This window comes from Papaver somniferum, unplaced genomic scaffold (genome assembly GCF_003573695.1).
Source record: "Papaver somniferum cultivar HN1 unplaced genomic scaffold, ASM357369v1 unplaced-scaffold_99, whole genome shotgun sequence".
Lineage (NCBI taxonomy): Eukaryota > Viridiplantae > Streptophyta > Magnoliopsida > Ranunculales > Papaveraceae > Papaver > Papaver somniferum.
The window spans coordinates 4,602,924-4,675,012 of NW_020653081.1; the positions used below are offsets into that span (position 1 = coordinate 4,602,924).

Sequence of the window (72,089 nt, forward strand, 5' to 3'; positions counted from 1 at the left end):
TATAATTCCTATTCTTTGAACCAAAGTTTGCGAACTTTTTTGATCAAGAGAACCGGAATAGTGGCGTGAGCCAAGTCCGCGAACTGGCAAAGTTCTCAAACCCGAGAATTTCTGCTGGAGTTTGTAAACTCTGTCCGGGAACTTAAGTCCGCGAACCCAGTCCGCGAACTTGAGATGGTTATATATCTAAAGATGATTTCTGAACTTAAACTTAAAAAGACTAAGGAATGCAGTTTGCAAACCGTGGCTATAAAAGTTCATGAGACGATTCAAGTGAATCAAATCATCTTTGCTTCAATTGTGTCTTGTGTAGTACACAATATTTCCTTGCAGTTGAACAACTCTCTAACTAGTTCATTTGAGTCAATTGGACTAGTTATGGTGAAGAAGAACATGGTTGGTATGGAAGTAATCATATGGATAACCATTTGGTTAACTATTGTTGAACCAAAAAATGTACACGTTTGGGTACGGTTACACAAACCTAGAAGCGTACATTTCATTTGTGTGTAACAAGCTAAGTTTTCGATCTAACGGTTTAAAGATATTGGCTTGAATCTAAATCGGGTTTTCATCTAACGGTGAATATTGAATGCTTTGTTACCAAGGTAACTTAGATTGCAAACCCTTATTTGAAAGACTATATGAGGGGAACTCTAGCATCTGTGCAAAATTAATCCCCACACATTCCGTGTGATACTAGTTCACTTGCTAGAGTCGATTCTCCTTTAACCTTTGGTTTCTTCTTAAAACCAGGTTAACGCCTTAAAGACTTCATTGGGATTGTGAATCCAGACCGATACTACTTTTATCGTAGTTGTATGATCTGATCTTGCATCTTCTATCGTACGAGTACAATCATATTGATTGGCTTGAGATCGATATCTCTTATAGGAAAGATATAAAAGTAATCACAAACATCTTTGTCTCATTGTTTGTGATTCCTCAATATCATCTTTCGCTACCACACGATTAAGATTGTTGTGCGGTGATTGATAACTCTAGGATGTTCTTCGGGAATATAAGACAAGATTATCAATTGGTTCCTGTTCACCTTGATTTATCAAAAGCCGGAACAAAAACCTTAGGGTTTATCTGTGGGAGACAGATTGATCCTTATCGATACTTGTCTGTCTGAGAAAGATTTGTTTATATCAAGTCTTCGACTTTGGGTCGTAGAAACTCTTAGTTGTGGGTGAGATCATCTAAGGGAATCAAGTGCGTAGTATCTTGCTAGGATCAGAGATGTAGGGAGAGAAACTGTACCTTGGATCAGTGGGAGATTGATTGGGGTTCAACTACAGTCCAGTTCGAAGTTAGCTTGGAGTAGGCTAGTGTCTGTAGCGGCTTAATACAGTGTGTGTTCAAATATGGATTAGGTCCCGGGGTTCCGTGGGTCAACATAATTCTGAGCAGATTCAAACACTAACAATTTTACGTTGATTCCGTGGTCAACACTTTAATAATTATGCTCGGCTCAGATGTCAGCATCATTAATCAACATTTGCTCAGACGAGCAACATTCGCTCAAATGGACAATATTTGTTCACGCTGAAGAATGTTGGTTCAACTATCAATATTCAATAATTCATTAAATGAGCAACATTTTCTCATGCGAGCAATATCTGCTCATACGAGCGATATTTTCTTATCTTAACAAATCGACAGAATTATACCTCTGTCTCAACAGACACGTTCAATTCATAAGTTTCAGAACATTCGCAAATCACGTTCGACTCAACAATACAAGGACTCATCATCCCATAAAGTCAGCAACTGACTCCATAATCACGAGATATCAATCGTGTCACATGGGGGATATTAACTAGGATTTTGGTCTGGCGGTCTACGACACGTGTTTTCAAACAAACACACGATCAGAATGTGAGCAAGTCGTGCAATCAGTTGAAGGAGTTAGCAAAGTAGTGGGTGGAAAGTTCACCAAGTCTCCGCACGATGAGAAACTAGTTTCAACATGATTTTTCCACTTCCTCACTCTTTGACTCCAGCAACTGTCACACTTCATGGGATCATGGTGTTTTCAACTCAGCAATATAAAAGGACTCTGAATCCTGATTGAAACAAACAAGAATTTCTCGACAAGTTCATACAGAAAATCTTTCGTATACACGAACTCATCGTCTGAGCAATCACTCTCAACTGAGTAAAATTCAATCATTCAGAAATTTCTTACGCAGAATACACAACACACCTACAATCTAGATCACCATTGATCTCACACATTTCTCAGCTTTCCTCCTACAGATCAACCCATCCTCTCTTGTGACCAAATTGACTTTGGAACGGACATTGTCTTGGTTTAGGCCGGAGTCCTACAGATTGATCTCTCGAACTTAAAGCACTCACTTCTTGCAGTGCATATGTGTGAGGTTAAGCATTTGCTCGGTTCAAGGAGTCTCTGCACGATCATCTCCTCAATTCCGTAAAAACCAGCAAATCGTTTTTCACCATCTACAATATGTATTGATAGTTTTGTCACTAAAATTGACAAAGGGGGAGATTGTTAGAGCATTGCTTGGTCGAACTCGCATGCGTTGCTATCTCAAGCATGTTTGTCAATGTTAGTGATGAAAACTATAAGTCTTGATTTCTTGTCTACTATAGCTAAGTCTCAGACTAGGATAGAAAGTGTAGTTGAGCTCAAGAACTCCATGGAGATTTATCATACAAACACGAAGAACTACTCAAGGAACCAATGGAACTTCATCAACAAAAAGGTATGTGGAGACTTGAACTTATATATCACTCAAAAGTCTATCTACTCTATCTCCTATTTTGAGACAAAAGTCGTTTGCTATATAGACTTTGATTATACACATTTGGTATTTCGAACCGAGTGTATCTCGCCTATGTATATCTCGAAATATGTGTTGGTAAGCTTTTGCTTAAACCAAGTTTATCTTTACCTAGTGACGAAAGTCATGTTATGTTTCAATCACTTTGAAAATTGCTTTGACGAGAAATGGTGTAACAATTGTATAACGTCCTCTAAGAATGTTTCAATGATTGGAATGAGACTTTAGATTAAATAACCAATGGTGGATATAAGAATTGTTGTGGAAACACATATATGTATAATTCCTATTCTTTGAACCAAAGTTTGCGAACTTTTTTGATCAAGAGAACCGGAATAGTGGCGTGAGCCAAGTCCGCGAACTGGCAAAGTTCTCAAACCCGAGAATTTCTGCTGGAGTTTGTAAACTCTGTCCGGGAACTTAAGTCCGCGAACCCAGTCCGCGAACTTGAGATGGTTATATATCTAAAGATGATTTCTGAACTTAAACTTAAAAAGACTAAGGAATGCAGTTTGCAAACCGTGGCTATAAAAGTTCATGAGACGATTCAAGTGAATCAAATCATCTTTGCTTCAATTGTGTCTTGTGTAGTACACAATATTTCCTTGCAATTGAACAACTCTCTAACTAGTTCATTTGAGTCAATTGGACTAGTTATGGTGAAGAAGAACATGGTTGGTATGGAAGTAATCATATGGATAACCATTTGGTTAACTATTGTTGAACCAAAAAATGTACACGTTTGGGTACGGTTACACAAACCTAGAAGCGTACATTTCATTTGTGTGTAACAAGCTAAGTTTTCGATCTAACGGTTTAAAGATATTGGCTTGAATCTAAATCGGGTTTTCATCTAACGGTGAATATTGAATGCTTTGTTACCAAGGTAACTTAGATTGCAAACCCTGATTTGAAAGACTATATGAGGGGAACTCTAGCATCTGTGCAAAATTAATCCCCACACATTCCGTGTGATACTAGTTCGCTTGCTAGAGTCGATTCTCCTTTAACCTTTGGTTTCTTCTTAAAACCAGGTTAACGCCTTAAAGACTTCATTGGGATTGTGAATCCAGACCGATACTACTTTTATCGTAGTTGTATGATCTGATCTTGCATCTTCTATCGTACGAGTACAATCATATTGATTGGCTTGAGATCGATATCTCTTATAGGAAAGATATAAAAGTAATCACAAACATCTTTGTCTCATTGTTTGTGATTCCTCAATATCATCTTTCGCTACCACACGATTAAGATTGTTGTGCGGTGATTGATAACTCTAGGATGTTCTTCGGGAATATAATACAAGATTATCAATTGGTTTCTGTTCACCTTGATTTATCAAAAGCCGGAACAAAAACCTTAGGGTTTATCTGTGGGAGACAGATTGATCCTTATCGATACTTGTCTGTCTGAGAAAGATTTGTTTATATCAAGTCTTCGACTTTGGGTCGTAGAAACTCTTAGTTGTGGGTGAGATCATCTAAGGGAATCAAGTGCGTAGTATCCTGCTAGGATCAGAGATGTAGGGAGAGAAACTGTACCTTGGATCAGTGGGAGATTGATTGGGGTTCAACTACAGTCCAGTTCGAAGTTAGCTTGGAGTAGGCTAGTGTCTGTAGCGGCTTAATACAGTGTGTGTTCAAATATGGATTAGGTCCCGGGGTTTTTCTGCATTTGGGGTTTCCTCGTTAACAAAATTCTGGTGTATGTGTTATTTCTATTTCCGCATTATATTGTTTATCTTTATAATTGAAATAATACAGGTTGTGCGTTAAGTTCAATCAATTAGAATATCCAAACTTGTGGTTGTTGATTTATATTTATTGACACTTGGATATTGGTCTTTGGTACCATCCAAGTTATCTCTCTAGTATTTGATAACGACTCGCAGATTTCTATTTGCTTGAGTATTAATCAAATCGAGAGGTTGAGATATTCTAACTCGTTGATATACTTTTAATAGATTGGGTCTTGTTGATTCTATTAAAAGTTTATTCGAGTTTGTCCATACAAATTGCTAAGTGAAATAGTGGGTGGTGTTGTTAGACCCCCGCTTTTTCAACTGTGTCTTCATTCATTTAGGATTCCATGGAGAGAATGGAGAGAAAGGGTTACATTGCTTGGTTGGATCTTAATTTATTTCCAACTGAAGACTTTGATCAAGACGAGTTGCATCACGATGATAATGAATGAAAAAATCCAGAGGATGTAAATGATAATGGATATGGATGTTTTCCTTACCCATCAAAATGAGAAATAAGTCGTATGTGCTTTAACCAAAGAAGAAATCATTGATGGAATTAGACAAGAAGCAAAAGGATATAATAAGGTGCCCATAACGATTTAAAAAGTTACATCATTTTCTCAAAAAATCATAGATAAGTATTTTATTTCATCTTAAATTTCGATGTACCAAGATATATAAGTTTCCAATAGTGATGATTATACTAATATATGGAGGAAAATTCCTTTTGGAAGGACTAGAAAAATATATTAATATTAAAACATGAAGGTTATTACTATTTATAACTGGCCCAAGTTGGGACTTTTTTTTTTGTTGATACAGAGAATTTAATAATATTGAATGCTTTGTTACCAAGGTAACTTAGATTGCAAACCCTGATTTGAAAGACTATATAAGGGGAACTCTAGCATCTGTGCAAAACTAATCCCCATACATTCCATGTGATACTAGTTCGCGTGCTAGAGTCGATTCTCCTTTAACCTTTGGTTTCTTCTTAAAACCAGGTTAACGCCTTAAAGACTTCATTGGGATTGTGAAGCCAGACCGATACTACTTTTATCGTAGTTGTATGATCTGATCTTGCATCTTCTATCGTACGAGTACAATCATATTTATTGGCTTGAGATTGATATCTCTGATAGGAAAGATATAAAAGTAATCACAAACATCTTCGTCTCATTGTTTTTGATTTCTCAATATCATCTTTCGCTACCACACGATTAAGATTGTTGTGTGGTGATTGATAACTCTAGGATGTTCTTCGGGAATATAAGACAAGATTATCAATTGGTTCTTGTTCACCTTGATTTATCAAAAGCCGGAACAAAAACCTTAGGGTTTATCTGTGGGAGACAGATTGATCCTTATCGATACTTGTCTGTGTGAGAAAGATTTGTTTATATCAAGTCTTCGACTTTGGGTCGTAGAAACTCTTAGTTGTGGGTGAGATCAGCTAAGGGAATCAAGTGCGTAGTATCCTGCTAGGATCAGAGATGTAGGGAGAGAAACTATACCTTGGATCAGTGGGAGATTGATTGGGGTTCAACTACAGTCCATTCCGAAGTTAGCTTGGAGTAGGCTAGTGTCTGTAGCGGCTTAATACAGTGTATGTTCAAATATGGATTAGGTCCCGGGGTTTTTCTGCATTTGGGGTTTCCTCGTTAACAAAATTCTGGTGTATGTGTTATTTCTATTTCCGCATTATATTGTTTATCTTTATAATTGAAATAATTCATGTTGTGCGTTAAGTTCAATCAATTAGAATATCCGACCTTGTGGTTGTTGATTTATATTTATTGACACTTGGATATTGGTCTTTGGTACCATCCAAGTTATCTCTCTAGTATTTGATAACGACTCGCAGATTTCTATTTGCTTGAGTATTAATCAAATCGAGAGGTTGAGATATTCTAACTCGTTGATATACTTTTAATAGATTGGGTCTTGTTGATTCTCTTAAAAGTTTATTCGAGTTTGTCCATACAAATTGCTAAGTGAAATATTGGGTGGTGTTGTTAGACCCCCGCTTTTTCAACTGTGTCTTCATTCATTTAGGATTCCATGGAGAGAATGGAGAGAAAGGGTTACATTGCTTGGTTGGATCTTAATTTATTTCCAACTGAAGACTTTGATCAAAACAAGTTGCATCACGATGATAATGAATGAAAAAATCCAGAGGATGTAAATGATAATGGATATGGATGTTTTCCTTACCCATCAAAATGAGAAATAAGTCGTATGTGCTTTAACCAAAGAAGAAATCATTGATGGAATTAGACAAAAAGCAAAAGGATATAATAAGGTGCCCATAACGATTTAAAAAGTTACATCATTTTCTCAAAAAAATCATAGATAAGTATTTTATTTCATCTTAAATTTCGATGTACCAAGATATATAAGTTTCCAATAGTGATGATTATACTAATATATGGAGGAAAATTCCTTTTGGCAGGACTAGAAAAATATATTAATATATAAACATGAAGGTTATTACTATTTATAACTGGCTCAAGTTGGGACTTTGTTTTTTTGTTGATACAGAGAATTTAATAATATATGGAGTTTTTACTGTACATATATACATGTAAGAATTAGTTCATGGCAATGTTTGTTTAATTTGCTTATGACTGTGTCTTCATTCATTTAGGATTCCATGGAAAGAACGGAGAGAAAGAGTGACATTGCTTTGTTGGATCTTAATTTATTGCCAACTGAAGACTTTGATCAAGACGAGTTGCATCACGATGATAAATGAATTGATAGAGTCTATTGGATTTCATGGATTAAGAGAGGAGCGAGAGAAAGATTTGCATTAAACTCACATAAAAGATTACATTGCTAAAACTTCTTGTGTATATTCATTAACATTAGTGACACCCTTTATAGGCTTACAGAAGACATGACTCCACTTACCCATTACAAATAAAACTCCTAAATTTTAGCCATTAATGACCCAACTTAATTAACTTCTCATACTAAAATAATGTTGATTACTTCCTATATATTAGGACTGATATCCCATGCGTTAAAGAACAAATCTAACAAAGTATATCAAATATTACCGTATATTTTGAATTATTACTTCAAACATCCTCACTTAATACAAAATATATATTCTTAATCTTCAAATCTTCAAATCATCACCATCACAAATTTGAAAACAGGATTATCATCATCTTCAAAAATCAGCAACATCTTAATCACAACCACCACCATCATCATCATCGTCACGATCATCATCATTGTTAGCAGTTTAGCATCCCATATCCCTTCCACTAACCTAACATATTATGCAAATCAATATCTTTCATATTCATCATCATCAACATATAACACCGTCAATATAATCTTTCGGGCAAGATAACTAACACATGCAAGAAAAAATATCACAACCATAACTTGTAGCAAAAATATCTTGAAACCTCAACATATTTTGAACATACATCCTCATCATTTTTATTCATAACAATTTATCTTCATAAAAAAAAAATCACCAAATAAGACAAACATTTTTTATTTTATTTTGAAAACACCTCTCTCAAGTAACGTGATTTTTTTTAAACTCTTCTAATACTATTTTTATTTATAACCCTCTCCATCAACTCGACTCTCAACCCACCGTGATTTTTTATTAAACTCTTCTAAAAGTGTTTTTCTTTAAAACCCTCTCCCTCAACTTAACTATCAATCCTAGCTTTGATATTATGTTAAAGTCTGCTCACATCCGATTCAAAACCAATTTGCAAAGAGTGGAGTGACCCTTCCATATTATATTTAAGTTAATTAAGGACATATTAGAAATGCGGGGGTAATGTCATTCCACGTACGGGTCTTCAGTTTACATGAATTTTATGTAATCATGCGTTGAGAATGCTCTTTCTGGAATTTTTTTTGAGATTCCTCCACGGTACTTTTTGAAGAGGTGGACTCCACAAGCTAAGGATGGCCTTATAGTTGATAACATGTGCACCCCAATACTGGCCAGCTGCAACTAATCTTCTAGTATTAGATATAGTCATTTAGCAAATAAATCTCTTATTGTTGTGATGAAAGGATCCATCGATGGAAGTTCTGCTTGTATTGTCAAGCGCCATCTTGATGCTTGCATTGAAAAGTTGAATGCACAACAAGAAAAAGTGAGCATGGAGGCAAGCAATGCCGAAGATCCTGACCAGCAGAAACAAGTAGGTAACTCAGTGCACAGTGGAAAAAAAAACGTTGATGTACAAGATACCATCCACGATCCTGAGATTAGAAAGAAGAAAAAAGGAGACCAGTTTCCTAAGAGAAAGTCTTATCGTGGAATCCAAGTTATTCCAAGTGTGGAAAAACTGTGGAATGTCGAGTATAATGGCTTCTAAGTTGAGGTCTTCCACAATTTTCCAAGCCATGTTTCAAGATTTTTTGGGATGGTCTGTGGAATCCTTGGAAGCGTTAATCAGATTATTGTAAAACGCTATTCAGAATAGCGCGCTAGAAGACGGAAAACGCCAATAACAAAAGCATATATTTTTATCCGTAGATTTAAAACAAGCCCTTAAAAATCTAATGGTTGAGAAAAAAAACGCTAATCACAATACCGCAAAGCGCTATTCTGGATAGTGTCTTTCTAACGCTATTTTGATTAGCGTTCATGTTGTTCCACCACTACATTTGCACTTCCATTCACAATTCCAAATATTAAGGGGGCATGGAAGATGGAAAATGGAATTCTTCCATCAAAAGACTTGCTCTAAGTATTTGTCGGCATTGGAGGTAGGCTTGAGGAAAGAAACAAAGAATTCGAAAACAAAAGACAATGAGGTAATTAGTCGCTTCTTTTATCACTTTGTTATAGAAAGAAAAAAAGGATTTCTACTTGGTACGTCTTTTGCTCGTCCATATTTATGATCCATTACACAGTCCCCTGTTGATTGAGTACCACGTATTAGCTACTGCTATTAAGTAATAACCTTGATAGTACCAATGTACCATATATCTTTGCCTAAATACTACCAGTGCTAATGACCTTGAAAATGCTCAACCACATTTCTCTGCCTTGTTTTGCTTAGCTTTGAAGTCCTTTTTATTTTTAATATGTTTCAGGTACAAGGGAAATAATATGGACAAGCAAGACGGGACGCCAAGTTTTTATTCTTGTTAACTTTCGTTTGTTGTTTGATAAACTTGCAGAAACATTTAACATTTTTATGGTATTCGTTGTTGACATTTGATTCCAGTGATGAACAAGAATACTACAGTCGTTGACTTCTTTACAACTTTTATTACTATTGTTTTCCTTTTCTTCAATTTAAGTTTCGTAATCCCTTAAAATTATTGGTAGTACTCAGCGAATTTTTTACTAGATCAAGCTTGAGTTAATATATGCATCCATCCTGCTTGAATCTCATGAAGCTTTTTTTTCCTCAACCATAATGTACAAATATTTAGAGTGATTGTGTTTTTAACTTGGTTACAAAAAAAGGTACCCTGGATATCCCATCCTAGGTTGGATTATCCGGTAAAAAACGGTGAAAATGTGTTTGTCTCACGGCGATTCCAATCTTGGATAAGGACTACTAAACCTTCCTTGATTTTAGGAAGCTAAAAAAGTGAGGTTATGTTATTCTTCCAAATACCTGGGATATATGTATCCTCATCTGGGTTAGACCATTATTTTTCTTTAAAATAAATAGTTGTATAAGAAATAATCATTTACATCAACCTATTTCTGGAGTTAAAAAAACACAAGTTTACCTAACCCAAGATATGATAGAATTTTACAGGGCGTAGTCAAATGAGATTTATATAGACTTTCATAGACTTTTTATTTGAGTGACTCTCGGAGATTTTCTGAAAATGTAGAGATTTCTAATGATTCTCTGTGAGTATTTTAGAGAGTCTTTATGACTTGTAGAGACAAAAAAATGATATTTGTAAAGAGTCTTTGTGATTTCTAGAGAAAAAATATACTCTCTATGTCCCAAATTAGATGAGCTAGTTGGTTTTAAATTTTGTCTCAAAATAGATGAGCTATCTCTCTAATCAAGGGGACATTTAAACTATCCTTTTAATTGATTATTGTTACTATAATAAATATGTATAATTTTATAGCCATGTTTATATTCGTTACATAGGTGTTTTGAAATGCCTTTCAAGGATATAAAGTTTACGAAAACATCGTGGTATAGTTAAAGAGATTAATAATTTCTGAGTTTTACTAGTTATTATCCATAAGGGTATAATTGTAGAAAATACTAGGACATACTCCCCTTTCCTCCTTGTCTTAAGAATTGTGCAAACTACAACTAGCTCATCTAATTTGGGACGGAGGGAGTATATATACTATCTAATAAAATTCAAAACATCTATTGAAGTTTTTTTATTATGCACGTTATAATGTTAATAAAAGTACCATGAAATACCTAGTAAAATATGTGTTCATTGTGAAAATAAATCTCACTATTATCTTATGCTTAAGTTTTTATTTTTCTTTATTCCACTCATCCCACATTTTATTTGGTGTGCTCAAGGTAGTTAATATCGTGTATCGGTATCGTATCGGTCGGGTCTTATACACCTATACAAATGATAATATCTGTTTTTATAGGCGATACATCATTAGGATTTTTTTTTAATATTTATTATTTATCAAACAAAAAAATATATTGATATAACCATAATAGAAAATAATAATTGTAGTAAACATACTTCAACCTTACAAAATAAGAGGTGGTTGATTAGAGCCTTATATTATCGACAAGGAAACCAAGCATTGAATGTCTGTTAGCCCATCGACATCACATTTACGGTAATTACATCCACCATAATCGTATATGAAGCTAGCAAAATTAGTGGAGTTACTTCCTTGAACTAAAAGTTCAAGAAGTCATAAGCAAAATAAAAAATACATTAGTGATATACGCTAATGTATCAGTGTACAAGTGAAACCTATATTATCAGTGTACAAGTGAAACTGATATATCGGTCCGTACAGGACGATACACGCGTTTTTATCGTTTCTCCTTCGTATCGCCGATATTTTCAGTATCGTAAAGATTTTTTCCGATACCATATAAAAACCTTTAATATCGTCATGTACAATCGATATTGACTACCTTGGGTGTGCTATCTCTCCACTAATTAGCATCCTTTCATTGTAAATGGCCTGATTTTTAGTCATCGGCTAAAACAAGAAAAGAGATTTATTTATTTATTTTGTATAACTTACAAAAAAAAATAATACCCAAATTTTCAAGTCTCCCAAAATATCACCTCTTAGGGAGATATTTCAATCATGCATATTTTCTACAAAAAGTCTCTTTAAATTTCTAAAAAGACGAATCAATGACTTTCAATTCTCTTTTGAATAACAGCAGTGTTGGAGTGACTCTTATAAAATCCTAATCCAATAACATGGAGTTTCAAAGAATTTAAATTACTTAAAAAAAAAAGTATCTAACCAATAACAAGAGACATTAGGAGACTTTCCAAAAATCTTTATGGATTAACAGTAGATTTGGAAACTCCCCAGAAGTTACTTGAAATCTCGTTTGACTACCCCAAACACCATTAAAACTAACCATTAACAAGGTTTTCATAAACTATTTTAGGATATGTTATTCAGTTTCCAAGCTCCCAAACATACCCTATATTTTAGAGAAATCAATTAAATGGATAGAGTTTACTGCTGTAACTAATAATCGCATTTATGGTTGTACTGTAGCTAAAAATAGTCCTTCTGTGAGTCATTTGTTGTTTGCAGATGAATGCATGATATTCTCTAGAGCCAAAATAAATGAAGCTAAACATATAGCTCACATCATTGATCAATTCAACATATTTTCAGGTCAATCAGTTAACTTTGATAAATCTGGACTTGCTTTTAGTCCAAAGGTTCCTAATCCTACAAAAAGTGAAATTTCTAATATCTTTCAGATTAAAAGAATGGCTTTGCAGGATAAGTATCTAGGAGTTCCAATTCTCTTACAGAAGAATAAGGTTGAGTTTTTCTCTCCTCTAATGGATAGGTTTAGTGGCAGGCTTGTTCCTTGGCAATCTAAATTCATACCTCAACCAGGTAAAACCACTTTAACCCCATGTGTTTTAGGTACAATTGGTAGTCACCACATGGTTGTTTTCCCCATGCCTAGAAAAATTACAGATAGAATGGATGTAATCCAAATGAACTTTTGGTGGAACAAAAAGAATGGTGAAAAAGGCATTTATGGTAAAATAAAAAATTAAAAAAAATGGACCCATGTTGCCTATCCAAAGGACCTAGGAGGTTTAAATATAAGCAATCAGTTATATTAAACCAATCCCTCTTAACTAAACTTGCTTGGAGGATGTTATAAAATCCAAATGCTCTTTAGGACGTTCTCCTGAGATATAAATATTTCAATAGTTGTAATTCTCTTAATTGTGCTTTGTCTAGACATGGATCTTGGGTGTGGAAAGGAATCTGTGATGGCATAGATATCTTAAAAAAGTTTTATTGCTAGCAACTAGATGATGGCAGTAACATCTCAATTTACAAGAAGGATAATTGGATCCCATCTACGCTTGGTCCTCCTAAATCAAACTTTATGTCTGCAAATATCAGTAAAGTTTCTGATTTAATAGATGATAGTACCCATACTTGGAAAACTGACACTCTGGAGCTTTGTTTCATAGAAATACAATTATAACTAGTCAAGAGATCAGAATTCCTATCTCTGGTAAGGATGTTATTAGGTGGAAGCCAACCATTAACGGACTATTTTCTGTTAAATATGCCTATAGGGCTATTTTGGATGATTCCCGGGTTAGACCTCCTAATAGTGATGAAATGGAATGGAAATCTCTCTGGAAAACCAACCTTCCTATCAGAATTTAGCATTTTCTATGGAAATTCCTCCATAAATGCCTATCTACTAGTGTCAGATTATCCGGATTCACTAAGCATAAGAAGGTTTTTTGCCCTCTTTGTAACCATCATAATGAGTCTTCTTAGCATCTGTTTGTTGAATGCAAAATCTTTATATATGTTCTTAACAATATTGATTTAAATTGTGTGCAGTTGATGCAAGGTAAGGATATTCATTCCTGGATTAAACTTTGGTTTGATAAAGATGTCAATATTCTTAGGCCAAATAACACCAATTTAACACTGTATGTTTTACAATGTGGCAAATATGGAAAACTAGGTGCAGTGTTGTGTTTGAGAATGTGCAGGTCAATTCAGATGCTATTAGTATGAGCATAAATAATCACATGTCTGATTGGTTAAGAATCTAGGGTAGCTCAACCACAAACAGAATAGTAAACGTAGCTGCTTTAGATCCAAAACACTAGAAAAATCCAGTTGCTGATGATTGTCAAAGTTAATTTTTATGCAGCATTCTGCAAATTTTGATGCAGCATTCTGCATCATTCTGAAATTCCCTCTTGGTTAAGCTCAGTAATTACAAAGGATAAAAAGTATCTGGCTCCTAATACCTAATCTTAATAAAATTTCTCTTTTCGTAGTAAAAAAAAGACCGACTTGAGGGGAAAATCGGTAAGTAAAACGGAAAATATTTGAGTGGAACACGAAAAACAAATAGTCAGTTTAAAGATAGTTGTAGGAAATACCAATAGGTCGTAGAAATAATATATTAGGATGGGTTTGGTCCAGTTGACTCAGTCAACTGTCTGTTTGGTCCTTTTTGGAAAAATAAATTATAGTTTGGTCCTAGAAATAATGGTTTGGTCCTAGAGTGACGTCATGGATGACGTAATTGTCATCTTGTAGTGGCAGAAATACCCTTTTGGGACCATTACATCATCCATGACGTCACCGTAGGACATATATACTCAATTCAAGGGAGAAGATATTGTTTTCAGATTTAATTACTCTCACGTCCATATTTTCAGATCTAATATTTATCTCCTTTTTTTTTTCTTCATCTTCCTGCTAGGTTTTTGATTTTGCAGAGATGATAAAGACGGCAGAGAAGATTGTGTGAGTTCATCATCTTCATCTTCGTGCTGCTAGTAACAATGGCGATTCGGAGGTGAAAATCTGAATCCGTTTTTTCTTTTTCTTTTTTGGTTTTGTTTTTAATTTCTTCCTGCTCATGTTGAAAATGAAGATGATGAAGTCGAAGAAGTTCATTCTTTACATGAACCAATGCTGCTGATGTTGCTCATGAAGATGAAGATGATGAACACTTTCAAGATCTGTTGTTGTTGATTGATGGTGTTGTAGTCGATGAAGATGATGATGATGATAAATACTTTCAAGATCTGTTGTTGTTGATTAATGGTGTTACAGTCGATGAAGACTTTCAAGATCTATTGTTGCTCATGTTAAAGATGATGAATACGATGTTGCTGCTTCTATTTGAACACGATGATGTTTGTTGTTGTTGAAGACGTCGAAGAAGATGGAGATGATGTTGTTCATTTCTGGAATAAACTTTGTTTTTTTAGGTTTTTTTCAGGGAGTTCATTTCTGGAATGAACTCTATTTTTTTTAGGTTTTTTTTCAGGAGTTCATTTCTGGAAGGAACTTTTTTTTTTTAGGTTTTTATCAGGAGCTCATTTCTGGAATGAACTCTGGTTTATATAGTTTATCAGGAGCTCATTTCTGGAATGAATTATATAGGTTTTTATTAGGAGTTCATTTCTGGAATGAATTCTGTTTTTTTTTTAAGTTTTTATCAGGAGTTCATTCCTGCAATGAACTCTGGTTTATATAGGTTTTTATCAAGAGTTCGTTTTTTTGAATGAACTCTGGTTTATATAGGTTTTTATCCGGAGTTCATTTCTGGAATGAACTCTGGTTTATATAGCTTTTTATCAGGAGTTCATTTCTGGAATGAACTCTAGTTTATATAGCTTTTTATCATGAGTTCATTTCTGGATAGACTTCATTTTGAAGAATGTAATGTTACAAAAAATAAGTAGAAATTAACACGGAGGGGTACTTTGGTCCATTTAATATTTTTAAATAATTATGGACCAAATGGAAAAGGTGATTTCTGAAAGGACTAAACAGATATGGGACCACCTAAAAAAGGACCAGAGGATATTTTTCCTAGGGTAGTTTTTGTGAACCACATGTCAGCTAGATAGGAGGGGCCTCATACTCTAAGGATGCGCCATGTTCCCATCATAGCCGGACCACTACATAGTTTAATTCCAAAAATTCAAGCCGTTTCAATTTCCCAAAGTCAAGTAAACACGTTTTACACTTTCAATTTTCCACCTTTTTATTAGAAGGTTGTTATTGGGGCGTCACATTCCTTTAGTCACCTAATAAGACAAAAACGGGTTACCCATAAGTAATATCAAAAACCCCTTATCTTAAATAATTTTGTGATGACCAAACAACCCCTGTCTAGCTAATTTTAATTTAGTTTAGTTAATATCTAATCTAATTAGATTAAGAAGATGAATTTTGTTATATACTTGTGAATTCTGGGACAAAGTTTTTGTGGGAAGAAAAACTAGAGAGAAGAGAAAAAAGAAAAATCTTGGAGATTTTTTGATTCACTCAACCAAAATGGATGAAACAAGTTACCAATTCGAGGTGGGCGAATCTTTGTATGATAGAGAAAACAAGTTTTACATTCCTCATGCTGGAGACCAAGAGATAGATGATTTGGTAGATGGTAGAGAGGGTTTAACACAAAGTGATAATGAATCTCCACCAATTGAAGAAATAAATCAACAAAGTGAAGAACCAATGGTTGAAAATCAACAGGTTCACCTCTAAACTATCTCTTATGAGTTAAAAAATTTCATATTTTTAGACTTTCATGGAAGATTACGTCTGGGTTGGGCTTGGTTTCCAACCGCAAGTTAATCTTACGTCTGGGTTTGGAAGAGGGTTTGGTCTTCGTTTCCAACCGTAAGTTGGGTTTACGCCTAGGTTTAGGATAAATCCGAGCGTAACTGGTTTCCAATAGGACAAAACTTGAGAATTACGCCTAGGTTATATTCATCCAAAACCCAGACATAAATAATTTTTGCATGGGTATTTATTATTTGTTTTACGTCTTGGTTAGGGTTTTGGATTTCCAAACGTAAGTGAAAACGTCTAGGTTAGATTTTATTCGTTTCCAACCGTAATTGAAAACGTTTAGGTTAGAGGTTGAATTTTTCAACCGTAACCTTTCCTATGCCTAAAACGTCTGGATCCGTGTACCTTAAAACCTGGACGTAATTTTGATTTTCCTTCTTTTTTGACTAATGTTGTGATATTTTGGTTCATAGATCGTGCTTCCACCTAGACCAATGCCTTCTCAACCTAATGCAAACGAAATTCTAACTGAAGATTCTTCTCATCACTATTTGACTGACTTGGTAAGTGTTTTTTTATTTTTTGAAACTAATGGAAAGATATGTTATGTTTTTGTTTTTCTATTAACTTTGAGTTTTTGGAACATGTAGACATGGAAAGATAAAGAAGATGCAAAGAAATGGGCTAGAGAACGTGGCAAGTTAATTATGTTGTTATAGTTTGTAATGGATCGACCAATGATAGCCACTTTCAAATAGTTTGCGAGTGTAGTGGAACTAGCACAAGTCATGTGAAAAGGGGTACCGAATATAAAGGAACGACGAAGAGGAAGAATACTACTTTCACCAAGAAGAATAAGTGCCCGTTCAAGCTTCAATTCAAGCACAACAATGATAAGAATAATGAAAATGATTATTGGTATTTGGAGAAAGTTATATGCGGTCGTCATAACCACCTAATACCGAAGACCTTTCTAAGCGATCCTTATGCGGCGCGGCTTAATGATGAAGAAAAAATGATTGTAAGTTCCATGACCGTAAACCGTATGAAACCCATTGATATACTCGGTCATATAAATCTTCTAAACCCATCGAATGTTTCTACTTTGGAAACCATATACAAGGCCAAAACAAAATTGAAAAATCAACAATGGGAAAATAGGAATCAAATGCAACAATTAAGGAATTTGGGAGAGAAGTATAATTACTCGGTTTTTCATAATGAAGATGAGGATGAACAAATAAAGAATCTCATATTGTCTCATCCTGAGTTTATACGGTTGGCGCGGTGCTCCAATCAAGTTCTTTTAAGGGATTGCACGTACAAGACCAACAAGTATGAGATGACGATGTTCAACATTGTTGGAAAAACTTCCACCAACTCTCTGTTTAGTGTTGCGTTTTGCTTCTTGGAAAATGAGCTTGAAGAGAGTTATGTGTGGGCACTAGAACAAGTGAAGCTATTCTACGTGGAAGGATATACTCCAAAAGTCATTGTCACCGACAAGGAACAAGCATTGTTGAATGCAATAGCGAGGGTTTTCCCGGATGCTCATCAACTTCTTTGCATATTCCACCTATGGAATAGCATTGAAACTAAATGCAAGACAATAATTCGTCCAACAAAGAAAAGTGAAATGGCGAGAATAAAGAAACTACCGGTAGATAAACAAGAAGAATCCAAAGAAAAATTCAACAAGGATGACAAGTTAACGGAACTAAGATGGGCTAGTTTCCAAGAGGATTGGGATGCCATGGCACACTCTCTCACAGTGGAAGATTATGAAGAACGATCTCGTATGTTATTGGATAGTTTGAGAAGTTATCCTAGTATGGTGAAGTATTTGGTGGACAATTGGTTGGATCCGAACAAAGAGAAGTTTGTATCCGCATTCACGAACCAATATAGACACTTCGACAACCAAGCTACAAGTACGGTGGAATCGTCTCACAACCGGTTGAAGAAGAAGCTTCATAGTGGTGATGGTGGATTTGTTATAGTATTCCAAGCAATGCACAACTATTTCCTCCGTGATCTAGATAGAGTTATGGAGCATTTTGAAAAAATCCGATCTAGTAAACACAAAAAATAGAAAGACAATCCTTAGCTTGAGGATATTTATGATAGAGTGTCGCATCATGCAATTGATATGATCATAAAAGAAGTGATACAATTTGAGTTGGGTAACTTTGTCGGAGGAGTGTGTGTTTTTCCTAATATGACAAGTTTGGGCCTCCCATGTCGGCATGTCATATCCAATTACGATGAAAGAGTTATTCCGCTACAAGATGTTAATACCTTTAGGCAACAAATAACATTCGATGAAACAATAGTCGACCAAGATTTTGGAGGAACGTTTGCCGATACCGACATTGGAAAAGCGCTAGCCGCGAAATATGATACATTAACACGGGGGCAAAGACAAATATGGTTGAATAACTTGCGTAAATTTGTATTCCCACAAACTAGGTACGATATGAACGAACCATCTAAGAAGAAGGGAAAGGGGAGGCCTCCTACCAAACAAAAGAGGAGTGTAATTAGAAAATCGGCAAGGGAATTATTGGAAGAATCATAGAAAAGAGATCCTTCGGGTATTGAGTTGTTGCGAAAAGCCTATGAAGCGGAGGATGAAATGGAGGATGATGTTCAAGGTAGAAACAAACGAAGAAGATGTCAAATGGAAAAAACAGAACCAAGTCATTTAAATGTATAAGAAATTGAGCCTCCCACTCAAGAAAGTTCAATAAGCAAGGTTGATTTTAAGGGAAAGGGTCCGATCTTTCGTTCCAAACAACTAGCAAAAACCGAAGTTATTAAAGGAAAAGGTTCCAAAGATGGGGGAGTTAAAGGAAAGAGTTCCAAAGAATGCGGAACAAAAATTGGAGAAGTTAAAGGAAAAGGTTCCAAAGCATGCGTAACAAAAGATGGAGAAGTTAAAGGAAAAGGTTGCAAAGTTCCCTCCCAAGGAAGCACGAGAAAAAGACTTGGCGATGTTAAACAATTAGCAAGAAATATAGGAAAAAGTCCAATGGTTGGAATATTTCCTTCAAGTTAAAGGAAGGGAACGGTTCGTATTCCAAACGCAACTTACAAACCACCCCCTAGAGATGAGCAGGGTCGATATTCCCGGAATTATTACATCATCTATGAAAATTACCTTCTTTTTTTCCCCGACTTTGTTCATGAGTATATTAGGGCCACGGATGAGGTAGATGGAGATGGAAATTGTGGTTACCACGTCTTCGTGGATCAACTTGGACCCTTTGAAGACGCGAAAGATTGGGGTTGTGAAGAAGTTGACTATGTAAGGCAAAAATGTTTAATTGAACTACGTGAGCACCGAGATTATTACATACCAATGATGAGATTTGAAAAAGACGAGTCTGAGACGGTATTAAACGAAAGGTTCGTCGCACGGGAAAAGCGGTTACACGGCAATAAATGTTTGACAAGTGAGTATTGGATGACAATGCCAATAAACTGCCAACTACTCGCCAATGCATTCAATTGCGTTGTCCATTATATCTCAAATTCATTGAGCTTCACATTTGCACCAACAAGAAATACCATATGATGATGAATTGCAAACAAGAAGAGTGGTGATTGGTTACGTGCACGGAAATCATTTAATCGGCCTCCAAATGAGTGAAGGATGCCCATTACCTCCATTATTCGATTGTAACGAAATGTCCAAGTCATGGTGTAATAGATTCGAGGAAAGTTTTGAATTTTGGAAGGAACTACAAATGTCGAGGAGTAATGTCTCATTTACACTTATGAGCGATGATGAGGATGACTAAACGTTCGTGAAGGGTGGTGAAGATATTTTGAATGACTCACTAGGAATAAAACATTTCGTCTAGAAATGATAATAGGGTCGTACGTATTTTGGTATTTTGTCTAGATGTGACAATAACATATGTATTTTGAAGAACTCGCTTAAGTATTTTGTTGAAATTATTTTTTATTTATAAATTATGGAACTCATATTAGAATCCATTAAACCCATTAAACCACATAGATGCATGAAATTACAACCTATTAAACCACATGACATTACATAAAATTACAACCCATTAAACGACTTACATCTGGGTTTTAGAGAGCACGAACCTGGGCGTAATCAAAGGTAAGCACTAAAATTGGGTATTATAAGGATTACGCCTAGGTTAGAGATACACGAAACCTGGACGTAAACCTGGGAATCGGTTTCTGTCAGATTTACAGTTGGAACCCAACCTGGACGTAAACCTGCGAAAATTGCATCAGTCCCTTGTGATCAGTCTTATATCTGGGTTTTCCTTAACCCAAACCCAGGCGTAATTCTTCATGTGTACTAATTTATTTATTTTTCATTTCACTTCAAAACTAGCAACACAAATCCAATTATTCATAACAACCAAAAGAAACTAAATAGTCTTCTACACCAAAGGATTCTTGCTCATAACAACAAAAAGAAACTAAATAGTCTTCTACCCCAAAGGATTCTTGCTCATAACAACCAAAAGAAACTAAATAGTCTTCTACAATGTCAACCACGACCTCTTTTGTTACTACCTCGAGTACGAGGACCGTTACGACCACCATGACCACCTCGAGTAAGAGGACCATCACGACCACGACCACGAGCATGCATTTCCTCTTCTGTAGATTCAGAACTACTAGGTGATGGCTGACGTTGACTAGTACCCACATCTCTCGACGAATGCCTACTCCTCTTCTTGCCCCTCTCAGATGAATCATCCTTGATTGGATCAAACACATCTTTGATTTGTTGTTGTAAAATCTTTACTTGTGCACTTGGGAGGGCCTCATCTTTTTTGACGCATGGAGTCAATGTTTGTGCCAATTGAAGGCATTTCTTTTTCTATTTTACATATCAAAATGAAATATATTAGTACAAACAAATATATCGTTATGAAACATTAACAAACATATTATAAATACAATAACTTTACTTACCGTCTTGAAATATAGCGCTTTCCAATCCATATCAAGTAAGCTTTTCTTCTCGGCTTCACGCTTCTTCTTTTCTAGATCCCTTTGGATATGTTTCGCCGCTTCCGGATCATTATTGATCACATGGGGATGACCAAAATGGTAATACCAATCCAAATAATCTTCTTCGGCTTCCTTTGTTCCTAGAGAAGGAATGAGCTCCTTCATTTGGATTTGGTAAACTTTATTACTGCGGTCGTTCCAAACACGAACAATTGGCTCTGGGCTATAGTTGAGCACGAAATTGGCAGTTTTTGCGTTGGAAGCATTAGCACACAATTTGAATGATTCTTGAGTGACTATTTCTTGCACATAACCATATTGACGGAGAACTCTACGTGGATTGGCCATTACGTACCCATAAAGATGAAACAAAGGCCCGTTGTAGGATTCCAAACTTGAAAAAACACGATGATCACGCTCTTCTCCAAATTCATCTTCCTTTAGATTTATGTAAGGATCAAATATCACATCTTCAGTAGTGAGATCATCCATTTCCAACCTTAAAGTAGCTATCTTATATTCTTTGTGCTTTTTTGGGTACCAGTGAATACAAACCTTTTCATGTAGGACCAGTGTCATCGTCTGACCAAGTTGTAGAAGGTCTCATGCCCGGAAAGTGGTCATATACCCATGCCTAACAAATTATATATAACCATAAAAATTATATACATAAAACCAATAAAAAAATGGTAAATATAACAAAACCGAAACTATATAAATTACCTGAAAAAGACCAACATTCCCAGCAAGGTCAGTGGCTCCAATCCTCGAAGCTTTTCGAAAAGAATCAAGTAAATAAGCGAGGGTGGCAGTGCCCCAAGCATACTCTTTGGTCTCCTGGAGATTTTTTAACTATTGTAGATAGTGCACATTTACTCGGTTCCCCGAGTTATCAGGAAAGAATATGGTACCAAGGGAATGCAATAGGTATGCGGTGGCTGTACGACGAGCTCTTGTTTCATCTATCACCTCCCCACGTTCTTCTACCGCCTTTCGTGTTCCTCCAAACATATCTTCATATTCTTCAACATTATCTTCTTGACAGGTATAGATGGACCTTCTCTTGGTTCATCTAGTTTATCTCCACCAACCCACTTAAACTGTTTCTCCGTCTCAGCTTTCTCCCATCCAAGTGTGCCTTTGACAAGGACATAAAGGTCTTCCCAACTCATATTGTTGTCAAAACCTTCGTAAACAGATTTTCCCTCAATGGTTAAGTCCAAGATTTGCTTCGTATCATCCGGCGTTATTGTCATCTCACCGAATGGGAGATGAAAAGTATCGGTTTCTAACCAATATCGCTCTCTAAAGGAAGTGGCAACAGTAGAATCAAACTCGTGCTGATTGTTGAGAATTCCATTACCTAGCCATGTATCCGCTACAAGATCACGAACCACTTTACATTCCCAATAACCACCCTTTTTATGTTTCAATTTCTTTGTCGCAACTTCATGATCCTGCGAAGAATGTATAAACAACAAAATTGTTAACTTTCTAAATTATACCAAATAATATCAAGTTGAACAAAATCATGCAAAATAAGTAAAATTTTGAGATTATTACCTTGATTTGGAAAACCTTAGCAGCCCATGAATGTGGATAACCAAATAAGACCGTAGATTGATCGGGCGCCTCACCCCAAAGTCTACCATTCTTCTTCGAAGGCAACAAATCATTGCCTTTAGGAATATGCTTGCCTTTTGGTGAAGGTATCTTCCTCGGCTTCTTTTCCTTCACTTGAGGTTTAGGTGTAGCTTCAGGTGAAGCAACAACAACTTGTTTCCCTTTGCCTTGAACAACAATTTCTTCTTCTTGTTGTTGATTTGGTGGATCCCTAATCACAAGTGTACTTCCCGATATCACCGGTAGTTGAAATTGATCCCCTTCAATTACTAGATCTTGGAGAACATTATCTTCAATTTCAGGACATGTTGAGCTACTTCCTTGAATCATATCCTTCTTCTTGTTAGCATCCTTGGGGAGACCTCTATAATCGACCCCACAATGAATTTCATGGCGAAGTGTAGGAGTATCTTTTGGTGTTAAGTTATTTCCTATATTCTTTTTAGGCTTTGCTCTATCACGATTCCTGCAAATTACAAGAAATTCCACTTATACAATCAATATTGATGAATTAGTAACACAAGTCAATCTATAAAAGAAAAAAAAAGATGTTCAGGATGAATTACGCCTAGACTCGACATATAGAAAACCTGGACGTCCATCTTTACGCCTGGGAAATGTAGTGCAAGAACCTAGGCGTAAACCCAAAGTTGGAATTCTTCAAAACATCCAGGATAAATTACGCCTAGGTTCGACATATAGAAAACCTGGACGTCCAACATTACGCCTGGGAAGTGCAGTGCAAGAACCTAGGTGTAAACCCAAAGTTGGTATTCTTCAAAATATCCAGGAAGAATTACGCCTAGGTTCTACATATAGCAAACCTAGACGCCCTAAATTACGCCTGGAAAATGTGTGAAAGAAACTAGGCGTAAACCCAAAGTTCAAATTTCTTCAAAACATCCAGGAAGAATTACGCCTAGGTTTCAATCGAAACGTAAAACTAAAATTACGCCTAGGTTCACGATGGGAAAATTCAATAATTAAACCTAGGCGTGAAATTGGAATTACGCCTGGAAATCAACTAAACCTAGACGTGAACGACGTGAAAATCAAAGTTTACACTTGCATTGAACTAAACCTAGGCGTAAGTTCTTCAAAAACTAAATTACGATTGAAAAATCTAGTACCATACCCAGGCGTAACACTAGCAGAAAGTAAATAAAACCCTAATTTTACTTCGATTTCATTCGATTTAAGCACAAAAACGAGTACAAAAAGATGGGTTTGTTCGATTATTACCTTACATACACCATGGGTTGTTGTTGAGGAGTTTGAAAACTTGATTCTTCAATTGATTGAATCAGTGGAATGAGTTGAGGTTGATTGAGATGTTGATTACCATCACTATGATCAGTTTGCTTCTTCCTCATCTTTCATATAGAGTTCAATCCAACGATGTTAAGGTTTTCGAATCGCCGATTAATCGAAAACGATGAAATGAATTGATGTGAAAATAGAAATTTACTGTGAAGAAGAAGAGAAAGAGGAGAAGAAGAAGAGAAAGAGGAGAAGAAGAAGAGAGCAGGAGTTAAAATGGTTGAAAGTGTGAAGATTAGGTTTTTATTCTATTTTTCTTTTAGTTTTGATTGAAAGGTAATTTTGGCAAATTGTTATGGAATCAAAAATATCCTTTAACCAGATTTTTGGTCACCAAATATCCAAATGAAACCTCTCTAATGGAGTTTGCCGCCCCAATAACAGCCTTCATCTATCTCCTCATTGCATGTTTGGAACTTGGAAGGGTTTCTTTTCTTTTTTTTCTCCTTTTTTTTTAACTCTCATTATCCAAATCAAGGAAAGAAAAAGATCCATCCTTTTCTTATTAGAGCACCACATTCAAGGTACATTATACTCTAGCCTTTGATTTTCACTTTGATTTTTGGTTGTATTTCTAGGCATTAAAGTATGAGGTCTTCGGAAAAAACCCTATTTCGAAATACCTATTATGGTTATGTAGGTGAATCATCTGCTGAAAATAGTTTTAAGAATCATACGAAGCATAAATCCGCTTATGGTTATATAGGTGAATCATCTAAACAAGGTGAAAAAAGAAATAGTTTTAAGAATCATATGAAACCTAAAATTAGTTCTCAAAAGATCACTCGTAGGAGGACTAGTTTACCTAAAAGTAGTCGAAGTCAGACACATAAAAGAGCAAGGCAATTGTCTAGCAGTAGTGATATGATGATGATGTTAGGATGAAAGGGTTTAGTGGCCAAAAACACTTTGTAAAGAAAACGGGTCGAAAAAGGAGAGAGGTGCATGTTTTGGAAGTTGGTGATTTTGAGGCCGACCCTGACTATGTCATGTATTTGAAAACATTAAATCGGTATAATGAAGAAGGGGATGATGATGCTGACGACAATGAGGATTGTATTGAGGAGGAGGAGGATAGGAATGAGGGTATTCATGTGGACATCGATAGGGAAATGGAGATGGATGGTAATGGGATTGATGTGGTGGATGATCTGGATCCTGAGTACAAGATGTTCTTGGTGAACTTGAGGGAAGATGGGAATTCTTATGTCCTGGAGATGACGAGTGAGAAGGGGAAATCTGTCTATGTAAATTATGAAGAGCCATTATCTGTTCAGTCCGAAAAAAACGTTCAAAGTGATGATTTAGGAGGCAATATCAGTCATGAAGGAAAGAGAGGTTTTGCAACGAAGAAGATTCGCAAGGAAGGACCTTCAAATGATGGTTTGAAGGAGATGCCATCGATGTCCTTACCTCCTAGACCCTCCAAGGGAAAATCTACGCCAATTAATGATTCCCGTCGCGTGCCACTACCTCCTAAATGCATCAAAAGGAACTCTTCGGCGATTAATGATTCTTGTCCAACGCCAGTACATCCTGAAGGCATCAAAAGGAACTCTACACCAACTAATGATTGTCATCTAGTCAAAGAATACTCCAAGAGGAAGTCTACCCTAATTAATGACTCTCATCCATTTCTTGATGAATTCAAGCTTGAAAAGACATCTACTGTGGATGAGAGTTACTATATGTTTCTTAAGAGTGTTAGAGTACGGGGTAAAGCCATGTACTTGATGACTGATGAAATGATTTTAGAGTATGGAGAAGAGAACATGGTTACGCTTTCTGTTCCCGAGAAGTCCCCCAAATATGGTGTCCTCTATAGCAAAGAATTGGAGTTCGGACTGCGTAAACCTCAAAAATGCCATGAGTTACTTGCAAGAGTTATGGTTGTCCATAGTTACTAAAAAAACTGGTGTTTTGTTGCGTTTTCGTTTTTCCTTTTTGGTTTCATTTTATATACTTACCAGTTACCAGTTTATTTTTCTGTAATTGTTTACAAATTCTAAGATGGATGAAGATGATCAGGAGGAATATGCCAATAAGCTTCTGAAAATTATAAACATGCCATATGATGTAAAGGAGTACAGAGATAAGTACGACTTAGCATCTGAACGCCAGCCAGTAAAACGATGTAGAGACACACGTAGACGATCTGTAAAGTATGAAACAGATGAAATGGGACGTTCTTATTTCGATCACTACTCTGGTAAATATTCCATATCGCAGACCCTTCAGACATAACAGAACTATCAAGCAACTTAACACCAAATTTTCAGTTACCAAAATTTGTGGAATAATTTGCTAGTTATCTAGCTTCTTCAGAGGGTTCTATTTGTTTGCCTTTATGTTTCTTCACTGAGTTGTGGAAATTCGAGACTTATTGGAGTATGTTCAGTATTTATATGAATAATAGTCTTGGTTTAAGTATAAATATCCTGTATTGTCATGTTTTTGATGTTGTTTTAGAAGCCAAATTTACCTTTGGTATTTGGAAACACTTTCTGATATAGAATAATTCTATCGCTTGTTTAATCCACTTACCCCCATATAAATATACATGTTGTATCTCAGATTACCCTTTGGTATTTGATTTTTCTCTGAACTAAAATTATTTGTGTTCATTTTGTAGATCTTAAAGAAATGGTTGATCGCGCCAGAGAACAGGGCAATGCGCGTAGAGCATTGTTGCTTCTGCGTTGGTTATTCTTCTATAACGAGGTAAATTCCCAATTTGATGTCTATTTGTATTTACTTACCAGTACATCTGAATATTTTCACTTGTATGTAATTACCTACCTGCAGCTATATTCCTGTCTGAGTTTCTTGAGCCTTTTGTATTCATTAAAACTTGCATAGACTAGACATAGCAGTCAAGTTATAATAGTGTTGGTGCTTGCTGTATGAGCAATTTATATGTTTAGACGCTGCTCCAGAGAGTGAATTTGGACTTCTGATTATTCAATGTGAAGCGATTCTACATGTGCTCGATGCATTATATTCTATGTGGTTGTCAGTTTGGAATGAAAAAAAAGAAACACATAATTTTAAGGGTAAGAGTGAACTGGATAACACATAATATTACAGATAGCCAAATTGTAGTGGCTTTTGTGCGACATGAAATCTTTGCTCTAGTGAGGCGTTTCATTTTTTTTACTGGTATATTATTCTATGCAGGTCAGGGTGTCAAGTCTGTTTATGGATTGTAAATTTGTATATTGATTGACGTAATTGTTTTAGTAATGCAGAATGTGTCCATGAAGCATATGTATTCCTTTTTATTTAAAATGTGATATTGCACCTAATATATGTCTTTGGTGTTTGCAGACTGTCGCACAAGAAGGATCATTTGTCCCATGGAGAAAACCCTCATTTATGAGACAGATTTTGGGCCCTGCCTAGGAGATTACTCCTTGAGAAGTGCAGATTGCTGTTAGCTTGAGTTGTTGTAAGTATAAGGGTAGCACAAATTTGCATTTCACTGTTTGGGTCCTGGAAGTCCTGGTGATCAGTATAAATATGGACAGTAGCGGCACAAATGTTGGAACTGATTTTGTTTATAACATTGTAGTTCCTTCTTTTTTTTCCTGACGAAATGTGTTTGTTAACTTGATATCTATACATTAGAAGAAAGCTTCTTTGTCATTCATCATGGCTACATTTTTACCATCTTACTGTGGCACTATACCCTGAATCTGGCTTTCATCGTTGGCATTGAATATTACACGGGGCTTTCCCATGCTGAAATTTAGTTGTCTGGCATTCATGTTGTATGTGATCTCCCCGTCATACAACAGCTTTCTGATGTAGTGCTCAACATCCGAACCAATAAGGCGGAGTGTGTATTCCGTCAGCGGTGCACCCTGAGAACAAGAACAGATTTTTATTTTTTTGGACTTCGTGCATACAGAATTTAAAAGTTATGAATATGCATTGGCCATAATTATCTCCGTAGAAACTGAGACTACTATTAATGCTTTGGTAGAGATTTTAGAGTAACATTATCACATCAACTTTAGTCGTTACACTGGTAACCAGAAATCAGTCACTAGTGCAATATAATGTATGTCTACCTTTCCAAGTAGAATACCTCAATGGTACTATGTGAAGAAGGATAGTCATAACATTCAAGAAAGCTCTCTGTCAGTCATCTGTCTAATGGCGTTATCTTAAGATCTCAGAATGAACTTGTGTTCCTAGTCAAATATCTACAACTAACTCACCAATACGGCGAGCACGAATAGATGTAACAGAATATAATTAGTTCCATATTGGCATTATTACCTCGTAGCACGAATAGATGGAACAGAATATAATTAGTTCCATATTGGCATTATTACCTCGTAGTGATCGACGAGCTCCTGGAAGTAAGTATAGACCATGTTGCATGTATCATCAGTCCAGTTGAATTCATTTTGTGGGTCGAGGATAATTGTGAGTTTATCCATCTGAGTCTGATCAAATGCATGAGTAACAGGGTCTATGTAGGCTGCATATATCCTAACATGACGAGTCACGCTGCTCAACCAATCGCCTCCGTATTCCCTTCCCATGTTCTTGCTCTGTGCCATCAATTGAGGTTCCACTCTTTTCTCTGGCATTCGTTTCTGGCTCTTTACCTTGGGTTCTTCCGGTTGTTTTTCTTCTTGTACTTCTTCAGTCACTTGAGCCTCTTGAGGTGTTGCTGCTGCTGCTATCCTCCTCCTTCCGGCTACGTTCTTACCATTCCCTCCGATCAAACCCAACAATGAAAAGCTTGTTGCAGCCATGGCAGCCATTAGTGAAGGGTAGATTTTTTGCTTTTTCTTTTGGCTCGTCAATATCTGTTTGTTCCCTTTTCCTATTAGATAGGAGTAGGTAAATAGCTACAGAAAAAAAAGAAAGAAATAGAAGATATTTGAGGATTTCCTTTATTCTGTTAAATGGAATGGATAAAGACCAGGTGTGGTGAGGAACGAACAGAAAATATCATCCACAAATGAAGATTGATGTTTTGAAATGATGCAAAGGACTATAACAGGTTCTGCAGTCATTTGAAGACATCTTTAATAGTTGATTGATTTTGGTCAGCCAGGCAAGCTATTGCCAAGTGGTTTTGGCTCCAGGGCAGCAGCCAGCAGCATGATGTGGGTGTGCTGAGTGACAAGAATAGAAGAACATACCCAAAAGTGATTTCCTGAACTCAGTTACTATATTAATCAAAAAAATACTATTTTTTTCAGTAAGCTATCAATGTATACACATCTAATCTAAAACAAAAACATACAACAATTACACAAGAAAAACTAAGCCCGTGTGTAACCACGAAACAGCATTTCCCTTTTCTTTAAAGGGAAAACCGAGTCAGGTTTGGGGCACCAAAATTTCCTAACTACAATTACTCATGGTCTTTCTTTTATCAACGTATGAGGTTGTTTTATAGGAATATTCATGATAGCAATAGGTTTAATAAGGTCATCGTCGTCATCTAGATCATCTAATGGTAGCATTAGATGATCTGACAACAAGTCAGCTTCCTTGCACAAGTTTGTACTTGTGTCCATTGCATAATTAGTAGTCCCCTGGGCTTCTTCACCTCCTTCCTCGTTGTCACTCTCACTCACTTCCAAGCTGATATAGTCCATGATTTCCCCCTCCGAGAAGGAACTGCGTCCGTTCTTTTTCTGCTCGCTGCAGTGTCCAATCGAAGCAATCCTTCCGAATTCGATCTCACCATCGAACCTGTTGCTTCCAAAGTAACGCCCTCTGACATGCTTAGAATTATTTTCCTCGGCTCTTTTCCTTTTCCTGTTCTTCATGTTTCGACTTGGGTGGTGAAGTTTGCACTTCTTACCTTGAGGACATTCTCCTGTTGACTCAAATTGGGGACACACATAGCTGTGCTTTTTACGACACTGCATATCCAAGGAGAAAACAAGAAAATGGAAGTTGGGATGGGAATGGAGGGAAATGTCAGATACAGCTTCAGAAGAAAAATGTACTGCGAAAACAAAGGATCCATGCAAAATGGTCACTAAACCTATAAAATATGCATTTTTTTTTGTCTTGTGGGTATAAGCTTCAAATGGGATACACCTGTCTATTAAACTCAATCTCCACTGCATGATATGGCTTACAACACCAGTCATGAGCATATAAGGTAGTAATGATAATAAGAAGTGGCCCAAGATTACACATGCGTTTGAACACCTAACTAACTCTAAATCCTGCTGGGAAAAAGAAAGAGTCATAAATATCGATTAAAGTAAAAAGACATTAATGGAGCATGCAACACAGAGATACCTCATTGCCTTCAGCACAATATCCCCTGAGGAAACCTTCACAAACTGAAGAATCGGGGTTCACATTTACATGCCTGTATGGACAATTCTCGTTGGTGCATAATCCTGTCAAAAGACAGGATTAATACCATTATCTGCTTTGTTATTATCTATGTAAGTATCGATGCTAAAAACCAAAAGAAGAGGAAAAACACCTACCTTGCAAAAAATAAGAACAATCCTTCATCCTTTCAGGAATGACCTAAATGAATTAATCAGATGGCAATAATGTGAGACGCAAATGACAATACCTAATACCAGTTTGATGGGAGATACAAAGTACAATAAGAGGGTATGTGAGAATCTGTACCGCACCTTATGAGTTAACTTGCAGTTAGTATCATTGCATAAACCTTTCAGAAATTTTGTACAGACTGCAATTTTAGCAGGATCATGAATAAAACGGCATTTCCCATCCTCCTTATTGCATTTACCAAATCTTGTGAAAAACTGACAATACTGTTGTTTTCTTGCCAAGCGCAACCTCACACTGTGAAGACTCCATCTAACTTTTTCACTTGCCAAGGTGCGAATCCGTGTCTTTGGATCTCTAACAAACTGATTACCATTTCCAATTCGAATGTATCTGTACGGGATTAAATGCATATATACCAAAGTAGTTATGCTTGACTGACACTTCCGAGCATTGGTTCACAAGATTTCTGCCTTTTTCCCGTACCACGGCAGATTCTCCATTGCTTTTACAAGATGTAATAGGATGGCCAGCGAAGAGACCTTGCGGTTGGAGAAAAAACAAGAAAGCAGAAACAAAATTCTAGAATCCTAACAGTTAATAAATTGAAATTGAAGAAAAACAAACCCACGTACTCTTTATTGCCAATCAGCAATCTCTTTGGAATGAAAGACATCCTGCTGTTTCGTCCCGACGAAGGGTTTTCATCTAAACAGAGGAAAAATAACTGCATGAAGATACTCCTTTTTTCCCCTAAATAACTTAATAAGCAAGGTCAGGGAAGAGAAAAGTGTGTTAAATGAAAAATGGCCATCCAAAGATTATATTGTATATTACTAATAACTGGAGCAACGATAACGATATTTGGCCCACCATGAAAACGCAATGCTTCTATGCTGATCCCGATTTGGATACACCATTTCAGGAGGCATTCTAAGTTTATTAGAGAAGCATAACTATCGCAACATGTGTATGATATTGATCATTCACGGAGTAATCAAAGCTTAAATAATTCGAAAAATTGGAATACATATAATTAATTACCAGGAATCCTCTGAAGTGTCCGCCTTGACGAATCCATTTTATACCAAACAGAACCAATACGGAATACGCCTTCCCCTGAAAATGGAAGGTATCATAGCCATTTAATAAGAGTCAAACGAGAAGTAAATTATAGCATATGCCAAGCATACAAACTCTGGTGACGAGGAGAACCAATCAACTGAAGGATACACCACACATACTATCCACATCCACAATATTCAGAAAAATCAAATTCACTGAATAGAGGAAGTTTATTCGTCAAACCAGAACAGTTGATTGGCCTACCCGATTTCAGCTCTAAATTCAGAGCTGACTTACGGGATAATTGATTTCGGATCTTGGCTCTTCCAACTGCAAAAGCAACCTTCTGCTCTCTTTTCTTCTTCTCTACCTCAGCAACTGCTATTGTAGCTTCCTGAATTGCATACCAGCAGAACGTTTTTCACCGTTAAAGCATACAAGTTAAAAAAAGCACCATCTACGGTTTGGAGAACAAAATTCCTTGCATCGCATGGATCAACTAACCTCATTTACTTTTTTGATGCGCTTTTCGATAGACTTTGACCATTTCAAATTTGACCCTCCTATACTAAATACTTTGGATCTTCTAAGGGAGAATCCCCCTGTTGACCTTGTGTAAACAGTATCACGTTTAAGTGAGAGAAGTAATTTTTTGCTGGAAGGTACAATAATCTTCCATAAGCATTGGCAAATTAAAGCAAGGAAAAATATGAAAGTCGATGAAACATAAAGCCACCTTAAAAGTAAAGAAGCAATAAAGTACTTGTAAACTTACTTGATCAGCGACGAGGAACTCCTATTGGAACATGAAGCAATATTTTTTCTCCAGTATGACATCCTTTTCCATGGGAAGAGATTCTTTTCTGCTCTTACCCTACTCGAGTTTCTGCTAAATTTGTAGGAGGATGAGTCATTTGTCGTCCCTTGACCCTCAGAATTCAAACCTTCATCACGAGAGTTATGTGCTAGCTTATGGTGACTTTGATTCAAAGGAGCATTCCGAATAAGCTGGTTCTTGTTCCTTTTAAAATATTGACCATGGATTTTAGTGCAAGGTACTGCTTGGTTCTTCTCTATAAGACTGGCAGATGGACCACTACTTTCAGAATGACGAGCAGCAACCAACTGATGCGACTTGTGCTTCACGTATATCATCTTCTTTGCCGTGGAAAGCTTTAATTTCCCGTCATCACTGATATCTTTGGTTCCCATCATCCTGTTTGCAACAGCCTCTCTTTGAAAATCCCCAGCTATATTAGGAGCATCTTTTGTTTTCAGGATTTCGGTGCTACTCAATGTCGTTTCTGAACCACCTCCTTCACTGGAATGACTTGGAGATGTGGATGACTTGGAAACCCAGCTTAAGGACTTGCTCTGAACTTTCAATTGAGGTGCAGTGCCCACCTCCAGACCTGTTTTCAAACCATTTTGAGGTTTAAGGGTGCTATTATTCTTTTCAGACCCAAAACTTTGAATCGCTTCAGTTCTATTCACAGGATTCAACCGATAAACCGAGGTGCTGCCCAAGCCATTAGGTACATTTGAAAGAGCAGGACCTGCCACAGGATTTCTTACCAGACTGCGACCTTTACGGACGTAAGAAGTAGCACTCTGAGTGTTTCCAAACTGTTTTGGAGATTGACCATTGCTCAACCCCGATTTTGCGTATGGTGAAGAGGTAATGTTCTCTGTCCTGCGCCACGTTTTGTTATTTCTTGCAACATGAGTTGAAGGAGGTGACTCTTTTACTGAACCAGAAGCAAGTGTTGGCCGCGAAGGCAATACCTTAGGCATCGAAAATCTAGTCTTTGTATACTCAATTTCTGCGCTTTTTACACTAAAATACAAGGTAAGAACCCAAATTCAGTCATTTACTTATCAATTTCAATATCCAAATCTAACTAAAATTGAACAGGATTAAATACTGTCAAAACAAAACACGTTAAACAAGAACATAAGCCTTAACTTCTATCCTAAACATAAATGGTGGTCAAAAAATAATAATCCAATTGCAGCAGTAAACATGATAAAATAAAACAAAAAATAACAAATCAATAACTTTAATTAAGAAAAACACAAGACGAATCCAAATTAGGGTTATTTAAGAAACATAAAACATTCAATGGTTTTGGGATTTACAAGGTATTAGAAAATAAGCATTCAAATGTATACCTGAAATAAGGCTCTTGTCGTTCTGAGATTTAAGGAGATAGTCGATTTCCCGCAGATAGATAGAGATTTGCAGGTTTGGAAGGGATGGAAAGTGAAGAGAAAAGGAGACGGAAAACTTTGATCGTGGGAAGAAATTAGGGCGTACGACTTTGACCTTTTTGATTGGTGCGTGATGAAATTAGGGTGACTCGGAGATGATATATGTTCTAACTCGGATACGGAAAACTGGTGCACGGTTTTATACACGTACTCCTGTAACACATTGCCGGTTTCTTCATCTTATCTAGATCCTTGACTTGGCCAGCCTGTTTTGACAACCTCTCGACTTTTTTTCTTTTTAAGAGAATACTAGAATTTATAGTAATTAAGCTACTAAGATATGGGATAGATCTTATTAGACTTGTAAGAAATGGGATAGATCGAAATACAAAGGCCTAAAGAGGTATATATAGTGTTCTCAAATGAACACATGTATGATAGCCACTAACTTCATGTGTAAATTATTAGTCTAACACGAACATGGGTATCGACACATCTTATTGTTGGTGTTCATAAGGAAACACCAATTACATGCACTTATACATGCAGTAAGTATCAAGATAGAAATGAAAACGACTTCATTAACACCTCATGTTTAGATGACTTGCAGGTTAACCAGGAGATAGCCACTAACTTATACAATACTCACTCTTGGATGTCCACCATTTTTTATTATTGTCTCGTTAAAATTTTGCCAGGGAAAAATCTGGACGAAGAAAAAAGAGTACAATACTAAAACGAAAATAAAATGGTTAGGAAAATCTCTGAGGGCACAAAAACTTGACGAAGGAAAAAAAGTATAACATGTCTAACTCCCCTAATCAAAACTTCATCGAGTTTACTGCTCATACAGATGCGTATTTTGATTCCATAAACTAGCTTTCTGTATATTGATGTCGGTAAGGACTTAGTAAATGAATCCGCATAACTTTCACACGAGTGTATCTTCTGGATACATATCTCTTCATTATTTTCTATATTGTGAGATAAAATAGTTTTGGTGAAATATGGTTCGTTTGATCACCCATGATGTTACCTTCCTTGATCTGTGAGATACATGATGATGCATTATCTTCGTAGATGATGGTTGGTACTTTTATGACAGAAGGTAAATCACGTGAACTTTAGAGATGAGTGATTAATGATCTTACCCATGCACATTCTCTGCTAGTTTCATGAAGGGCGATAATCTCAGAGTGGTTGGAGGTGGTAGCTGGAAAGCTTTGTTTACACGATCTCCAAGAAATTACAGTACCACCACTTGTAAACACATATCCATTTTGAGAAATAGCTTTGTGTGGATCAGAAAGATAACCTTCACCCATATATCCCTTTTAATTTCAAAGAATATGATACATCCTTTGAGTAAAACAATCCCATGTCTGCAGTACCATGAAGATATCGGAAGATGTGTTTTACACATGCCCAATGCCTCTTTGTTGGAGCAGACTGAATATTGCTAACAAGTTAAGTGCAAAAGAAATGTCAGGTCTAATATATTGTGCAAGATAAAATAGTACACCAATTGCACTCTAATATGGTACTTCTGGACCAAGAAGAATTTCGTTTTCTTCCTTTGGACGAAAAACGATCATTTTAATGTCAAGAGATCTCACTACCATAGGGATGCTAAGAGGATAAGCTTTATCCACATTGAAACGTTTTAAAAGTTTCTCGGTATATATATCTTCTGGTGAACAAGTATGTCACTCGAGTATTGCTCAATCTGCAGGCTGAGACAAAACTTTATTTTTCCAAAATTCTTAATATAAAATTCTACCTTTAAGCATTCAATTTACTTTATGAGTTCTTCAGGAGTTCCAACTAAGTTGATATCATCATTACATACATATATAATAGAGAATCCTATTGTGGTCTTCTTTATAATAACACAGGGACAAGTAAGATCATTGACATATCCCTTAGTTATCAGATATTCATTTAGACGATTATACCATTTGTCTAGATTGCTTTAATATATATAAGCTCGGTTAAGTTTGAGTGAATACATATGACGTGATTTGTTTTCGGACAATCTAGATCCTTCCGGGTCAAGTCCTTCAAACACTTCCATACTAATAAAGTATCAGAATGTAATAACATCCATAACAGAGGAATATGATTCTTGTAGTTAATCCCACGTCTTCACGAGAAACCTTGTGCTATAAATCACTCTTTATAGTGAACAACTTCATGTTTACCATCATGTTTTATTGCGAACACATATTTGCAACCAAACGAGCTCACATTTTTTAGGTGTGTTAGAGAATTGCTCGGTTGAACCCACTAGCGTTGGTATGTCAAGTTAGTTGTCAAATTTAGATGACAAAACGCATTCTTGATTTAGTCTCCTAAAAGTTAGTTTCAGACTGTATTAGGTTTAAAAAGTGGAATATAGAATCAAATCTACCCTTGAAGAATCGAGATTGAAAAATACACTAACACATCTTGGAGAACTTCATTAAAGGTTAGTAACAAGCACTTGATTCTCTTGTTTACTCTACCTCTCTATCTATCGAAACAAGTGCTAACTCTATAAAATAATTCTTACGACGACAAATATATATTTATATATACACTCGAAGATATTTGAGCCTAAGACTTTTATGAGAGTGACATTTTTCCTTTAAAAGGTACTCATGTTGTAGTGAATGAGAATACAAATTCAACGAGCCAAATATCACTCAATTCCGAGTTATAACGAAAAAAGTTATGGGTGATTAAACACTTATATGTGTGGCTAAGTTTGAATTCGTGAATAAGAAATTGTACACGAACTTTTGGCAACAGTTTGCGAACCAAAATCGTGAATACGGGACTAAAAGCCTATTTTGGTCAAGTATATGGGTGTTTCCTTTCATAGACAATGTATCTTTTTTTTCAAGCAACCTAGCCTTGATCATTCAACATAAGTAAATGTTTCATGTAACCACGCAACCTATCTCTTGAAAAATTGTATGTGTATTGCATAAGGTTGTTTTCCACATCTTTGTTCTTCACGAACAAGAATGAGATTCCAAAAGACTTTACTCGGGGATCGTAAAGCATAAGCAAGCTATTTTTTGATAATTATGAAACCTGTTTCTATGTGTTTTTCATAAACCCTGGATTTGATATATCAAGATATCTCTAGATTTTTCTAAGTGATCTTGTGAGGATGAAACAACTAGGTTACGGAACGGAAAACCCTAATTAATGAGGAGCATCTTATAAAGAGAATTGGTGTCCTGCTAAAGATTTACAAGAGCAATTCCTAAAGAGAATCAATATTCTGCTAGGAGCTTTATAGGTGCATGAATACAACTGAAGCAGGTATTACATCTAGTCTGAAATCTGGTACTAGGTAATTGGTGTAACAACTTAAATTAGTGTGTGTTCATTCGGGACTAGGTCCCGAGGTTTTTGTACAAGATTGTAGTTTTCCTCGTTAATAAAAATCTTTGGTGTCTGTGTTATTTCTTTTATGCATTATATCGTTTTATCTTTGTAATTGAAATATCACATGTTGTACGTATTTAAACCTAGATAGTATTAACTCAAGTGTAAAGAACCTACAAGACTTGTTCTTGTTAAATTCTTATCTTGAAATATATATCACAAGACTTGTTCTTGTTGTATTTCTGTTCGTGAACAGTTCGGGTATAGTTTACCTTGTTATAAAAATCTTAAATACAGTTTCAAAACCGAACGTATAGATTATACAAGGATTGTTCATATAGGTTTCCAAACGAAAAATTTGGTGGTGCACAGTTAACCTCTCTGTTTCAAGGTGTTTGAACTACGGATCTTAAAACATCGCGGTTAGTGAGAGAGACTATTATGCTTTAATGGTGTCCTTCCATTTCGGCCGATCATGTCTTTCACGACATTCTTCTATAGATTGTGGCTCAGGGCCATATTTATCCATAGTAATCTTAGTATCTACTGTAAACTATTTATCATTGATGAAAACTTTGTTAAGATCCCACATTTATTTCTTGCATGCAAAATTTATGGAAATTTCTTCATTTCCTAATACCAGTTTCCTTTCAGGGGCATTTTCCTCGACTAGAGGTAGTAAGTTTGGAAATGTGGATCATTCATCTATAACCTCCTTATGAGTACTATATTTTGTCGATTCTGGCAGGCTTTTCCTTTTTCTATAAGCAAAATCCTTTGAACCAATGAGACGCTTCAAGCATACCTTAGACGACTCATTTTCCGGAGCGATCACGACATGTCCAACTGGGATACTAGTACATGCCGTGATATTTTTAGCGCGTATGTACGATTTAGTTATTCTTGTTATATCAACAAATGCATCTGTCATTTGATCAGCAATGTTCTGAAGATGGATAATATTTTGCACTTCAATTTATGATTGACGTGGGGGGGGGGGGGGGGAGGGGTCAAGATGAGACAGATTAGGTATATACCAAGAAAGTTTACTTTGTTTTTCAGGAGGCTTAAATTCTCCCCCTAATGGTTGGAAAATTGTCTCATCAAAATGACAATCGGAAAACGGGCTATGAATATATCACCAGTTAAAATCTCAAGATATCAAATAATAGAAGGAAAGTCAAAACCAACATATATGCCTTTCCTCCGTTGTGGGCCAAATTTAGTGCATTGTGGAGGTGCAATGGGCACATATGATGTATTTTCAAAGTTGTTATAGTAAAAAGGTTCGTTGAGACTTGTGAAAGCGGATTTTTAGACTTAATTTTTATAAATAAAAATAGAAAACTAAATTAAAAAGATGTTGTGAAAATTATGGAGAGAATGGGGTTAGGATTCCACCATTGGTCGATATTAGTGATTTAATAAAAAAATAATTATGCAACTCAACATTTAAATTGATTCTAATAGTATTGCCTAGACATTTAGATTTCCAAAAGAATAGATGTTAATCCAAGCATAGAATATCAAAACCCTAAAGCAAGCATATTCTATCAAGAGAAAATACACCTAACTAATCAAAATCATATAAACAATTTTTAGTTCAATGCAAAAATCATAATAGAGTTGTTGTAATTAATTAATGGAAATATATCACTTTTACCGAAACAACGGCTTCCTCCATAGCCCCAAGGATTGGGTTTAGCTCCTCATTATTACAAAGAAAACTAAATAGAAGAAATAAAAGAAAATTGTGAAACTGGCTACCGGCTCTCCCAAACTCTCTATCCCCCTTCTCTTACATCTCAGGAGCTATTTATAACCCAACAGTAACCACAAATATCTCCAATTACTCCTCAAAATCTTCACAGTGAAGGAATATTATTCTCGGGAATAATTTCCTATTTTTTTTCTTTTATGCACGCATGAATGAGCTGTAAAATATCTCCAATTACTCCTCAAAATCTTCACAGTGAAGGAATATTATTCTCGGGAATAATTTCCTATTTTTTTCTTTTCTGCACGCATGAATGAGCTGTAAAATATCTCCAATTACTCCTCAAAATCTTCACAGCGAAGGAATATTATTCTCGGGAATATTAAGAGGCTTAAATTCTCCCCCTAATGGTTGGAAAATTGTCTCATCAAAATGACAATCGGAAAAACGGGCTATGAATATATCACCAGTTAAAATCTCAAGATATCAAATAATAGAAGGAAAGTCAAAACTAACATATATGCCTTTCCTCCGTTGTGGGCCAAATTTAGTGCATTGTGGAGGTGCAATGGGCACATATGATGTATTTTCAAAGTTGTTATAGTAAAAAGGTTCGTTGGGACTTGTGAAAGCGGATTTTTAGACTTAATTTTTATAAATAAAAATAGAAAACTAAATTAAAAAGATGTTGTGAAAATTATGGAGAGAATGGGGCTAGGATTCCGCCATTGGTCGATATTAGTGATTTAATAAAATAATAATTATGCAACTCAACATTTAAATTGATTCTAATAGTATTGCCTAGACATGTAGATTTCCAAAAGAATAGATTTAATCCAAGCATAGAATATCAAAACCCTAAAGCAAACATATTTTATCAAGAGAAAATACACCTAACTAATAAAAATCATATAAATAATTTTTAGTTCAATGCAAAAATCATAATAGAGTTGTTGTAATTAATTAATGGAAATTTATCACTTTTACCGAAACAACGGCTTCCTCCATAGCCCCAAGGATTGGGTTTAACTCCTCATTATTACAAAGAAAACTAAACAGAAGAAATAAAAGAAAATTGTGAAACTGGCTACCGGCTCACCGGCTCTCCCAAACTCTCTATCCCCCTTCTCTTACATCTCAGGAGCTATTTATAACCCAGCAGTAACCACAAATATCTCCAATTACTCAAAATCTTCACAGTGAAGGAATATTATTCTCCGGAATAATTTCCTATTTTTTTTCTTTTCTGCACGCATGAATGAGCTGTAAAATATCTCCAATTACTCCTCAAAATCTTCACAGTGAAGGAATATTATTCTCGGGAATAATTTCCTATTTTTTCTTTTCTGCACGCATGAATGAGCTGTAAAATATCTCCAATTACTCCACAAAATCTTCACAGTGAAGGAATATTATTCTCGGGAATATTAGGAGGCTTAAATTCTCCCCCTAATGGTTGGAAAATTGTCTCATCAAAATGACAATCGGTAAAACGGGCTATGAATATATCACCAGTTAAAATCTCAAGATATCAAATAATAAAAGGAAAGTCAAAACCAACATATATGCCTTTCCTCCGTTGTGGGCCAAATTTAGTGCATTGTGGAGGTGCAATGGGCACATATGATGTATTTTCAAAGTTGTTATAGTAAAAAGGTTCGTTGAGACTTGTGAAAGCGGATTTTGAGACTTAATTTTTATAAATAAAAATAGAAAACTAAATTAAAAAGATGTTGTGAAAATTATGGAGAGAATGGGGCTAGGATTCCACCATTGGTCGATATTAGTGATTTAATAAAACATTAATTATGCAACTCAACATTTAAATTGATTCTAATAGTATTGCCTAGACATGTAGATTTCTAAAAGAATAGATGTTAATCCAAGCATAGAATATCAAAACCCTAAAGCAAGCATATTCTATCAAGAGAAAATACACCTAACTAATCAAAATCATATAAACAATTTTTAGTTCAATTCAAAAATCATAATAGAGTTGTTGTAATTAATTAATGGAAATATATCACTTTTACCGAAACAACGGTTTCCTCCATAGCCCCAAGGATTGGGTTTAGCTCCTCGTTATTACAAAGATAACTAAATAGAAGAAATAAAAGAAAATTGTGAAACTGGCCACCGGCTCACCGGCTCTCCCAAACTCTCTATCCCCCTTCTCTTACATCTCAGGAGCTATTTATAACCCAGCAGTAACCACAAATATCTCCAATTACTCCTCAAAATCTTCACAGTGAAGGAATATTATTCTCGGGAATAATTTCCTATTTTTTTCTTTTCTGCACGCATGAATGAGCTGTAAAATATCTCCAGTTACTCCTCAAAATCTTCACAGTGAAGGAATATTATTCTCGGGAATAATTTCCTATTTTTTTCTTTTCTGCACGCATGAATGAGCTGTAAAATATCTCCAATTACTCCTCAAAATTTTCACAGTGAAGGAATATTATTCTCGGGAATAATTTCCTATTTTTTTTTCTGCACGTATATTTCCCACAGTAACACCAACAGTAAGTGAAACGAAAATATATTTGTTCTCTGTTTTAGCTTATCACGCGTCTGTTTAGTGTTGACGTGTTCCAACATGCATATTTCTCGAAATATATTGATTCTAACTCGTGACAGGATAATCTCTCAACGCAGCTCCGAATAGTAAATGTCCTCCGGGTTTCCTTTAACACTTTTTCGAGCCAATTTTTCCGAAAATGTTTATTTCCTAAAAATACATAAAAACACAATATTAGTACAAAAATCGAGTACCAGCAATACATGAAATTAAGGACAACGTATACACAAAAATGTTTCTACCAAATACCCCAAACTTATTATTTGCTAGTCCTCGAGCAAAACTAGTCTAGAAAAAAAAATGACTACACTTAGCACGTGCAGCAAGCCGTTAAACCGCTAGGTGGCCCTAGCGGCGGAGTGTTGTCTCCGGAGGGTTTACCAGAGGTGTACCCACAAAACCATTACTCCAGACCCTATTTATATACGCATAACCTTGGAAGGCACTAAAGAATCTCCTTGGTTGGCATACAAACATTGACTATAGGAGGAAGTACCCTGATGCGAATTTCCAATTGTTGTACACGAGTTTGCACTCAGCATACTATAATTCATATATAAGTGACAAAGCTCTACTCAGATAGTTTCTAGACATCATAACCGGAGTCAACCAATCACATGGAAAGATTAAGAAGATGGATAAAGAGATGGTTAAAAGTGAACGGTGTTTCCCATATCTGTCTGAAGGCCTCTGCCAAGGTGAACCTATCCTAATGGACTGAGATATTGGTATGACTAATATCAACATATCTGGCATATACAAGGGGACCAGTGGTCGATAAACCTAACTCTAGGTCAACACAACTGGCATATACAAGGGCACCAGTGGTCGACTTTATTGAATTTATTCCGGTTGGTCTAATGGTCTGGTCTTTTTTTTTGGTATCTCAATCACTCTATTCCACCCTAGCAAAGGTAACAACTTGAATCGTGTGCCCCACCAAATCACTTAAAAAAATAAAAACAGAAGGATTAGGATTCAACGAGATATGGCGAAACTACCATGTTTTTTTTAATTCTAACACCTGAGCTATGTGCTTTTATGAATAGACTCTTTAGATGTTTCCATCTAATCAGATTGGTTCCTCAACTCCTACAATCAAGATGTTCCCATCCACTTAGATTGGTTAGTGCCAACCTTAATAAGCATAAATTTCTAGGCTCTGGAGTTTATTTGTTGCATCTAAGAGCTAACAAAAAGTTTCTTCCCCACCCCCAAACTTAAATCTAACATTGTCCTCAATGTTCTAAAGATGAAATTAAAAGCATGAACAATAAGAAACTGTTACCACTTGATGGATGAAAAAAGAAATAAGGAAGGATATTACCGTAAGCATGAGTACCTCCCAGGAAATGCTAAATTTAAAGTCTTTAGCTAGACATTAAATACCTCAAAAAGGATTGTCACCTTCCAAAGTCATATATCAATAGTCGAAACAATTGTGGGTCCATAAGACCAAATAGAGCTGACACCAGTATGAGACAACTGCACTGATTCAGAAAAATGAAAAAAAGGAGCACGTCCTCATCTAAGGTTTCTGTCAAGACAACTGGGTTTATCTGCGGCGCGTAATTGAACTTCATATGTGTGTCTCGATAAATAGATTCATCCGAAAAAAGGGTCTCTAATACCTGGGTTACCTCCTGGACAGTATCAGGAGGATCGGGTTGCGGAGTCTGAAAAGACTCAATTAATATCTCAGATGTACAAGGCTCGAGTCCCAAGTTAGGGACTCTAATTAGGGATACGATACAATCACAAGAACCATCACTACCCCCGAACTTAGAGTTCACAGACAAACCTCTAACTATTTCTTGAATTTCCGGATCTTTAGAGTCCTTAAAATACTCAAGAGATTCTTCTAGTTCTCTACCCCCAAACTTAGGGTCATCATTATTCTCAGAAAAACCTAAAACTATTGCCTGAATTTCTGGGTCCATAGAATCTTTAAAATACTTAAGAGCTTCTTCTAAAGATTGATCACATATCTGATCTAAGAGAATGGTTTCCTCAAAATCATCTAAATAATCTACCAGTAAAGTGTCAAGCCAATTATCCTGAACCAGATCATGAACTAAAGTGCTAATCATATTCACTTCTTCTAAATCATCGTTCTCAGAAGGTTGTCTAGTAACATTAAAGACATTTAGTTCAGTGGTCATATTACCAAAGGATATGTTCATAAGCCCAGTCCTACATTTGATGACAGCGTTAGCTGTGGCTAAAAATGGGCGACCTAAAATCACTGGGATTTGACGACTTGGGTCCTGAACAGGCTGGGTGTCTAGAACAACGAAATCCACAGGATAAATAAACTTATCAACCTCAATCAGAACATCCTCTATGACACCACGAGGGACTTTGAAAGACCTATCAGCTAATTGTAGTGTCATTTTAGTCGGTTTCAACTTACCAAGACCTAGCTGGGTGTATACATGATACGAGAGTAAGTTAATACTATATCCTAAGTCAAGTAATGCTTTATCGACAATGTGATTACCAATCGCACAACATATGGTGGGGCATCCAGGATCCTTATACTTAGGGGGTGTTTGGTTCAGAAGAATGGAACTTACCTGACCAGCTAAAAAAGCTTTCTTATGGACATTAAGCTTACGCTTTCATGTACAAAGATCTTTAAGGAACTTGGCATAAGCAGGCATCTGCCTAATTGCTTCTAATAGCGGAATGTTGATGTTCACCTGCTTAAATGTTTCCATTATCTCGTTGAAAGTCGACTACTTCTTTGTTGGGGTTAACAAATGTGGATATGGGGCTCTGGGCACAAAGGTAGACCTATCAGGAATTTCTTGGGAATCCTTAGAGACTGTTTCAGTTACCTCATCTACGGGCTCCTCTTGGGAAGTAGAAGGTGGAACTACAGTATGTCCACTAGGCATGGCTACCTTATTGTCTACCGTTTTACCATTCCTAAGGGTTGTTATCGAGTTCACATGGTTTGATGATTTCTCACCAGCTAAAGATATTTGATGGACTCCCCTAGGGTTGGGTTGTGGTTGACTAGGAAACTTTACTTTTTCTCTCAATGTCTCATTTATCTGACTAACCTGGGTTTTCAACTCGGAAATATCCTGAGAGTTAGCCTGACCTATTCTCTTATTTTCTTTCTAAACCTTGAGCAACAGATTGTTGAAACTGCACAGTGTTACGAGTTAACAAAGCAAAAGACTCTTCTAAACTCATAATCTTCTTATCCGAAGGGTTCTGAAACTGTGCCGAAGCTGAAGGATTCTTAGTATAGCCAAAACCTGGGGGAACCTGAGCATTACTAGACTGACCTTGATTCTGTCCCTTGGACCAAGAAAGGTTTGGATGGTTTCTCCATCCAGGGTTATAGGTTTCTGAATATGGGTCAAACTTCTGTTGGTTATCAAACCTAGTGTTGTTATAAAGAGCATTGACTTGCTCTTCAACAGCATGGCCTTCCCAAAAAGGCTCATTTCTTCCACTACTACCACTAGAATGACCTAATTCTAAGGCTTCTAACCTTTTGGATATAGCTTTTATTTTGGCATCTGACTCATAATATCCTTCTACCCTATTAACATTTCCTCTACTTAGAAGAAATTGTTTTCTGGGTTTCCTACTATTTTCCCATTGTTGGGTCTTATCGGAGATTTCATTCAAAAATGTCATCCCTTCATCAACAGTTTTATTCTCACACCCACCTGTGCATAAGGACTCAACCATGGTTGTTGTTGAATAATCTAAACCCTCGTAGAGGATCTGAACTAACCTAACCTTCTCCAAACCATGATGAGGACATTGAGATATCAAGTCATTGAACCTTTCTAAGTACCTATATAAAAATTCTCCCTCTTGTTGGGCAAAAGTACATATTTGTGTCATAATATACGATGTTTTATGCCTTGGGAAAAACTTATGTATAAAGGCAGAAGTAAGTTGGTCATATGTTTCAATTGACTCAGAATCCAAACTATACAGTCAAGATTTGGCTTTATCTTTTAAGGAAAAGGGGAATAACCTAAGTTTCAACGCATCATCACTTAGGTTTTTAATTTTCAGAGTACTACAAACTTCCTCAAATTCCCTAACATGAAAATAAGGGTTCTCATTCTCCTTCCATAAAAACATTGGGAGCATCTGTAAAGTCCCAGGTTTCAGTTCATAATTTGCCCCGGTTTCAGCTAACTTGATACAAGACGGACGAGAGGTCCTAGTTGGGTTTAGCAAAGATTTCAAAGTTTCCATTTCTGGCACTACCAAAGGACTAGGAGTACTAGGGGTACTTTCCTCACAAAGAGACATATTCTCAAAACTGAAGTTTCCAAAAACGGGGCTCTCAAAAGAAGAGTCTTCGAGCTCCCCGTCTTCACAAGAAGAACTACTAGGTTTTTCACTAATCAAACGACCTAGAGTGTTTCTTTTCCAAGCCCGTTTAAAAACTTAGGGCATACACTAGAAAAACAAAATCAAAAAGAAAATCCCTAAAAAGGAAGGGATGTTCTATGCAAACACAAACAAGGCTGACTCCACCACAACAAACCTACTGATTTCTATCAAACAAAAAGCATGATGGCTCCACTTAGATTGTTTCTAGACCAGCTTCTAATCCTTAAAACGGGAATTCGTTACAATTTAAGCAAACCCCTCTGGAATCAATCCGATTTAAAGTAAGTTGAATAGAGGCGAGGAAGCTCGGTGGAGCTTTGATACCCAAGGCCTCACCGGTATTATAAGGCGGCGCAGTCACGCATTCAACTTACAGAAACCGTCAAGAACTTCGAAGTATGCTTAAAAGAGTAACCAATATTTTTCGAATGACATTCCTGTTAAGCTCGTTACCCTATCGGTCTCGTTCTAGCCAAAAATTTTGGCTTAGGTTCGCGTTTGGTGTCGTTTTCCTAAGGCGGGCAAGAAGAGAACGGTGATGAAATCTGAACCCTTATATTGTATGGCCAGTCCTTGCCCTTTACTAGGAAATTAAAGCAGCCGTTTTCAAGTCCTCAACATATATGCATACGAAGGAAGACAGTAACTCGCTGACAGGGGATTCGCGAGTGTTTCGACAAACTTACCTCCCGTACCAGACGGGGGATGAACCTTTGTAGTCGACTCGGGCCACGACTCCTATGTCATGTACGAGCCTGAGGGGCCGAGGTGATATCGTAATCACCGTCCTTCTCTGCAAACAGTTTATATTTAAACTACCCTTCCGTAGGGTTTAGAAATAATGTCCCAAAATTTAAAGTCCAAATTCCAAAAATATAAAGTGCAAAAGAAAAAGAAAGTCTAAAAAAAAAAAATCTACAAAAATAAAAATGTCTCTCTTTTTTTTATAAAAAAAAAATCTTCTTCTTTCGCTCCTTTCGCTTTGCCTTTTACTCCAGTCTTTAAGTATTCACCAAAAGCTTTGGCAAAATTTTCTTTCGCTCCAAATTCCAAAATCTGAAAGAAAAAGACAAAAACCCAAAAACGTAAAGAAGAACAAATAAAAATAAAAACCTAAAAAAAATCTAAAAACTCTAGCCTAAAGACAAGTCCGCGTCGGCGGCGCCAAAAATTTGATGTATTTTCAAAGTTGTTGTAGTAAAAAGGTTCGTTGAGACTTGTGAAAGCGGATTTTTAGACTTAATTTTTATAAATAAAAATAGCAAACTAAATTAAAAAGATGTTGTGAAAATTATGGAGAGAATGGGGCTAGGATTCCACCATTGGTCGATATTAGTGATTTAATAAAACAATAATTATGCAACTCAACATTTAAATTGATTCTAATAGTATTGCCTAGACATGTAGATTTCCAAAAGAATAGATGTTAATCCAAGCATAGAATATCAAAACCCTAAAGCAAGCATATTCTATCAAGAGAAAATACACCTAACTAATCAAAATCATATAAACAATTTTTAGTTCAATGCAAAAATCATAATAGAGTTGTTGTAATTAATTAATGGAAATATATCACTTTTACCGAAACAACGGTTTCCTCCATAGCCCCAAGGATTGGGTTTAGCTCCTCATTATTACAAAGAAAACTAAATAGAAGAAATAAAAGAAAATTGTGAAACTGGCTACCGGCTCTCCGAAACTCTCTATCCCCCTTCTCTGACATCTCAGGAGCTATTTATAACCCAACAGTAACCACGAATATCTCCAATTACTCCTCAAAATCTTCACAGTGAAGGAATATTATTCTCGGGAATAATTTCCTATTTTTTTCTTTTCTGCACGCATGAATGAGCTGTAAAATATCTCCAATTACTCCTCAGAATCTTCACAGTGAAGGAATATTATTCTCGGGAATAATTTCCTATTTTTTTTCTTTTCTGCACGTATATTTCCCACAGTAACACCAACAGTAAGTGAAACGAAAATATATTTGTTCCCTGTTTTAGCTTATCACGCGTCTGTTTAGTGTTGACGTGTTCCAACATGCATATTTCTCGAAATATATTGATTCTAACTCGTGACAGGATAATCTCTGAACGCAACTCCGAATAGTAAATGTCCTCCCGGTTGCCTTTAACACTTTTTCGAGCCAATTTTTCCGTAAATGTTTATTTCCTAAAAATACATAAAAACACAATATTAGTACAAAAATCGAGTACCATCAATACATGAAATTAAGGACAACGTATACACAAAAATGTGTCTATCAACATATACACAATAACCAAAAACACACAGATGACAAACATCTGGTTTATGGCCTAAAACAAGTTGTGAGGAAGAGTATTGATGATTTGCAGTGGGCCGAAGTTAAATTAAGGCGCAACATGTAAAATAACATTCCCCCATGTAAAAAAGGGAAATTTCGTTTTCATTAACATGGGTCGAGCTGTTAACTGCAAATGTTTAATAAATGATTCAGCAAAACCATTTTGAGTATGAATATGAGCTACGGGATGTTCAACATCAGTACCAGCAGACAAGCATTATGCATCAAATGTTTGTGATATAAATTCACCAGCTCCATCCAGCCGAATAGACTTTAAAAATCTGGGAAATGTGCATGCAATCTAATTATTTTTCCAAGAGGCCGAGCAAATGCAACATTTCTTATGGATAAGAGACAAACATGTGACCATCTAACAGATGCGTTAATTAGGATCATAAAATACTGAAAAGCTACACATTGAAGGTGGATATGTCCAGATATGTCTCCGTGGATCCTCTTAAGAAAAAGTTGGATATTCAAGAACAACTTTTGTCAATGACGGCTCGAGGATCATTTTTCCATAGAATAAGCAATATAACTTATATCTGTAGTTAACAAAATCTTGTGGTTCTGTAAAGGATGTCCTTGAAAGTTTTGTAATATAACTGATGGGTAGATCATGGGTGTCCTAGTAGGTCATGTTAAAGCTTGAATATTTTTTGGATTATTAAACTTCTGGTTTATGACACTATATCATATAGCTGCCAGCTTCTCTACAACATGCTTATGGCATGTGTCGAATAAAATGATAGATAAGTAGTAAGTATTATATTCATCTATTGTTTCTAAATGATATCCATTTCGGCGAATATCTTTGAAACTTAACAGATTTCTCAAAGTTCTCGGAGAATAAAGCATTACTAGTTTTCAGTTAAGTACCTCTTGGTAAGATAATATTGGTCTTCTGGAAACATATATAAAATTTGTTGAACATGAGATAGTGTTTACTTTTTTCTTATGAAAAAGCGAGGGTAGAACAACCACACCCAATATTTCGATTAGCAATCTGTATGGACTAACTCCAATATACTTTCAAGAGAATCAACTAGACTCAATCTTAATAAAGTATATCAAAGAGTTATATCTCTCTTTCTCGATTCAATTCTTACTCAAGCAAATAGAAATCTGCGATTATAATTGAATACAAGAGAAATCACTTGAGCGGTACCAAAGACCAATGTACAAGTATCAATCAATTTCAATCAACAACCAAAGGTCGGATTTCCAATTGATTGATTCAAACACACAACCTGTGATATTTCAATTATATAACAAAATATAATGCGAAAAAGAAATAACACAGACACCAGAATTTTGTTAACGAGGAAACCGCAAATGTATAAAAACCCCGGGACCTAGTCCAGATTGAACATACACTGTATTAAGCCGCTACAGACACTAACCTATTACACACTAACTTCGGTCTGGACTGTAGTTGAACCCCAATCAATCTCACACTGATCCAAGGTTCAATTGCGCTCCTTATGTCTCTGATCACATCAAGATACTAGGCACTTGATTCCCTTAGCTGATTTCACCCACAACTAAGAGTTGCTACGACCCAAAGTCAAAGGATTTAATAAACAAATCTGTATCACACAGAGAAGTCTACGGTAATATATAAATATGTCTTCCACAGAAATACCTACAAGGTTTTGTTCCGTCTTTTGATAAATCAAGGTGAATAGGAACCAATTGATAACCCAGACTTATATTCCCGAAGAACAACCTAGTATTATCAATCACCTCACAATAATCTTAATCGACGCGGCGAAAGAAGATATTGTGGAATCACAAACGATGAGACGAAGATGTTTGTGACTACTTTTATATCTTGCCTATCGGAGATATTAATCTCAAGCCAATCGTTACGATTGTACTCAACACGATAGAATCAGCAAGATCAGATCACACAACTACGAGAAAGTAGTATCAGTCTGGCTTCACAATCCCAATGAAGTTTTTAAGTCGTTAACCTGGTTTACAAGAAGAAACCTAAGGTTAAAGGAGAATCTACTCTAGCTAATACAATTAGTATCACACATGAGGTGTGGGGATTAGGTTTCCCAGTTGCTAGAGTTCTCCCTTATATAGTCTTTCAAATCAGGGTTTCCAATCAATGTTAGCTTAGTAACAAAGAATTCAATATTCAACGTTAGATGGAAACCTGATTATATTCAAGCTAATATCTTTCAACCGTTGGATCGAAAACTTAGCTTGTTACACACAAATGAAATGCACGATTTTAGGTTTGTGTAACCGTACCCAAACATGTACATTTGTTGGTTCAACAGTAGTTAACCAAATGGTTAGCCATATGAGCACTTTCATATGAACCATATTCTTCTTCACCATAACTAGTTCAAATGACTCAAATGAACTAGTTAGAGAGTTTTTCAATTGTAATAATCTTATATAACTATACAAGACACAATCGAATCAAAAACGATTTGATTCACTCGAATCGATTCATGAACTTTATAGCCACGGTTTGCAATTTGCATTACTTAGTTAATATAAATATAAGTTCACAAATAACCTTCTTTAGATATAACCAACTTAAGTTCGCAGACTTAGTTCGCGGACTTAAGTTCCCGGAAGGAGCTCACAATAATCTTAATCGACGCGGTGAAAGAAGATATTGTGGAATCACAAACGATGAGACGAAGATGTTTGTGACTACTTTTATATCTTTCCTATCAGAGATATTAATCTCAAGCCAATTTTTACGATTGTACTCAACACCATAGAATCGGCAAGATCATATCACACAACTACGAGAAAGTAGTATCAGTCTGGCTTCACAATCCCAATGAAGTTTTTAAGTCGTTAACTTGGTTTACAAGAAGAAACCTAAGGTTAAAGGAGAATTGACTCTATATAATACAACTGTATCACACATGAGGTGTGGGGATTAGGTTTCCCAGTTGCTAGAGTTCTCCCTTATATAGTCTTTCAAATCAGGGTTTCCGATCAATGTTAGCTTAGTAACAAAGCATTCAATATTCACCGTTAGATGAAAACCTGATTAGATTCAAGATAATATCTTTCAACCGTTGGATCGAAAACTTAGCTTGTTACACACAAATGAAATGCACGATTTTAGGTTTGTGTAACCGTACCCAAACATGTACATTTGTTGGTTCAACAGTAGTTAACCAAATGGTTAGCCATATGAGTACTTTCATATCAACCATATTCTTCTTCACCATAACTAGTTCAAATGACTCAAATGAACTAGTTATAGAGTTGCTCAATTGTATAAATCTTATATAACTATACAAGACACAATCGAAGCAAAAACGATTTGATTCACTCGAATCGGTTCATGAACTTTATAGCCACGGTTTGCAATTTGCATTACTTAGTTAATATAAATATAAGTTCACAAATAACCTTCTTTAGATATAACCAACTTAAGTTCGCAGACTTAGTTCGCGGACTTAAGTTCCCGGAAGGAGTTCACAAACTCCAACATATATTCTCGGGATGAGAACCTCCGCCAGTTCGCAGACTGGGTTCGCTGACTGAATTCGCGGACTGAGTTCACAGTTCTTGTTTCGGTTTTCCTGATCAACAAAGTACGCATACTTTGGTTCAAGGAATAAGGACTCATACATATATGTGTTTCCACGCAATGCTTATATCCAACATTCGTTATATAATCTAAACTCTCATTTCAATCATTGAAACATTCCTAGAGGACGTTATATAGTTGTTATTCACAAACAATTTTTCGTCAAAGCCATTTTCAAAGTGATTGAAACATAACATGACTTTCGTCACTAGGTAAAGATGAACTTGGCCAAAGCGAAAGCTTACTAACACATATTTCGAGAAATAGATAGGCGAGATAAACTCGGCTTGAAATAGCAAATATGTATAATCAAAGTCTATACGGTAAAACGACTTTTGTCTCAAGATAGGAGATAGAGTAGATAGACTTTTGAGTGATAGATAAGTTCAAGTCTCCACATACCTTTTAGTCGAGGAAGTTCCACCAGTTCCTTGAGTAGTTCTTCGTCTTGTATGATGATCGCCATGGAGTTCTTGAGCTCAACTACACTTTCTATCCTTGTCCGAGATTTAGCTATAGTAGACTAGAAATCAAGACTTATAGTTTTGATCACTAACATTGAAAAACATGCTTGAGATAGCAACGCATGCGAGTTCGACCGAGCAGTGCTCTAACAATATCCCCCTTTGTCAATTTTATTGACAAAACTATCAATACATATGGAATACAAAAATAAATAAATTAACTTTTGTAGCTCCTATTCCACATGCCTAATCTTCAACATTACTCGAAATCTTCGTCACTTCCAATTACTCCAATGATCCCAAAGGTTGTAAGTTCAGCATCATCGTTGTTGAAAATCCGTAGCTATAACAATGAGAAAACAAATATTCTCAATCATTGTTATACAGTGTCATAGTATCATTACACAACATCAAAGTTCAATTGTATCACAAATTTAACAACAATACTATGGTGATATGTATCACTCCTCCTTAGTCAATACTCCATCTCATATGGAAACCACTCCCCCTTACATAATGATCCGAAAACCATATGTATTTGTAGTGTGAACTACATATTAATTCTCCCCCTTTTTGTCAATAAAATTGGAAAAGGTACGAAAACGGGATCCTAATGAAATTTCCAAAAGAGACATTTCATGACCAAAAGAAAGCATATATCAACTTGTTTAGATGCAATCATAAAGCCGAAGCTAAATGCTTTCATCAAGGAGTTTATAAAGATACAAGATAACTTCTATAATATTCCACAGACGCACTCACCACAAAGATTTGGCAATTAAGCACAAGTTCAATTAAGAACTCTCCCCCATAAAATGTCATTCCGGAAAGAACAACAAGAGCGACCATAATTTCAAAAGAAAATAAGGATTTATTTGGACATAACAAATCACATACGAATATGAATTTGAATCCAAAAATACTCAATTAGATTAATCACAAGAGAACCCATAATTAATCTAATCGGAAATATACAACCAAATTAACCACAAAAAGTGATGAATTTAATTGGTTATGCTCGACATAAGAGAACTTACAGAGCCTCACAGTATATACATAAAATATGGATCGGGGAAGATCAATACTGCGGAATATACAAGAATTCATTCTATTTTCCATCACTATTCGCACAATGACATACAATAGACATAATCCTCGTCAACAAAATATTTTAACCTATCTTGCATCAATAAATGACATAATAGGCTTAACTTTTGTATTTGTCAAAAGTTCATTCATTCTTTTACCAATACATGCATATCGACATACGAAAAACTTAACTTTTGACGAGGTATGGGACAATCACAGTTCACGGACGCAAACACACATATCCCATAACAAATTGCAACATATAAAACCATAAATATTAATACTGCAAAAACATCTTCCAAACAATTTTTTAGAATTTAAACAAATAAACCTAAAAACATGAAGATGAAAACGTTGGACATAGCTATGTGTAATCACAATAATGGCTTTTCCAAACTCTAGTTATTCTTCTAAACAAAACAAGAAAATAAAAGTTTTACTAGGAAAATAAAATCAACAAGCTAAAAAACAAAACAAACTTCTATGTCAAAGCCGAACACGAACTGAAGTCAAATAGACGGTTCTGGATCCTCATGAGCCTTGAGATCTTTAAGCTTGTGATTGACAGCATCCACAACATCTTCAGAGTGGATATCCTCATCGAGAAGTTCTTTAACATTAGTTTTCATGAGAACAAGGTCAAAATTAACCCTTTTCAACTCAGTTCTTACCATATCAAAACACTTCATTGTATCAAAAAGTTGTTGCTTTGCATCCTCAAAGTTTTTGAGAAAATCGAGAACACTTCAGCTGAAATCTCTTCAACTCCTCAATATCCGAGTAGGAATCAGGAGATTGAGGAAAAGATCATTTAACTTCAACAAAAGTCCCCTTCTCTTTATCGAATTCGAAATATACCGCATTATCAACGAAGTCTTCAGGCAAATTCCAAGAGCAGGATGATGAATCCATTGATGATAGAAAGCCTAGAGTAAGATAATTCAACTCAATAGTGTAGGTATATAAACAAGTTTCGAGAGACTTAGGGTTTGCAAAATCGGTTTGTGAGAGAATCCCAAACCGTACATATACCCGTAAGAAGAGGGTCCACAAAGCTCCTTCCAAAAAGGCTATTTGTGAAGATTGTTTATACAACATCTTGTTGACTGAAAAAGTCCATACTTTTTCTTTTCAAAAATAAGACGTTTGGAGGCATAAAGCCAAAAACTGTAAGCAAATAAACAAGGAGGAATCTTACAAAAATACTCATGTAAAAGTGTTACCTGATAATCCATCTAAGAACGATAAGAAATTAGCTAGATAATCAGTGTCACTTTGGAAAAGAGTATACCTAAACATTTCTCACTCAGCTAGGATTTTTGTAAGTGAGATTTCAACCTTGTGATTACTTAACACAAGTATGAGCCATTATCTCATTAAATGAATTGTGTTTAAGATCGAGTCTCTTTTTCCTTTCAAATATAGGAAGGAAACCTTTTTGATGTGAGAAATTATCATAAAACTTACTGTCATCAAAATATGAGACATAGTTTGAGTCCTTACCAGAAGATTTTTGCCTTGAGAGGGTAGACAACCCGTTGATGGTTTATTTATAACTTTTAATCATTTCCTTCAGGTTATCATTAACATCATCACTTTTTCTCCTTTCTTCTGGAATTTTATTCTCACTTAAGGTAACATCACATTTTCTGTTAACAGAAGGCAAGACTTGATCTTTCCTTAGACAATGTTTATTAAGAAGTTTGTTTTGCTTTTGAGCATTCGAGGAACTCATTGAACTGACCTTCCTGGTAGCATACACAGGGTAAGTAAGAAAACCAATTGGTTTAGACATACGAATGTCAGTTACACCTTTGAGAATTAAGTCTAAGGTGTGTTGAAGTTGAACCAAGGAGTTTTTATTCAACCTAGAGTTTCCCTTTTGTTTAACAGAACTCTTTGTCTCACAAAAGAGACATACTTTCTGATCACAAGAATGATTAGATAGTACAGTCTTAACAGTCTCATTAGAAGATTTATTCCTTCCATGTGATGTAGAACATCCTTGATTAGAGAAGACTAACACATCTTTTCTGATTGGAAGGGATTCCGATTTTACTTTTGGATCTGGAACATTTTCAGTCGTATCATAAGTACTTGGTATATTAGACTGCTTAGAGCATCCTTGAATAGAGAGTTTACTCTAGCGATGTTCAATTTCCAAAGCATCCTTTTTGAGGCTAGCCTCAAGAGACATACGTGAAGAATGATCTTCAGTATTTTCTTTGAATTTTTAGTCTCTTACTACACCAAGAAGAACATTGACATGGTGTTTCAACCGATTAAATCTATCAGCTTGGATTCTAACAAGATTTAGAATCAATTCACTCTCTTCAGCTATTTCCCACTCATTAATAGAGATGGTCTCTTTTGAAAGGTAATTGGGATCACGCATGTCAGTGTTTGTTTGTCTCATCAGAACCACTACACCATATTTCGTGTTTAGTAACTCTCTATTTCAGTTACTAAATGCGGTTGTCACTGAATCAGCCGTTACAAAAGGGGGTGTAACAAATTTTCGTGACGAACATGTTGCCGTTACTAATCTGGGGTTGTAACGGTTTACGTAACGGAAATCACGCCGTCACCAAATGAAAATTAGTAACCACGCTCCGACCGTTTCTAAATTTTTACCAGGGTTACTAATATTTTGACCAGGTCAACGCTGACCGACTCCTATTATCCTGGTAAAAATTTAGTAACACTTTTTAGCCGTTACTAATGTTTTTGTAACAAAAAAAGGGTCAGTCTTCATTGACCTGGTCAAAATTAATTCCCACCCCTTTTATTTTACCCTGCAAGTACCCCATCCCCTGGAATTGTTGTCATTCAATCCAACCCAATTCAAATATTCATTCTTCATTCAAAAGAACTCATTCAAACATTTTTTAAAACATTCACTCTTTCTACATTATAACATTCATTTATTCTACATTCAAAAGAAGCAAACATTGTTCGAATCATTATATATGTTAATCGATTTGTTCAATGATACATAGGTTCATGGTGAGTTCAACTGTCAGATGATTCATAACTGCTAAGTATAGGCAGATGACTCTTTTCTCATCTAAATCTAAGAGTTCCAGCATACCAATAAGATTACCTGAATACACTTGTTTCTTTCTTCAATATCCGCTTGTCCTCAACAATCTTTATAACTGCTTCGTCTGCAAGCAAGATAACAATGCATTTAGAAATAGAGTTTCGCAAGCTCTCGCATACCATATTAACACAAGACAAAACATTTGAACTTAGTAGTCAATCAGTAAAGGCACCTTTAAGCAAACTAAACACGCGAAATGACGAATGAAATCTTAGGGTGTAATTCAGTTTTGAACTGATTCTGCATTACCATGATTGTATCCCCCTTTTCCTGAATTGCGATTTTTCGGTGGTAGAGATCTTGGCACTAGAACCTTATGCTCAGGCTCTTTTCTAGGCTCTGCAGGATGCCTGAAACTTGTATTCTGATAAGTTGGCTCCGCATGACGCCTGAAACCTGTATTCTGATAACAAGCGTGTTTTAATTTAATTTATCGTCAAATGCTTACATAGTAAACACACACTCAATCACATCTTATGACTATTAAAGGTGAGTCAAGCACATCAACACAGCATACCTGTTTCTTCTTGTCTCTTCTCCTCCTTAATTCAAGAAATGGATCTGTGCAGCACACCATAAATCCAAAATCAGTGAAGGAAGAAACAAAAATATGCAGAAACTGTTCTGCGAAGAAAACTCCTTGAGGTACGAAAATGAAATTGGATCGTTGTTATATTCATGGAGGCGAGTGATAATGGACAAAACTAATAGAACATTGAGGTACAAGTCCTCCACTCTTCCCCACAAAAGAACATTTGCAAAAACAGAAACACAAATTGGGAGTAATTACCCGATGCCATATTCTTCAGTTGTTCATCAAAAATGAAATGGTTGGAGTTCTGCAAAAGCAGTTTCAGCAGCTTCTTTTTCTACCCGAACCTGAAAGCAAACCAACACCCACATAGTACTAGTCTAAAATGCACAAGCTTCTATAATATTTGCGTAAGCACCAGAATTGCAAATGTAGTTTCCTTCAACAATTGGTACAAAGTCAGCAAACAAGAAAACAACAAATTGATTAAAGAGGGGAAAAAATTTCAGAAATGCATATGCAAGCGAAGGGAGAGAATGATAGGAGAACCATTAAGGGGAGAACCATCAGTATCTCGGGATAGCACACTTGCAAGGTCAAAGTGAAATTCATCGATGTGATACTCATTCACCCTTTCGTTTACGTACAAGGAAACAATAATATGAGAAAAGAGATGCGCCATTCACCCTTTATGCATCTACCTATGAATTAACAAAAACTCATAAGAATGTAAATCGCAAATTCCAATGAGCCCAAAGAACCCATTTAATACCAAAATGGGTTCTTTGGGCTCATTGCTATTCAGAATTAGTTATTCAAATATATGGTTAACCAGATACAAATTATCTAGCACCAATACTTCTTAAAGTACTTATACGCTTAAGAATGCAAGTCAACATGAATTAAAATTTATCGCAGTTTACCTAAGTGGTTTGTTAGTTCATCGAGCAACAGGGTTGTTGGGTTCATAAAAAGCACTCGTGCCAATGCTATCCCTATTCTCCAATCTTCACAAATCTCGTGTTTTCTTAGCTTGCATCATCTTGTTATAACCAAGACCAAACAAAACTTCAGGTGCACGTTCTTCAGGAGTCGAAGCATCCAATGTTTCCATCCGTTCAAGCTGCTCTCCACCACCATCATCCTGAAGTCACAGAAAACAAAATGGAAACTGAATTTTTCTAAGACAAAATATTTGCACTAGTAGTTACATAAAAACAAATGTGTCTCCAAGCCTTCAGCTTCTTTCTCCACTTAATCCTCTCTTCATCACGATTAATAGCAGCCTCAAGCGAAGACATGTAAGAAGCTTCAATCTCTCTGGTCAGATGAATTGGAAGCTCTCTGCATCCTATTGCAACAAGTGCTCAAATTAAGAGCAGATAATTATGCATACAGTCAGCAACAATCTTCACCATCTACATTCGGCATCAACTACATTCAGTTAAAACTATTCAAACTTGAACAAGTTATAAATGGAAGCTAAACACATCAAGTGCAGGTACAAAAATTCAAGAGATTCAAAATCGATAAACCCAAAAAGCTCAATTTTCCTGACTGTAAAATACCCAAAACTTAACAACCAATACAAAGCAAACAAACCCAAATAATCAAAATCCAAAACATTAAAGCTAAACAAACCTTCTTGTTCCTCGCGATTCTCAACCGTTTAATAGAACCCAAATAATCAAAATCCAATACCAGATACAAAATAAATAAGAAAAAAAAAGCTAAAAATATGGAAATCACAAACTAGATTCGAAGAATTGCCTCAATGAAATCATACCCTTTGTTATTTTTTTAGCTGGTCCACCTGTTAATGACCATCAAACAACAAAAACAAGTTAGGGTTCTTAACAATCTTAAAATTTTAGTTAAAGTTAACTAAAAAATCTGATTTTTATTAGGGTTTCAAATAGATTGTTCAGATCATCCTGATGGAACAAATGAACTTCGAATTTTTAAGAAAAATTAAACCCAAGAATGAAACATCACCTGATTAAGAACCTCATGTAGATCAATCGAAATGATCTCCTACATTTGTTTTTCGATTCGCATCCTCCTGTAGATCAATCGGAAGAATCTCTTGCTCATCTCTATAATTGAAACCCTAGATAAAAAATATAAATCCTGGATCTGGGGTTTCTGGTGTGGAGATTAGACAAGAGGGTAATAAGAATAAGAATAAGAAGAGAAGAATAATAAGAATAAGAATAACGGCGCCGGTATCAGTGAGATGTGCTATAGAGGAAGAAGAGAAGAAGAAGGAAAAGAAGAAGACATGTCTGCTCTTCTCTGCTCGGGGAAGAAAGAAGAGGAAGAGAGAAGAAAAAGAAGATGATGTTTGTGGTTGGGTGAGGGGGGAGTTGGTGTTAAGGATAAGAGATAAGCATAGGGTAGAATAATCTTTCAACTTGAAAACAGTTACTAATATTTGGGCGGAAATACGAAGTCTTGTGTTACCATGCACACAAACTCTTGGCACGATATTTTCCTAGCAGTTGCTAATAGTAACATGCACAGAGCCGTTACTAAGCCTCTCTAAATTCGTAACTGACAACGGGCCGTTACTAAATGTTAGTAACTGAAAACACGAATTAGTAACGGCCACATTTCAATTACTTATTTTAGTTCCTAATTTGCAAATATGGTGTAGTGAACACAAGGTTCATCTATATTCGAGATTGAAGAACCTTTCTCTTTAATAGAATTAGACGAGACAGAACTTTTATTTCTAGTGACGCGTTTATCAGAGATAGTACTCTTGTCCATAGAGTCAGGTCGCTACAAACGCAGACTTGTAAGGTCTTTAAACGTGTTTGTCTGCTCTGACACCAATTGAAAAAGAGGGGGTACAACAACCACACCCAATATTTCGATTAGCAATCTGTATGGACTAAATCCAATATACTTTCAAGAGAATCAACTAGACTCAATCTTAATAAAGTATATCAAAGAGTTATATCTCTATTTCCCGATTCAATTCTTACTCTAGCAAATAGAAATCTACGAGTCTAATTAAATACAAGAGAAATCACTTGAACGGTACCAAAGACCAATGTTCAAGTATCAATCAATTTAATCAACAATCAAAGGTCGGATTTCCAATTGATTGATTCAAACGCACAACCTGTGATATTTCAATTATATAACAAAATATAATGCGGAAAAGAAATAACACAGACACCAGAATTTTATTAACGAGGAAACCGCAAATGCAGAAAAACCCCGGGACCTAGTCCATATTGAACACACATTGTATTAATCCGCTACAGACACTAGCCTACTAAAAACTAACTTCGGTCTGGACTGTAGTTGAACCCCAATCAATCTCACACTGATCCAAGGTACAGTTACGCTCCTTACGTCTCTGATCCCAGCAAGATACTACGCACTTGATTCCCTTAGCTGATCTCACCCACAACTAAGAGTTAATACGACCCAAAGTCGAAGGATTTAATAAACAAATCTGCATCACACAGAGAAGTCTACGGTAATAGATAAATCTGTCTCCCACAGAAATACCTACAAGTTTTTGTTCCGTCTTTTGATAAATCAAGGTGAACATGAACCAATTGATAACCCAGACTTATATTCCCGAAGAACAGCCTAGTATTATCAATCACCTCACAATAATCTTAATCGACGCGGCGAAAGAAGATATTGTGGAATCACAAACGATGAGACGAAGATGTTTGTGACTATTTTTATATCTTGCATATCAGAGATATTAATCTCAAGCCAATCGTTACGATTGTACTCAACACGATGGAATCAACAAGATCAAATCACACAACTACGAGAAAGCAGTATCGGTCTGGCTTCACAATCCCAATGAAGTCTTTAAGTCGTTAACTTGGTTTACAAGAAGAAACCTAAGGTTAAAGGAGAATCGACTCTAGCTAATACAACTAGTATCACACAAGAGGTGTGGGGATTAGGTTTCCCAGTTTCTAGAGTTCTCCCTTATATAGTCTTTCAATCAGGGTTTGCAATCAATGATAGCTTAGTAACAAAGCATTCAATATTCACTGTTAGATGAAAACCTGATTAGATTCAAGCTAATATCTTTCAACTGTTGGATCGAAAACTTAGTTTGTTACGTACAAATGAAATGCACGATTTTAGGTTTGTGTAACCGTACCCAAACATGTACATTTGTTGGTTCAACAGTAGTTAACCAAATGGTAGCCATACGATCACTTTCGTATCAATCATATTCTTCTTCACCATAAATAGTTCAAATGACTCAAATGAACTAGTTAGAGAGTTGCTCAATTGTATAAATATTATATAACTATAAAAGACACAATCGAAGCAAAAACGATTTGATTCACTCGAATCGATTCATGAACTTTATAGCCACGGTTTGCAATTTGCATTACTTATAAATATAAGTTCAAAAATAATCGTCTTTAGATATAACCAACTCAAGTTCCCAGACTTAGTTCGCGGACTTAAGTTCCCAGAAGGAGTACACAAACTCCAGCAGATATTCTCGGGATGAGAACCTCCGCCAGTTCGTGGACTGGGTTCGTGGACTGAGTTCACAATTCTTGTTTCGGTTTTCCTGATCAACAAAGTACGCATACTTTGGTTCAAGGAATAAGGACTCATACATATATGTGTTGCCACACAATGCTTATGTCCAACATTGGTTATATAATCTAAACTCTCATTTCAATCATTGAAACATTCTTAGAGGACGTTACATAGTTGTTATTCACAAACCATTTTTCGTCAAAGCCATTTTCGAAGTGATTGAAACATAACATGACTTTAGTCACTAGGTAAAGATGAACTTGGCCAAAGCGAAAGCTTACCAACACATATTTCGATAAATATATAGGCGAGATAAAATCGGCTCGAAATAGCAAATGTGTATAATCAAAGTCTATACAACAAAACAACTTTTGTCTCAAGATAGGAGATAGAGTAGATATACTTTTGAGTGATAGATAAGTTCAAGTCTCCACATACCTTTTAGTCGATGAAGTTCCACCAGTTCTTTGAGTAGTTCTTCGTCTTGTATGATGATCGCCATAGAGTTCTTGAGCTCAACTACACTTTCTATCCTAGTCCGAGACTTAGCTATAGTAGACTATAAATCAATACTTATAGTTTTGATCACTAACATTGACAAACATGCTTGAGATAGCAACGCATGAGAGTTTGACCGAGCAGTGCTCTAACATCTTATATCATTTTAAATCAGTAAAATATTTATTACCGCCAACTTTTTAGTACCGCGTACTATTGTATTAGTCGTTCCGCTATCTATCAAACATATATCTTCACCTTCAAGATTGATTTTTGATAGATTACTTCTGGAATCCATATCCTTCACAAAAGATATAATACATAAACAACAGAAAGTTAATAAAACATCGGTTCTACCGAGACTCCCAACATAAGCTAGGATTGGTTCTACCATGTATCCCAATATAGGCTAGGATCGGTTCTACCATAACTCTCAACATAAGTTAAGATCGGTTCTACCAGAATTCCCACCTTAGGTTCGAATTGGTCATTCAATATATATTCATAGAAAACCGGACCAAAACGCCTATTGATTTCTTTTCGATTACGAAACAAGTTTCATATATGTACTTCCTTTAAGCATATGTAATCAAACATAGTTTCTTAAGATGAAGTGACGCCTATATCTAATACACAATCAAGTAAAGAGTATGTAGATTATGTCGATGTCGCATTTACCAAGTTCAAAAGATAAACTTTATACTTCGTTCAAATATTCTTCCTTGACATTTTGATCATAATAAAATGACCAAGTCTAATACTAGAGTATTAAATATAACCTCGTGTGTTATGTTTTCAATCTTAAACGACTTGAAAGTAATGATAGGAATGGAAACAAGTCAAGTCAGTATCACTAACCTCAAGTGGAAGGGTGATGTCTTCATTGTAGTTGATACTTCTTCACGATCTTCAGGTATTCAAGGTAATAGTTGTATGTCTCAACATTCCTAGACTTTCTAGTCTGACCTAAACGAAGTCGACTCTAGTACATTTAATCAAGCGACTCTAATTGAGTTTTGATACTAAAATATGACAACCAAACTTGACATACCAACGCTTGGTGGGTTCAACCGAGCAATGCTCTAACAACTTCCACCTTTGATTTTCTTCTTTCTTTGTTCTCCTTCTCCGTCTTTCTTATTCTTTGTTCATCACATCTGTTCTAATTGTTCAATATAAATTTTGTTTTAATTATGGTTTGTTTGGTTTTAGTTTGTAGGTGCGGTTTTTGAAGAAAAGATAAATAAGCAAATCCAATTTTGTATTGGTAAACCCTAACTCTTTTTTGTATTTTTATTTATTTGAATCAATGAACCTTAACCCTTTTGGTTTACTATGCAGTTACAATTTTTCTTTCCTCTTGATAAACAATAAAATCCGAAGTTAGTAAACACTGACCCTATTATTAATTCATCTATTTTTTTCTTGTTTTTTTTCACAGGGATTTCAATTGTTAGTAAAGTTTCTATAAAATATACAATGTCTTTTCATTTGAATCTGTCTATTGTTGAATCCAAAATCAATTTCTCTTTTGATTTCATTCTAGATTACTTTTTGTTGTATGCTCATTTTGATTTTGTAGGTAATGATACATGTATCTGCAGAGAAGCCTAAAATTTAGTGTATCCGGTTTTGTTAACTTTGCAGGTAATTTTTAACGGGGATGCCTAGAAAAATCCTTAATGGTGCAAAATTGGTCACATGTAAAGTCAAGGTATTACGGTGGGTTAACATTGAACCATTTCTAGAGGGACATGCTTAGTTTCTTACTACTATTCTTCGTGGAATGTTCTCGAATACAGGGAAGGAGATATAGAGGTGTTAGAAGTCGCGAAATTTCCTTAATAAAGAAGATGCAAGAGTTTATCAAACTACGATGAGTACTATGAAAGTATGGGTTTGGTAAACTACATCATTCTTATTCTATACCCGTTTTACTCATTCTTTTGGTTTTGGTTCACTGCCTTGACCAAACATAATAAATTTAAAGACCCTTGCATTCTATTGTTGCATCTATCACTGGAACAAGTTTGACTGTATTGTCTTGTCATTGTCTAATAGGGAACTTCATTTTAGTAAGCATTATTGTATTTAGTGTCTTGTACCTATTTTACCCATTATTTTGGTTACCCACAAAATAATGAACCTAATAGTTTTCATTTATCATCTGTACATCTTGAGGCACTTATGGTGAAATTCTTTCTTAATGTGAATGAGATGTGTATGTTTATCTAAAATCTAAATATCAAGAAAATCAACTGCAAACATTATATCTTAACCTGTGTTCTCTCATATTTTTCTTCCGTGTCATCTGAAATCTGAACTAATCATGCTAGATTTAACACTTTAACTCAACCTATTATGCCCTGGTTTGTTATGGTCTAGAGTCAGTTTGTTGCTTAAAGTGGATGAGATACGAGTGTCTATCTAAAATCTAAATATCAAGAACAACAATTGAAAACATTGTATCTGAACTTGGGGTCTCTCATATTTTTCCTATGTGTCATCTGAATTCCGAACATATCATGCTCGATTTATTCTTCAACTCAGCTGATTATGGCCTGGTTTGATATGGTATAGACTCAATTTTTAGTCAAAATATATTGTGTGTATTGGAAATATTTTTTTTCCTCAAAATAAGCCTCCTTAATGTCTAAAGCAATTTTAGATTACCATTATGAAGTGCTCCATATTGCTCGCAGTTCATTTCGTCGCATTGGGTACTGTCATCGTTAAAACTGATCTCTAAGAAAAGAAGGATTAAGCAATACTTGAAAACTTGTTGAATCTTTTAATGAATTTCAATCGCATGAAAATCTATTTAACCCATTTTATTGAGATAACGTGGAATTTGATTATATTATTATGATTTGATTTCAGGTACGTACCCACCAGATTTATTTTTGATCTTCTTTGTCTAGAGCCAGAAAGACCTTGGAATTTGACGGTCAGACATTCTATTTACTTGTTTGGATTTTGTATCTTAAAGTTTCTTTTTTTCAAAAGCAAACTGATCAGTTAGGGTTTAAACACTTCATTTTAGGGGATACCCAGAAGCTCTTTCAAGCCCTTTTGCAGGTGAACACAGTGTAAAATAGCGTTTTATTAATTTATTGAAAGAGGTTAGGGTATTATGTGGTTTATCTTATTTGAGTTTTTCGTGGTTATGCACTTCAGTAAAAACCATTTCCATACGGTTTCGCTTCGGTAGACAACATCTTGTTATATTTTTGTAATACTCGTTTGCTAACCAAAAAGAAAAGTAACTGTGATAGTGTTAATGGTAAGTATGCTCGATGACACTCGAACATTCGTTTCATCCAGTTGCATTATTTTAAACACAATAATATTGCTCATCAAGGTGAATAAGAGAAAATAAGGTTAGCAACAGAGGATTTTCTTTACATAAGGTTGACATTGTTTTTGCTGGTCACATACATGCTTATGAACAGTTAGTATGTATTCTTTCTCTGTTATATGTAAGTATTCTTTCTCTCTTATACATTGTTGTAGTTATGGTGATGGGCCGGCGGATCTAAGTAGGATCAGTTACCCCCTTGATACTAGTTTTCATGGATTTACTTATCCTTGATTTTGTTATTAATATGGGGTTTTCAAGACTCATGTGTACAAAAATCAAGTTAATCCTTGTTGTTCGATGTACTTGACGATAGGAGATGGTGGGAATAAAAGAGGTCGATGTAAGTCACTAATTCGAGATTTGAACTTCTGCTCGAGATTTCTGTCACGGGGAAAAAGTGTTAATAATGGTGTATTGACGAAAGTTGCATCATATGTATTTATAAAGAAGACCATGGTGAAGGTTTAAGAAGCTTAAACCGACGGATCGTTTGTGATTGTTTCGAGAAGCGAGTTTTGGACATGGGATAACGAAGAGCCACAAATATGCAATTAGTGTTAAACGTCAAGCTTAATCCATATGGATAGTTTAAGATATTATCCTAAGGTTCAGATAACTTTTGAACATGATGATATCCATTCGGGTAAGTACCCCGTTACGTACTCACTCACTTTGTGTAACATCCCGTGTTTTTGGCATGGCGCATGCTAAAATATGAGCCATTTGCTTGTGATGAAGCTTCATCCAAAGCTTCCATTGCGTAGGAAAGGGAATATTATCCCTTGGCCAATGTGTTGACAATGTTCAGCCAACATGGCTACACATTGGATTGGCAGCAGACAGCCAACATGGCTGGACATCGGGTTGGCCGAGGACGACCAACATAGCTGGACATCGGGTTGGCAGCGGACGGTCAACGTGGCTGAACATCGGGTTGGCAGCGGACGGCCAACATGGCTGGACATCGGGTTGGCAGAGGACGACAAACATGGCTGGACATCGGGTTGGCAGAGGACGAACATGTACATCCATCACGCTCGTACATCGTTGTTGGCCAGAATGGTAAGGTGCAGCCATCATGGCCTGGGGAGTTGATGAATGATTTTTCCTCCCCTCAATTTGAGTTCTAAAAATGTCAAATTAACATATATAGGGAAGGGTAGTTGGTTTATGGTGCATATGCGGACTATGCACCAAGTAAGCTTCATAGCTTAGCCGGAAGAGTATGAATGATGCCTAAGGCTCATTTATAGTTGCGTAGCCTCGTGAAGAGGGAATTTGATGCTTAGGAATCGTTATGCTATATTGCGGACCAAACATGCATCACTTGGATGCATTTTGACGGAACGACCTATACGGACTAGGCCATTTCCATTATTGCTTGGCCACGGCCATGCAAACGAGTTGGCTTAAGTTTCTGTCCCTTCGAGGATGAACTACGGTCTGTGCTTGATCCCTTTAGAGTAGGGAAGGGTACGTAGGCAGCCGCAATGAGTTGCAGCATTGCCGGTCCAGCACGTTGTCTCTCATATCATCTAATTGAGGGATGATTGCGACATACTGGCCTCTCATATCATCTGGCTCGGTAGCTCGACGCAAGAGATGATTGTGGACAAACTTGATGAGGCAAGTTGCATTCCATTCACTGGATGCTCATACTTTCTATCAAGGCGTTCAACATAAGCTAAAAACTCGAGTGTCGTAATTTAGCTCAAGAGGAGTCAATTTTGATTGGAAACGGCCCAAAGATCAAGACATGTGGACATGGTCACCAAAATTTAGCCAAATTCCATAGTTTAGGTCCTCAAAAGGCCGTTTTAAGAAAGTTTTTGGTTTACTTAATAAACCTTTCGCAGAACAAGGGTAAGTTGGAACGTCGTGGAATCTAAGTTAGCTGCATCATGCTCCAAGAGCGTGCTTGCAAGGTCAATGAACGTGCATTTGCCTAGCTTTAAGGCCCGGATCGTAGCTTCATCATGGCGCATCGGGGAAGTTACGACCTGCGGGGCAACGCGCCAAAGGCGTAATTTTCCGGTCCGTCACACTTTGGGTCTACGGGAAGAGCAATCCCACAACCTAAACATGATTCCCACTACATGGTGTGATTAAAAGCATGTTAAGATGAACAAGAAAATAATAGTTAACCCATTTTTTGAAAATGGTGCATCCCAAATTAAGTGTCATGGAACATAACATAAAAAGTTATTGTTTAGATGGTTTTGTGTTGAACGGTCCATTCAGAATATTTTATTTGTACAATTAATTCAAGGTTGGCATGTTTGGATAATTCAAGCTCTCCCATAGCGAAATAGGAGTGGTGATTATGAATAAGATATTCTTACACTAATGATTAATGCTAATAACACCACTCAATCATCTCACAACCGTTGTATGATTCTGTATGTTGGTGAACGTCAGAAACAAGATAAAAATCAATGGAACCTCCATCACCTATATATAATCCTCCTCTCCACCTGGATATCTCATTTTGAGTTGGTGAAATTCCACACTCTTTTTCAACTTAAAACCCCGAACTCGTTTCAACCTCACCATCATCAATCTACTATGACTTCATCATCAAGAGTTTTCCATCTGGTCGTGGTTTGATGTGCTGCCGTTTTGTTCAGAGATTTTGAATTCTAAATGTAAGAAAACCATAACTCTTTATATCTATGCAAGTTTCAGTTTCGATTTTGTTTGTTTTATGTGTTTTTAGTCTTGATCTAGTAAATGGATTGAGTATGTATGGGTTTCTTTAATATGTAAACACTTTTTTACTTGGCAAGTATAAGTTTGATCATATTCCGATCTGTTTTGGTTAGTTTTGTACTTGGTATAATTTTGTTTATTTACCCTAGTTTTCACGTTGTAATTTACCAAGTAAGTATGATTTAGGTTTTATCTTGTTTGTCTAGTATTGTAATAACCTGAGTTTGTTTAGTATATTTACCCTAATTTCACACAGGAGAAGTATGAATTTGAGTGTGTTTTAGTATTATTTCACACGACAAAATGTTATTTTGGTAGTTGATTTTCTACAAATCTAAGTATGTTTAGTTTGTATCTACTAATTTGTACATGGTACTCCACTTATTATGTTGATATTAAGTGTTCTGAATATGATTTATTCTAGTGGAAATGATTTTTCTTCAAATTTGAGTATGATTTTTCTCTTGATGTTGTTTAAATACTCTAATTTGTAGACAAATTTGTTCGAATGATATGTTTTGATGGAGGATTTTGTTAGTTTAGCCAATTCTTAGGTATTTGAAATGAAATGAATGTTTTAGGAATCTATTAATTAACTTCCGATACACTTTCTGTTAAGTATGATATTCTTAATCAATTAGTTTATGGAGACTACCTATCTAGAAACATATCATAGTTAGAGGATATCATTTGGTGTGAAGTGAAGAAAAAGGAAAGTCAGTTAGAAAGAAAGCAGAGTTGGTAGTGTCCGAGTTGATGTTTTTATGAGCATGTTTTCCTTGCAAACCCTGGATTCTCGTAACCTTCCAAATATTACTTTCAGATTTCTTGCTTGTTTTGTTACCTACTGCAGTACCTAATTCACGAAGTTTGGATGCTTAACCTCCCTACTTTAAACATATTAGATCACTAGACACGTTTACTACTTTGTAATCGTAGCTGATGCCGGCCCTTCTACCTAGAATCGGATTGATTTGTTGACATGTCAACACCAGTAATGTAATAGTTGTATCTGATGCCCTTCTACCTAGAAGTTTGAGCAATTTTTCCACGAGGGTGATATTTATTCTCCTAACCATTTCAACTTTTTCCTTTGCGGAACCCAAGTTACACCATTCATAGGATGAACGTCGTGCTATTTTCAAGTTTTTCAATGATACTAATGTTATTGCCATTACATGGTGGTGCTTTAATAACGTATTGTAGTAGTTCATCATATAATTCTTGCTATTTGCTTGAGTTAAGCGGAGGGGCATTTCTCAAATGCTTGGGTCTTGATGATTTTTCTACTACCTCACCTGCAGATTCTTTTCTACCTAATGCGACTATTTCCCTCTTTATGCTAATTTTATTTGCAATTATTTTTTTTGTAGATAAGAGCTGAAATCAATACTTTGCGCGGATAAAATGATGTATTATGTAACTCTAAAAATGTCAATGTCATTACAGGGAAGGGACAAAGAGAGACAAAATCCAATATATGAATAAAAGCTCTTAAAAAAAGACTAAGCTCTATGAAGGGAAGCAGAGATTTGGATGTTTTATATTGTATTAGGTCATAATACTTCTAAGCACATATAACATTAGAGCTTAAACAGACAATTAATGCACTCTATTGAGTATGAATATATGTTTGTATCAATTAACCATCTTAATGTTAATGCAATTTAAAACTTATTTTCGCTTAACTGCTAATGCATATCATTTTCACTTCAAATAAGGTTTAGTGCATTGTTCTCCCCGCCACACCAAATCAAGGTTACATGTTTGTTTTCGTTAAAGCAGAGAAAGTAGTGAAATACGCCAGGCGCGTAGCCCGGGCATAAATCTAGCATTCTACGAAAAAAATAATTAAAGTTAGGTAATATGCACTTGAGTAAAAACAATTTTCGTTACAACATCTTGTTATATTAGTGTAGTACTCGTTTGTTAACCGAAAATAAAAGTAAAATGTAATGTCAATGGTAAGTATGCTCAATGACACTCGAACATTCGTGTCATCCAGTTGCATTATTTTAAACATAACAATATTGCTCATCAAGGTGAAGAAGAGAAAATGAGGTACACAACGAAGGATTTGCTTTATATAAGGTTGACATTGTTTTCGCTGGTCACGTACATGCTTATGAACGCTTTGTAAGTATTATTTTTTCTTTTTTATATGTTGTTATAGTTATGGTGATGGGATGGCGGAGCCAAGTAGGATCAGTTGCCCCCACTTGATATTAGTTTTCATGGATTTACTTATCCTTGCTTTTGTTCCTTTTTACGCGTTTTGGTATTTTTCGATTCTTTTCAGATTTGGAGCGAAGCTACAAGGAAAGAAAAAGTGTTATAAAAGGAAAGCATCGCCAAAGAAGGAAAGAAAAGAGGAATCCGAAAGGAGTGAAGAAGAAGATTTTGTATATAGTTATTTTGTTTATTTTTAGAAACTGTAAATAGGATTTTATTTTTATAATTTTTCGTTTCCTTTTTGGACATTTTTATTTTTGGACTTTATTTTTGGACTGGACATTATTATTATTTTGAAACCCTAAGGAAGGGTTAAAAATTAAATATAAACTGTTTGCAGGGAAGGACGACAGTTACGATACTGTCTCGGCCCCTCGGGTTCGTACACTGACATTGGAGTCGGTGGCCTGAGTCGACTTCAACGGTTCATCGCCCGTCTGGTACGGGAGGTAAGACTCTATCCCCCACGAATCCCTTGTCAGTGGGTTTTATTTTGTGTGACAACTCACACCCCTGCAGTAGAATGTCGAACTGGTATTACAATAGCCAATACAACGAATATCTGACTGAGTTTCAAAATGGACGTTACTACTTTGACCATAGTGTGAATACTGGTTGGGAACATCAGACTTTTGAAGATTATGGTCCATACCATGGTGAGCCCAATTACTATCCACATACACACCGGTCATATGAGCAAAATTCTTATATTTCTCCTTTAGAAGAGTCTCTCAGGAAATTAGAAGAGTCGACACGTAGGATAGCTGAGATGAATAACTTAGTTTATGATGAAAGAAAACTTTTTATAGAGGAATCCCTCAAGCTGATAGCTGAGACGAACGAAAGAATTGCTCGAAATAATCTTAATTTTCAATACAATGTCTCCAATAATACCCTTGAAAATAAGGATAGTTATTTGCATAAACAGGATGACGAGGATAAAATTGGTTACACTACTTGTTGTTTAGATGAGGTTCAACCATTTTCATGTTATTATAATGATTATGATGAGGATAATGTTGATGAAGAATTTGAAATAAATAGGCATAGTGATCAGGAATTTGCTACTCCAATTGAGCTTAATAATAATAATATTTCTAGTTCAAATCCAAATAATTTTAATAATTATTCACCTATTCAAAAGGACTAGGATTTGACTAGAGATACCCCCGTTTTAGACGATGTAGTATTTTCTTTTGATTACGAAGCTAATAATGGTTTAGAGGAGCGAGTATATTTTGAGTCTAGCGATTTAGAAACAATAGACTTAGAAAAAGAAAATGAACTTGTCGAGATGAGTGAGGATGTACCTGACTTAGAAGAATCAATTGACCATTTTCATGAATTAGATGACCTTGAAATTAGGGAAGTTGTGACTAGTATTTCTAGAGACAATGAAAACTCTAAGTTTGGGGGTGATTTCTCCATGTGATTTAACTTTTATAAAGGTCTCTCACTTGGGACTTGACATATGTGCCTCAACCATTTTACAAGATTATCTTCATACACGTTTTCCTGAACCTAGTGATATCCACAAGAAATTTCAGTTATTAGA

The 72,089-nt window shown here is 35.8% G+C and overlaps 3 protein-coding genes across 4 annotated transcripts; 1 reads left to right on the forward strand and 2 right to left on the reverse strand.

Annotated features, from left to right (window-relative positions):
- The first annotated feature begins 24,789 nt into the window (after nt 1–24,789).
- Nucleotides 24,790–27,719, forward strand: LOC113346514. Its single transcript, XM_026590062.1, has 4 exons — nt 24,790–26,148; nt 26,270–26,468; nt 26,892–26,980; nt 27,587–27,719. Exons 1-4 carry the CDS (start codon nt 25,141–25,143, stop codon nt 27,659–27,661), a joined length of 1,371 nt encoding a protein of 456 aa, XP_026445847.1. The 5' UTR covers nt 24,790–25,140; the 3' UTR covers nt 27,662–27,719.
- Nucleotides 27,720–27,798: 79 nt separating this feature from the next.
- LOC113346515 (NAD(P)H-quinone oxidoreductase subunit M, chloroplastic-like) lies at nt 27,799–29,135 on the reverse strand. Its single transcript, XM_026590063.1, has 2 exons — nt 28,600–29,135; nt 27,799–28,122 (listed from the first exon to the last, which is right to left on the reverse strand). Exons 1-2 carry the CDS (start codon nt 29,035–29,037, stop codon nt 27,931–27,933), a joined length of 630 nt encoding a protein of 209 aa, XP_026445848.1. The 5' UTR covers nt 29,038–29,135; the 3' UTR covers nt 27,799–27,930.
- A 318-nt stretch (nt 29,136–29,453) lies between these two features.
- Nucleotides 29,454–34,202, reverse strand: LOC113346413. 2 transcript variants are annotated; one of them, XM_026589946.1, is made up of 10 exons: nt 34,010–34,202; nt 32,613–33,674; nt 32,342–32,447; nt 32,135–32,231; nt 31,817–31,891; nt 31,408–31,480; nt 30,895–31,165; nt 30,739–30,781; nt 30,542–30,645; nt 29,454–30,153 (listed from the first exon to the last, which is right to left on the reverse strand). In XM_026589946.1, exons 2-10 carry the CDS (start codon nt 33,629–33,631, stop codon nt 29,641–29,643), a joined length of 2,301 nt encoding a protein of 766 aa, XP_026445731.1. In that variant the 5' UTR covers nt 33,632–33,674; nt 34,010–34,202; the 3' UTR covers nt 29,454–29,640. The 2 variants fall into 2 exon arrangements, with proteins under 2 accessions (XP_026445731.1, XP_026445730.1); XM_026589945.1 differs by having other exon boundaries at nt 32,342–32,492.
- Nucleotides 34,203–72,089: the final 37,887 nt, after the last annotated feature.

What these genes read in the sequence shown, in the direction of transcription:
- LOC113346515 (XM_026590063.1), bottom strand. Translation starts at nt 29,037, where the DNA reads ATGGCTGCCATGGCTGCAACAAGCTTTTCATTGTTGGGTTTGATCGGA. An exon ending in AGCTCGTCGATCACTACGAG is followed by an intron (nt 28,123 to 28,599) that starts GTAATAATGCCA and finishes TCTTGTTCTCAG; the next exon opens with GGTGCACCGCTGACGGAATA.
- LOC113346514 (XM_026590062.1), top strand. Translation starts at nt 25,141, where the DNA reads ATGAAAGGGTTTAGTGGCCAAAAACACTTTGTAAAGAAAACGGGTCGA. An exon ending in TTATTTCGATCACTACTCTG is followed by an intron (nt 26,469 to 26,891) that starts GTAAATATTCCA and finishes TTCATTTTGTAG; the next exon opens with ATCTTAAAGAAATGGTTGAT. An exon ending in GGTTATTCTTCTATAACGAG is followed by an intron (nt 26,981 to 27,586) that starts GTAAATTCCCAA and finishes TGGTGTTTGCAG; the next exon opens with ACTGTCGCACAAGAAGGATC.
- LOC113346413 (XM_026589945.1), bottom strand. Translation starts at nt 33,631, where the DNA reads ATGCCTAAGGTATTGCCTTCGCGGCCAACACTTGCTTCTGGTTCAGTA. An exon ending in AGTTCCTCGTCGCTGATCAA is followed by an intron (nt 32,493 to 32,612) that starts GTAAGTTTACAA and finishes TGTACCTTCCAG; the next exon opens with CAAAAAATTACTTCTCTCAC. An exon ending in ACTGCAAGTTAACTCATAAG is followed by an intron (nt 30,782 to 30,894) that starts GTGCGGTACAGA and finishes TAATTCATTTAG; the next exon opens with GTCATTCCTGAAAGGATGAA.